The sequence below is a fragment of the Podarcis muralis genome, chromosome Z, assembly GCF_964188315.1.
Source record: "Podarcis muralis chromosome Z, rPodMur119.hap1.1, whole genome shotgun sequence".
Classification (NCBI taxonomy): Eukaryota; Metazoa; Chordata; class Lepidosauria; order Squamata; family Lacertidae; genus Podarcis; species Podarcis muralis.
This window is the reverse complement of record NC_135673.1, coordinates 30,105,980-30,172,297: the sequence shown is the minus strand read 5'-3', so window position 1 is coordinate 30,172,297 and position 66,318 is coordinate 30,105,980. Positions and strand designations below refer to the sequence as shown.

At 44.0% G+C, this 66,318-nt stretch overlaps 3 protein-coding genes across 7 annotated transcripts; 1 reads left to right on the top strand and 2 right to left on the bottom strand.

Moving 5' to 3' along the window:
- Window positions 1-3,723: 3,723 nt before the first annotated feature.
- On the bottom strand, window positions 3,724-14,418 carry LOC114589572 (uncharacterized). The gene is made up of 7 exons (XM_028716039.2): window positions 14,237-14,418; window positions 10,861-10,966; window positions 10,115-10,306; window positions 9,157-9,259; window positions 7,318-7,397; window positions 5,522-5,687; window positions 3,724-4,090 (listed from the first exon to the last, which is right to left on the bottom strand). The coding sequence occupies exons 1-7, from the start codon at window positions 14,367-14,369 to the stop codon at window positions 3,962-3,964; spliced, it is 909 nt and encodes a 302-aa protein (XP_028571872.2). The 5' UTR covers window positions 14,370-14,418; the 3' UTR covers window positions 3,724-3,961.
- Window positions 14,419-22,518: 8,100 nt separating this feature from the next.
- Window positions 22,519-43,369, top strand: SATL1 (spermidine/spermine N1-acetyl transferase like 1). The gene is made up of 6 exons (XM_028716045.2): window positions 22,519-22,622; window positions 30,519-30,570; window positions 32,762-32,842; window positions 38,518-38,619; window positions 40,344-40,384; window positions 43,101-43,369. The coding sequence occupies exons 1-6, from the start codon at window positions 22,542-22,544 to the stop codon at window positions 43,269-43,271; spliced, it is 528 nt and encodes a 175-aa protein (XP_028571878.1). The 5' UTR covers window positions 22,519-22,541; the 3' UTR covers window positions 43,272-43,369.
- A 74-nt stretch (window positions 43,370-43,443) lies between these two features.
- APOOL (apolipoprotein O like) lies at window positions 43,444-65,336 on the bottom strand. 5 transcript variants are annotated; one of them, XM_028716043.2, is made up of 9 exons: window positions 65,216-65,336; window positions 53,975-54,076; window positions 51,495-51,614; window positions 48,739-48,793; window positions 48,364-48,462; window positions 47,051-47,142; window positions 46,664-46,777; window positions 45,479-45,659; window positions 43,444-45,387 (listed from the first exon to the last, which is right to left on the bottom strand). In XM_028716043.2, exons 1-9 carry the CDS (start codon window positions 65,225-65,227, stop codon window positions 45,290-45,292), a joined length of 873 nt encoding a protein of 290 aa, XP_028571876.2. In that variant the 5' UTR covers window positions 65,228-65,336; the 3' UTR covers window positions 43,444-45,289. The 5 variants fall into 5 exon arrangements, with proteins under 5 accessions (XP_028571876.2, XP_028571877.2, XP_077778743.1 ...); XM_028716044.2 differs by lacking the exon at window positions 65,216-65,336 and adding an exon at window positions 65,077-65,197; XM_077922617.1 differs by lacking the exon at window positions 65,216-65,336 and adding an exon at window positions 64,321-64,563.
- Window positions 65,337-66,318: the final 982 nt, after the last annotated feature.

Genomic DNA, 66,318 nt, shown 5'->3' with positions numbered 1-66,318 from the left:
AAATTCATTTGCCAGTCATATCCAGCTACTACGTAATTAATAATATTATTCTTTACCCAATTTTGTATCAATTTCTATCCATTCAATTTTATATTTTTCCATTTTGCATGTAAATTATATGATTCTATTTTGTATCATTTTCATTAATCTTGGGATATTAATAAGACAAGTAATTCATTTCAGTTACATTCAGTAGTCTGTTTCGGGTGTGTGGCTGTAGGAAAGCTTTACTCCGCATTCTACTAGGGAACTACAGAACCCTTACTCCTGCCCTAAATATTTAGCTTCTGTATCACCTCGCCCACCATTCTTTCTCCTCTTTTGCCAATTATTTTTAGTGATATTCCATAATTTTTAACAAATTGTCACAAAATTAATAAAATTCAATATAAATTTAAAAGTTGTCTTTCTACCCACCCCATATGTCCCCTCTATTTTCCTTCCTCATTTGCTTCTCTCAATAATATAACTTTTCCAACTACCATTTCATTCATCCCTTCTCCCTACACATCACCTGTTCAGTTACCAATTTCTGCTATAGCTTTTATACATTGTTATAACATGTCCTCAAAATAGTCAAATAGAGTAAATCCTCTTCTATCTATTTATAATAGCCATTCATCAATTTTCAAACATTTCCTTCTGATACATCTTGAGTAACACTTTGCCTGGGGGAAAAAACAGACCTTGCTTCCTCACTGACGACATAAACACATCCCTCCTTAACCTGGCCTTGACATCTGGCCCCAGTAGTTAACAACTCAGCCTCACGAGTGCAGTATGCAGAGAGTGAAAACGAAACCTCTAGAAACTTTTTGGTTTATATAATAGACATTCTCCCCCTCTAACGCTGCCAGTCTCCCAGCGTCACCAACCCTTCACATTTTGCCATATTTTATCCTCAATTTGACACACAACAAGTTCATTAATAAAGAAACACCATATCTCTTCTTTTCTGTCCGAAAGTCTCAGAAGTCGTCAACACACTGTGGTCCATTCTGTCCCGTTCACTGTTCTTATTTCCAACTTCAAGCTTCAAAGAGAGAGGCTGGTGTACTGTAATCTCAACAAAATCCCTATCTCCTCTCCATCCTCCCCCTCCCCAACTAATTAATTTTCCTGCAGTCCATCCTGCCAATCCTCAGTTCCGTTAGTCCTTAGTTATAAAATAAATGCAACACAAGGAGTATCTTTAAAGTCCACTCTTCCCAAAAACTTTGCATTCCATTGCTTTAGGGGAGGGTAGATAACGCAGATCCCCCCCCAAAAACCCATTACTTACAACATTGACTTCCTTTCCCCTCCTTACACCATTCAAGCAAAGCAGAAATTAGCATCTTTCATTCTTTTCAAGCCTTTCCAAACCGATGATTTTTTCCTCCAGCATAAATCAGGACCTTTTTAGCAGGTTGCCTCTTCACTTGCCAATTATGTCCAAATTCAAAGGTATTCCAGAGTTTACCATGGTATATTGCTGGGGCTGTCCTTGGACGCAGCAATTAAACCCAGCGCCCTTAACTTTTCATCTGGGATATTTCCATCCCCGCTCGCACACACAAAAAAGCATTAACGGACGACCGTGGATTGTGCCCTATTGATACCCTCGAAATGTTAGGGGAGACATGCCTCTTACCCAGTGCTTTTTTTCTAATAATAATAATGTTTAGCGATACTCTCATTTTCCTACACATATTGAAATACTGCCCGTCAATGAGGCCAAACTTAGATTCTCAAAATGTTTAGGGGTATGCGTCCCCCTGCACCCCCCCCGAAAAAACCTACTGGCCTTAAAGGTAAAGGTAAAGGGACCCCTGACCATTAGGTCCAGTCGTGGCCGACTCTGGGGTTGCGGCGCTCATCTCGCTTTACTAGCAGAGGGAGCCGGTGTACAGCTTCCGGGTCATGTGGCCAGCATGACTAAGCCGCTTCTGGCGAACTAGAGCAGCACATGGAAACACAGTTTACCTTCCCGCCGGAGCGGTACCTATTTATCTACTTGCACTTTGACATCCTTTCGAACTGCTAGGTTGGCAGGAGCAGGGACCAAGCAACGGGCGCTCACCCCATCGCGGGGATTCGAACCGCCGACCTTCTGATCAGCAAGTCCTAGGCTCTGTGGTTTAACCCACAGCGCCACCCGTGTCCCTGTCACTGGCCTTACCCCCGAATAATTTCCATCTGGGCCCCCTCTGAGGTGTTGGAGTGCTCGAGAAGGTGACTTGCCAATTTCGCTGCAAAACAGGATGTGCCCCACCATTGTTTCTCAACCAGTTTATCTAGTGGACAAAATATTTTCTATGAAATGTAAGCAAAGGTTGGCATTGGGATAATTTTAGATTTTTATAAGGCCTTTTGAACTCACAAGATAAATGACAGTCAACAAGAATAGTACCTCTGGAATTAAAGATGCAATCTAGTGCACACTTTCTTGGGAGTGTATCCCATTGAACTGAGTGAGATTTTTATATATAAATAATGTTATATTGAAATTTAAAAACAAACAAAAATTCATTCAAAAATAACAATAGAAAATCTTATATCAAATCACATTAAATTCTTCTTACATCTGTAATCACTCCATTGTGCATATACCGCCTATTTCTTTGAGTGCACTTTCCATTTTCCTTTATTGATATTTTGTCCAGTGCATTCTCTGCCAGCCAGGAAAGGGTAGATTCAGGACCAGGGCAGGACCAATGCATTTTGCTGCCTGAGGCAAATCAGAAAATGGTGCTGCCTGGCCCCACCATATCTCACTCTTGCAGAAAACAAGCATTTGCGTAGCTAGGAGCTGGAAAGGCCCTTTCAGAGCTCTTTCCAGCAGCCTGCAGCCTGGGTGGTTTTGACAGACAGAGATGCTGAGCACCACCCACAATTGTGGCTACTTCAAGGCTCCCTTCCAACTTCCCAGGGTGTCTGAACAGAATTGTGTGTCTCTCTCCCCCCCCCCCCCCCAATAATAATAAATAAATAAAAGTGGCTGGACTTCACAGCTCTGCTAAAAAATATTCCACCCCAGTGTAAACCTGTCTCCTGTGCCCACTGTACCCCCATACATACAGTATATCTATACTTCTATCTATATCTGTATCATCTATCTACTTATGCATGTGCATAAACTAATTTTAAGTGTACTTTCCTTACAGGATGGGGGTTGATCTAAGAGAATAAAAGTGCCCAGAGAGAGTAGGACCCACATCATTTGTTCAGAAATCCATATGTGACCAAAGGCTTTTAAAGTTTGGCAACCCCTGTTTTACAGACACAAGTACACGTTGTGGGGGAAATTTGCAGAATGTTCTAAAATGACTGAGGAGCCCTCCCCGTGACTGAGCCTGTCTCCATCCAAGGTTCAATAATACCAAAGAGAAAACAATAAATAATAATAATAATAATAATAATAATAATAATAATAATAATGTGTTATTTATACATATGCCTCCCATCTGACAGGGTTACCACAGCCACTCTGGGCGGCTTCCAACAAATTAAAACACAGCGAGACATCAAACATTAAAAGCTTCCATATACTGCTTCCATATACAGGGCTGCCTTCAGATGTCTTCTAAAAGTCAGTTGTTTATTTCCTTGACATCTGATGGGAGGGCGTTCCACAGGGTGGGCGCCACTACCAAAGAAAAAATGGATCCACTGAATACCAATTATTGCTAGAAGAACAACATGCTATAGAGCAGAACATAAGACGCTTTGGACAGGAAGAGGTGGATTGGTAGGTTCATTTATTAAATATGGAAGATGCTGCCTGAACAGATTTCTCATTTTAAGGGCTGTGCTGATTAAATATTTGCTGCATCTTGATAGCTATGTATTCATTGATTGTAGCTTGCGATAAAGTCCTCATGGAGAAAGCTAGAGGTAAGAGAGCACCCTTAAAAGGCTGCACCAAACAATGGAGGACGATTCTGCAGTTGCACCTGTTTCCCATATTTATTAAAAGTTCCTAGGTGTATCTATCCTGCTGGTGCCCAATCCCATAGGGCCTTCCAGCTCTTTGACCATTCAGGTAATTCACTGGTTGATGGCCATACCTCTGGAGCTCAGGCCGAGGTACCACTGATGCCCCGGGTCTCTGAAAGGGAAAGTTAAAATATGAAAATTGGTTGATGCATTGGAAGGACTCCCTGCCCCCTCTCCTAGAGCCTCCTTCCCACTAACTGCCATGTGGGATTCCAGGAGCGTGAGGGAAGCAGGCAAGGATAACACCAGGCCCTTGCTACAGTTCTAGCAAGACTGTTTTCTCTCCCCTACTTCCCACAGGGCCACCTACCACCAACTGTAATTTGCAGCAGGTGGAGAGAAACACCATGTGACTGCTCTAGACAGACTCCTCCTGCTGCTACAGGGCCACAATTGCTTCTGGGCATGTTCATGAGTTCCATTATTTTTTTTCCCTTTCCCACCTGCTTCTACTCCTGTGGATACACTTTCTTAAAGAGCCATGGAGAAGCAAATAGTTGCAGTGGGGTGGGTGAGCATAAGACAAAAGAAAGGGAGTGGGTAGGTGGGGAAGTAGGTTAAGCCCTGGGGCTGCATCCACACCATACATTTAAGGCACAAACACCCTCAGGAATTCTGGGAACTGTAGGAATTCTGGGTAATAAATGACAGCTCTCAGGTTTCTTTGTGGGGTGAGGATGGGGATGCACTTTAAATGTATTGTTGTGCACACAGCCTAAGAATCAGGAAGAGGAAATGAGTGATGTAACAGACAGGCTCTCATAGTTACTTCTAAGGACTCTTTCCAAATCCAGGTCCAAGCAGTGGGATGTTTTTTTCTTTTATGTTTTGTTTTCTGGTCTTTTGTTTTGTCCCACTGCTTCCCCATGGAAAAAAACCCCTCTTTACTGCTGAATCGGAACAAACAGCAACCCACAGAAACCTCAATTGCTGTTTGTTCTGATTTAGCACTGAATAGCAGGCTTTTCTGGGGTAAGTGGTGGGACAGAAAAACCCCAAAGCTCGGACATAGACCTGGAAACTGTGGGTCTGTGCCCGAAAGCATGGCAAAGAAGGAAGTCTGAATAAGCCCTAAGGCTTGCTGAACACCTATGTAGTAAACCTGATACACAAAGGCTTCACATGTGTTCCATTTCCTAGTGCGAATATTATCAGTGGGATCTAGGGAATTGTGAACAGAGTTCTGTTTACAGATGGGGATTGTTCCTTTTTCCTACTGCAGCCCTGAAAAGTAACCCCTGAGGACTGGGAATGATGTGGCATCTGGTGTAGGGCATCCTTGCCCAACCAGGTGCTTTTCAGATGCTTTGGGCTGCAGCTGCCATCTTCTCAAACCATTGGCCATGCTGACTGGGGCTGGTGGTAGTTGCAGTCTAAAACATCTGGCGGCACCATGTCAGGGAAGGCTAGTGTAGCGGGTTCCCACTGGAAACTGAAGAAAGAGGTCCTTCCACTCATGCAGAGAGCTCTCTCTGAATCCTGCCCCAGTAAAAACAAAACAAAAAACCCCACTCCTTGTATAATTGAGATTATTTGTACATACAGGAAATCGTTGCATGGGGATAGCAGAAAATGGGTTTATGTCCTCATAATCCACATCAGGCACCTCATTCTCCCAAGAGTGAAGCTGGCCAGCTTGGAAAGTCCGACCCACAAAAACATCGTCTTGGCTTGGAACAGCTCTTCTCAATGGCTGGTGAGGCATCTGACTATAATAATCAAATTAAACACTTTTTAAAAAAAATGCAAATATAAATTTCTTATAGGCAGATAAATGCAACAAAGAGTTCTGTTTCAAGATAAATATGGCACAGTAAACCATTAAGGTGCTGCAAGTCTCTGAACTCAGCTATACAACTGCAAATAAAACATTTTAAATGTGTTGTAAAGTGCAATATACAAATATGGCACTATATGGAGACAGTGAGCTATGCCAAATTCAATGTATTTTTCAAAACTTTTTTAAAAAAGCATTTTCACAGCATTTTTTTAAATATGTGTGTAGATTTCACCTCTTACGTTTGCTGCAACAGAATAACATGGCTACTTCTTTGTATACAGATCTAGGCAAAATAACAACATGATAACCACTTATTGTATGCACTGAATCAAAATGAATGGCCTCCGTTTTGGGACCTCCGTTTTGGCAGCAGTTTAGCCCAAAGCATCCCACCTGGCTGCAGCAAAAAGAAAGATGGGAAGCAGGGCCCAGTCCGTTGGCTCAGCTGAAAGACCAGCTCCATCTAGCTTTTCCTCTCCTAAGAGGAAGTGGGGTGTAGTGGTTAAGAGCGGTAGACTTGTAAGCTGTGAACCGGGTTCATGTCTCCGCTCCTCCACATGCAGCTGCTGCTGGGTGACCTTGGGTTAATCACACTTCTTTGAAGTCTCTCAGCCCCACCCACCTCACAGAGTGTTTGATGTGGGGGAGGAAGGGAAAGGAGAATGTTAGCTGCTTTGAGACTCCTTCTGGTAGTGATAAAGCAGGATATCAAATCCAAACTCTTCTTCTTCTCCCTTAAGTAGATCCTTCATTACAAACTGGTCATTATAGAAAACTGGTAACGAACTTCTGTCTCGGTTTGCTTGTTTCCTTCCTCATCCCTTTTCCTAGTTGCGTCTTATGAGCTCCTGCAGATCACAGGCACCACCACAGCTTCTGACCTGCACTCATTCATACAAAGGTCTGAACATAGAATGAACATGCAGCCGAGGACTATGTCTTTTGTGGGTTTTCTGTACATAGAGATGAGGTAGGCAAGCAGCTCCTATAGCAGGAGTGGGACACCTTTTAATCTCGAGGCCCACAATGCCTTCTGGGCAAACTTCCATGGGCCTCATGGTGGTGGCGGCAAAAATTGATGCATATAAATTTTGCCTTTGTGCAGTAAGCTAGTTTCTATATACACACACACCTATATCCTCTGTCCAGGCAAAAACACTTAAGGAAGGTACAAAACAAGGCCAGTGAGAGGTGTGGCCTGGGAGGAGGTTATATGGCCTGAACAGCTGGGGAGGTTGCAGGCAACTGGATAAATGTTTATTGGTAAGAAAAGCAAACAGAAAACACGTAACTATGTGACAACTATAAGGCATGTTCTAAACTCCAGGTCCATACAAATTCTAAAATGCCTTGAAAATGATGCAGAACAATGGAATCTTCTTCCTCAGGAGAAGAAAGCTTTCAAGTAAATGGAGGGCAAATTTCAGAGCAGTTCAAGATCATTTTACATTTGAAAATATATAATGGTTTCCATCATTGCCGAGCAGTGTGCACAATTTATCTTCTAGCAGGAAAAATATATCATCATTGTGAAAAAGTTTGACCAAAGGACATCATACCTGTAGTTTCCAGCATATGGTGACTGTATTTGTTCATGAGGGTAACTTTGGAGAGGGTACCTGGGGAATTTAATATCATCCTATACCAAGAAAGAGGAAAAAGAAAGAAGGGGGAATTAAGCGACAAATTGACTTCTGTTTTGTTATTTTAAAATGCTTATTATGAAAAACAGATGATAAAGACGACGACAACAACAACAACAACAACAATCTTTATTATGGTCCAGAGACCCAACAAATTGTTACAAAGCAATACACAATTATGTAATCCCCAAAAACAAATATGCAATCCCCAAAATAATGAAGACAAATAATGAGATATATATCTACTGTTACTCACCAGCCTTCATCAACCGTATGCCATCAAGATATGGGACCCATGCTGACTGAGGGAGATGGGAGTTACAGTATAGCCTTAAAAATATCTGAAGGGCACCAGGTTGATGAAGGTTGGTATACAGGAAGTGAAAATCAGAGTGAAATAAAGACCAGTTGCAAACATATCATGATAGAGTTAAAAACAAACCTGGTTGTTGTACCTTGTCCTTCCTATATTTCTTATTGCAAAAACTCAGAAAATACTGCCATCATTCTACACATAAATGATTAAAGTTTCTGTTCCTTAACTGTATATCGGGGGTGGAGAACCTGCAGCTCCTAACTCCTTTTGGCCCCAGCCAGGTGACTAATGGTCAAAGATAATATTAGTTGTAGCACAGCATCTGATGGGCTACAGGTTCTCCATCCTTGCTGTATAGGAATGAATGAAAGAATCAGTGGCTTTCTCTACCACAGAAGAAATATAAGTAGTAAGAGCTGTTTGACTGTGGGACCAGTTACCAGTGTCCCTTACTGGAGGTCTTCAAGCAGGGGCTGTACAACCACTGGTCAGTGATGCTCTAGCTTTCCTGCATTGAGCACAAGGTGTTGTTGTTGTGGTTGTGGTTCTAAAAAAACTGTATGATACCAAACCATAAAAGGGCCACCTATTTACAGAAATGAACTTATTTCCTTTGTCAAGCACACTTCCAGCTTAGCTTCCAAACTATCCCTATAAAATATTTGGCTGGCAGATTTTCTAATAAGATTTTTTTTTTTTTTTTGCTGCACTTTATTCTTTTGTCCTTTACAATACCTACCAGGTGTGACATTTCTTCTAGCCTTTTAGACCTTCTTAGAAGGCAAACGAGACATTTTCCAGATAAGATGTCTGCTGCCTGATGTAAACAAGTTAATTAGCTGCGGGATAGCTTTATCCCGTTAGAGGCACCTTTCAGATCAGTCCTAAATGTTAAGGGAAGTTTTGAACGAAATCCATGCTTTAAATGCCATTTATTTGTATTATTGGGGTTTATCTGTTTTATGCGATGAATCCTCCCCCCTGTGCTTTACATATATGTGTTTTATGCTTATATTGTAATGGCCATTGACTGCAAAGAGTAACAAAACTTGAACTGGACTCTTGGCACTGCAGCAGCAGATTCCTCCTCTAACCCCACCAGGAGTCTTCTAGGCCTGGTTGGGATAAAGGAGGACAATCATGTTGCAGCTTCTAAGCAAACGAAGTCCATTTGATGTCGGCTAATGCATATGCCCTAATCTCATCTTACATATCAGACATACATTGTAAATGTCAATTGCAGAGTGGATAGGGGAAGAATGCTTTTCAGAAAAGGCTGCCAGCTATTTCCCACATTTACAAAAAATAATGCAAAACCCAGGGGCATTTCAAAAATAAACAATGCCATCCACTGGATTAAACAAAGCACCCTTTTTACCACAATTAAATTCCAAGTCCATCATAAGCAAGCAAGCAAACAAACAATCACAATATTTTACCTGTCTTCCTTGTGAATAAGAGGCAGATCTCAGCCTATTGGCCAGTTTAGGAGCATATTCTGAATTATGCTGTGGTTCAGGTCTCAGCTGCCTTGCCTGAGTACTGAAAATATATAAGAGTGAAAAGAATGTGACCCTGCAATTCCTTCCTTCCTTCTTCCTTCGTTCCTTCCACATACATATAGAAATTTAGTACACTGCTGGCGAGGAGGGGTGAGATCAGGAACAGCCTGTCCCGTTTCACCACCTGAGGCAAAACGGGAATGTGCTGCGCCCTGCCCCCACTTCTACCACTGCCAGAATACCCACTCCTTTCTCAGTGGGGTGTTCGTCTAAGCATTGTCACTTGTCTTCTATGTACAGGGGGCAGCTGTGCACAGGTGAGAGAGGAGGGCATTCTGGCACCAGTGGAAACAGTGGGGCAGGTAAGGTACCACCACTTGCACTTCCTCCTTTTTAAAAAAACAAAGTAATAAGAATAAATAAAAATGTGCACCCCACACCTGAGACCATTCCATTGTAACTATCTAACCTCCCAAAATTTCAACACCTATTGTGATTGCCATAGGGCTTTAAAGGTCAGCACCAACACTTTGAATTGTGCTCGGAAAGGTACTGGGAGCCAATGTAGGTCTCTCAAGACTGGTGTTATGTGGGCTCGGTGGCCGCTCCCAGTCACCAGTCTAGCTGCCACATTCTGGATTAGTTGTAGTTTCCGGGTCACCTTCAAAGGTAGCCCCACATAGAGGGCGTTGCAGTAGTCCAAGCAAGAGAAATTCATATTTCAGTTTGAGGAGTGTGAAGTCCATTGTTCTCCATTAAAATACAAACGGCACCTAATTTCTCCTTGATTTCTACTCGGGATCAAACTAGGTAAGTATGCATAGACTTGCAGCCTACAAGGATGTTCATTTGGGAAATAAAATATTTCCACTTTATGCAATACATACTGACTCACCGGTTTCGCTTGGCTTCTTTCTCTGGCTTGTCCTTGCAATACCGGACCCACTGTGTTGTGACAGCAGCTGCAAAAGACAAAGCTACTGCGGGGAAAACCACAACTAAAATCAAGTCCAAAGTGCTCCAAAGCTCCTCGCATTTGACACCCATGTACCAGTAATTTTTCCAGCCATTTTGGTAGGAAGGGCACCTGTGGATGGAATCAAGCAAAGCAACATCAAAATAGTTTGCGTCAACCCCCTAATAGTATGATTACAACCCATCGCAATGCTTTTGTGCTGGGGTGCTATCCAGTGACGTGTGGTCAAATTGGGCAGGGCTGCAATTTTTAACCTTGCTGTTTTCCTCACAATGGAACTTGTTTGTCCACGGACTGCTTGCTGGGGCCATGTGGCCAGTATGACTAAAGCGCTACTGGCACATGAAGGACCGTGATGAGTGCCAGAGTCCAAGGAAACGCTGTTGAAAAAGTTCCCCACCCATGGCTTAAGCACATGGTGCCTGTGTAGACATGGCAGTTGGTGCAGTGGGGCTGCATAATAGGATGGAGAGGCAATGGAACAAAGCTAATTCAGCACAGCTGCTGCACATCTATTCCATGTCATCCTTGCTACAAGCCTCTCTCTCCCCGCCACCCCTGTCATAATATGCAGCAGTGAGGCGGACAGAGGGAGGTCAGGTGCCCAACCATTGTCTTTCCCCACAAAGCTCAACCAAACCCTAAAAGGAAGGAGAGTAACTTACTTGCAAAAGGGAATTTGATCTTTACAACCACAGGCAACTCCTTCTGGGCAGAAATCACTTGTATTGCCTGGACAATCATCAAGATCAGCCACACTGGAACAATTGGCTGAAAACAGTGGGGAGAGAGTTGAGCTGCATAGCAATGTCATATTGACCATAATTTAAGATACCCATAGAGATAATTTGTGAGCATATTCTAATGATGTGCTGCTTTGTCTCAGGCACCCTGCGGGCCTGAGTTGTTTTGCAGGGGTATTCAACATGCCATTTGGCCTATCGCTCAATATCCAAAAAACCCCCAAAGTGCTGCACCAACAAGCACAAAACAACCCCTCTGCAACACCACAATTCCAACTTAATGGTGTAACGTTGGAAAAAGTTGACCACTTTTCCTACCTAGGCAGTTATCTTTCCACAAGAGCCAACACTGATGCCAAATTCCAGCATCGCCTGAGCTCTGCGAGCACAGCTTTCTCCTGATAGAAGTGATAGAAGTGCAGAGTGTTTGAGGACTAGGACATTCAGAAGGAAACCAAAATGCTAGTAACAAGCCATTGTACTACCAACTTTACTGTACCCTTGTTAAACATGAACCTTTTATAAATGCCATCTCCAGCTCCTTGAAAGATTCCATCAGAATTTTTTTACAGATCACTTGGGAAGACAGATGAACTAATGCCAGTGTACTGGATGAAGCAAAGATCACCAGTGTCAAAGCAATGATTCTTCAACATCAACATCAACTTTGTTAGACTGGTCATGTTGTTCTGGTGCCTGATTATCATCTTCCAAAGCAACTACTCTATTCCCAACTTAATAATGGAAAGCAAAATACTGGTGGACAACAAAAGATAACTGGGAAACTCTGTGAGTGCCCCGATTGGAGAACAGCCTTCACCAAAGGTGTCATAGACTTTGAAGAAGCATGAACTCAGGACGCAAGGGAGAAATGTGCCAAGAGGAAGGCACTCTTGGGAAATCTACACTGTGATCAACTCCTGCCGAGAAACCTATGTCCCCACTGTGGCAGGATATGGGGATCCAAAATTGGCCTCCACAGTCACTCACTGTTAAGACCATGTTCATGAAAGACAATTTTACTTGGCTACAAGTGATTGCCAAAGAAGCAGAAACAGGGGTATTCAACATGCCACCGGTGCAAGAACAGTGCATTAGTGGTGGATTCATATAGGACCACCAACATTTCAACCTGCTTTATTATTTATCATTATTACGTATTATTATTTTTTGATATAAACAAACACACCTGCCCCGATGCACGAAGCACCTTTGCTCCCTGCTTCATACGAGCCACAATTAAACCAGGGAGCCTCTAATTAACAATACCTATTTCATCTAAACTGAGAAACTATGGATGGTATTTAACTTTAATTCAGAGCAGACCGGCTGAAATTAAAAAAAACCTAACTTTCAGGTAGTCATATCCATTCATTTTAACCGGACTAATCCCAGTAAAACTTGGTTGAGTACCACCCAATGGCTGCTACCTAGGGTGGTCTGCTACCATATGCAACCACATCACTCTGGAAAGGTGGGTCTCTGCTGCTTGCTGGGAGGGACGAGACAACAGGGAGGCTGGTACAGTGAAAACTTGCCTGCAGAGCTGATCCAACACTCCTGCCAGTGCATTTGCACTACTCTGATGCAAAGATACACAAAGGTGTACCTCCTAAAATTACTTCTGTTGTTCTGTTTTTGTTTATTATTATTATTACTACTACTACTATTACTATTTACCTGACCTACACCGTAAGGTGTGAGGGTGAGTTACAACCACACAAAAAGATTTTAAACCAGTTAAAACAAATTACAATCAGAAGAATGGGGGCCGGGGTGGGGGAGGTAAGAACAGGCCAAGGTAAAGAGATGTATCTATATCATATGAGAAAAAGTATACCAGTAAACACCTGAGAGCAGATCAGAAGCCTGTGACCTCCTTTGCATCTGGTTAATAATAATCATCATCATCCACCTCCGGAATTACTGGCAATTGTTGATAGGGTGACCATTAACACATTATCATAAAAGAGGACACAGAACTGCATGACATCTCTGTGTGCTATTTTATATGTATGGATGCACACTTATGACTAATGCAGAGAAGACTATGATCAGGTAACCTGAGTGCTGCTCTTTCTACCCTTTAGATGCTAATGGCTGATGGAAAACTTTAAAGTACCTCCCTTCCTAGGGTTATTAGGGGAAGAGCCGTGGCTCAGTGGTAGAGCCTCTGCTTTACATGTAGAAAGTCCCAGGTTCAGTTCCCGCCGGCATGTCCAGGAAGGGCTGGGAGATCCTTTCAAATAAAAGCCAACTCCTGTTTTTCCTTTGAAAGTTCTCTTTCAGCAACCTAGTTTAGGGAGCTTTCTAACTGTTGCTATTGCTAGTCAGAAAAACATAAGAACATAAGATGATTCCAGCTGGATGAAGCCAAATACTTATCTAGTCCAGTATCCTTTTCCCACAAGTGACCAAACAGATGCCTAGAGGAAGCCCTGGTTGATCTCTTGCACACCATCTAGAGATCTTCCAGTACACCCTTATCTACGTCTGTCATGCCTACCCCTGCCTGATGGCACAATTCTACCCATATTTCTCCAGAAGTAAGTCCCATTGTGTTCAATGGGATATATCCCCAAGTCCAGGGGTAGAGAACTTGTGGCCCTTTCATACGTTGCTGGATTTTCATCACGTCCAGCCAGAATGGCCCATAGCCTAGGATATTGGGAGATGCAGTCCAGCATCCTTTGAAGGGTTGCACAGTTCCCCAGCCCTGCCCTGAAATCGTAACCCAACCTACTGCGGATTAATATTGGATTCCTTAAGTTCAAGCCCCATGTGCACCACATGTTTAAAGCCGTGTTATACCACTTTAAGAAGAAGAAGAAGAGTTTGGATTTGATATCCCGCTTTATCACTATTCTAAGGAGTCTCAAAGCGGCTAACATTCTCCTTTCCCTTCGTCCCCCACATCAAACACTCTGTGAGGTGAGTGGGGCTGAGAGACTTCAAAGAAGTGTGATTAGCCCAAGGTCACCCAGCAGCTGCAAGTGGAGGAGCGGGGACACGAACCCGGTTCCCCAGATTACGAGACTACCACTCTTAACCACTACACCACACTGGCTCCCAGTCATGCCCTCCCCCAAAGAACTCTGAGAACTGTAGTTGGTTATTGGTGCTGAGGAAGACTCTTATTCTATTTACAAAGCTACAATTCCCAGAGCAGTTTAATAACTAATCGCTTTCCCCAGGAAACTGTAGCTAAGTGAGGGGGATCAGTCAGGATTGCGTTTTGCACCTAGGGGGATCTTGTTCAACTAGGTCTCATCTATAACCAGCCCCAAATGTTTCTTACGATCTGCAGCTTCCGTCGTCAGCCAACTCTTGGACAACACGGTCAGGAGAAGGAAGAGAGCACCAGAGGTTAACATGGTGGGATGCTGTTTGGAACAAGAGTTAATCCTCTTCTCTGGGACTCTCCTGCCCATCTGAGATTCTCCTTCAATTTTGATTTCTTGTTCTTGTTCCTTCTCCTTATAGCAGACCAAAGGTCCTGGATTTTGAACTTGTTTTACAGCAGCCTTCTTGTAAGCAATTACTAATTAACTTTTCTAAGGTAAACCTATTTGGATCCAATTTTTTATTTTTAAAAATTACAAAAGAAATAAAATATTTATAAATATATATACAATTCCATAATACCACACATCCATACACACACAGTCAATGGTGGTTTAAGGAGCACTACATAACTTAATAGCGATCCTTGGTTACTATTCTATTTTGAGCAGGAGATCAAATTGTATGAGTGAAAATAATATATGAACATTGAACATTGTCCTGGAGTTTTAGTTTTATATTCCAGTTATCTCTCTCTCTCTCTCTCTCTCTCTCTCTCTCTCTCTCTCTCTCTCACAATATATAAAACACATCCTCTAATAGCTCTTTTATAGCATACAAAATGAATCAACAATGCTATATTCAGTGGGTTTTTTCCGGGGGGACGCATATCCCTAAACATTTTGTGAATCTAAGTTTGACCTCATTGAGGGGCAGTATTTCAATATGTGTAGGAAAATGAGAGTATCACTAAACATTATTATTATTATTTTTTAGAAAAAAGGACTGGGTAAGGGGCATGTCTCCCCTAACATTTCGAGGGTATCAAAAGGGCACAATCCACGGTCGTCCATTAATGCTTTTTTGTGTCTGTGAGCAGGGATGGAAATCCCCATCTTCTAGATGAAAAGGTAAGGGCGCTGGGTTTAATTGCTATGTCCAAGGACAGCCCCAGCAAGCTACCATGGTAAACTCTGGAATACCTTTGAATTAAGACATAATTGGCAAGTGAAGAGGCAACCTGCTAAAAAGGTCCTGATTTATGCTGGAGGGGAAGGGAAGTCAATGTTGTAAGTAATGGGTTTTTTGAGGGGATCTGCATTATCTACCCTCCCCTAAAGCAATGGAATGCAAAATTTTTGGGAAGAGTGGACTTTAAAGATACTCCTTGCGTTGCATTTATTTTATAACTAAGGACTAATGGAACTGAGGATTGGCAGGATGGACTGCAGGAAAATTCATTAGTTGGGGAGGGGGAGGATGGAGAGGAGATAGGGATTTTGTTGAGATTACAGTACACCAGCCTCCCTCTTTGAAGCTTGAAGTTGGAAATAAGAACAGTGAACGGGACAGGATGGACCCCAGTGTGTGGACGACTTCTGAGACTTTCAGACAGAAAAGAGATATGGATGGTGTTTCTTTATTAATGAACTTGTTGTGTGTCAAATTGAGGATAAAATATGGCAAAATGTGAAGGGTTGGTGACGCTGGGAGACTGGCAGCGTTAGAGGGGGAGAATGTCTATTATATAAACCAAAAAGTTTCTAGAGGTTTCGTTTTCACTCTCTGCATACTGCACCCGTGAGGCTGAGTTGTTAACTACTGGGGCCAGATGTCAAGGCCAGGTTAAGGAGGGATGTGTTTATGTCGTCAGTGAGGAAGCAAGGTCTGTTTTCCCCCCCAGGCAAAGTGTTACTCAAGATGTATCAGAAGGAAATGTTTGAAAATTGATGAATGGCTATTATAAATAGATAGAAGAGGATTTACCGTATTTTTCGCCCTATAGGAAAACTTTTTCCCCTCCAAAAATGAAGGGGAAATGTGTGTGCGTCCTATGGGGCGAATGCAGGCTTTTGCTGAAGCCTGGAGAGCGAGAGGCATCGGTGCGCACCGACCCCTCTCGTTCTCCAGGCTTCAGGAAGCTATCCGCAAGCCTTGCAAGCCCGGGGGAGGTCCCACCGGGCGTGCGAGGCTTGGGGTGGCAGCCTGCATCCCGAAGCACAGGGTGCCCTCTGGAGGACGCCCCGTGCTTCGGGAAGGTGTCCTCAAGCCTCCCGTGCCTGGCGGGAGGTCCAGCTGGGCGCGCGAGGCTTGGGGCGGCAGCCTGTTCTGGGGGCTGGGGTCAGGGGAAGCTCGGGCTTCCCCCGCGCCAGCCCCGCGCCTGGGGAAAAAATAATTTCCCCCCCTTTATTCCCCCCCAAAAACTAGGTGCGTCCTATGGGGCAGTGCGTCCTATGTGGCGAAAAATACGGTACTCTACTTAACTATTTTGAGGACATGTTATAACAATGTATAAAAGCTATAGCAGAAATTGGTAACTGAACAGGTGATGTGTAGGGAGAAGGGATGAATGAAATGGTAGTTGGAAAAGTTATATTATTGAGAGAAGCAAATGAGGAAGGAAAATAGAGGGGACATATGGGGTGGGTAGAAAGACAACTTTTAAATTTATATTGAATTTGTATTAATTTTGTGACAATTTGTTAAAAATTATGGAATATCAATAAAAATAATTGGCCAAAAGGAGAAAGAATGGTGGGCGAGGTGATAAAGAAGCTAAATATTTAGGGCAGGGGGATTCTGTAGTTCCCTAGTAGAATGGGGAGTAAAGCTTTCCTACAGCCACACACCCAAAACAGACTAATGAATGTAACTGAAATGAATTACTTGGCTTATTAATATCCCAAGATTAATGGAAATGATACAAAATAGAATTTACCTACAAAATGGAAAAATATAAAATTGAACAGATAGAAATTGATACAAAATTGGGTAAAGGATAATATTATTAATTAAGTAGTAGCTGGATATGACTGGCAAATGAATTTAAGAGTAGCATTGACAAAGCAACTAAAGTAAACGAAATAACTCCTATCTCCCTCCAGCCCATCTGGTTGTGAAATAATTCTAAGCATATTACAGCAATATTAGGCTGCCCTGACCTCAGGAACTGCAAAGGAAATGGTGTGGGATCCAGGAACAGAAATAGCAATGGCCAGGTAAGCCTTGAGTTTAGGATTGTAGCCTTAGTTGGCTAATCTGCCTGTTAAAAAGTACCATGCAATACCAACAGTATCCCCAGGAATTCTTGATACTGGCAATGGGGCACTATCACCATACATTTAAAGCACATCCATCACATATGTAAAGCACATGGCTCCCCCCAAAGAATCCTGGGAACTTAAGCTGGTAGCTGTTTGGGGGGTGGGTACAATTCCCAGGATTCATTGGGAGAAGCCATGTGCTTTACATGTGTGATGGATGTGCTTTAAATGTATGGTAAGGATCTGCCCACGGAAGAAGAAAACAGTATGATTATTGTGACTTTTCCTGACCTTTACACTTTTAGTTTGAGGAAATGAACTGATTAAATTGAGAGTCTGTGATTTAGATAAGGCTCTCTTGAATATAATGATGGCAGCACAAGTATCACAAGTGCACAGTTCCTACTCACCCTGAGTGATAAGGCGCTCAACACATGTTCATTCCTGTAAATGGAAGGCACCATGATCTGAAAAACTGCCATAGCACTTGCCTGTCAGAACAGAATTATGTTTTAAGTTGGCAGAAGCCAAAAAGCTACTTTAGACACAGTCAAGGGAAATTCTATGTCCTGTGGAATTCTTAAGCCATGGACCCCTTGGTCCTATTTTATTTTATTAAATTTGTATATCTCCCTGTTAGTAAATCAGTCCACCGAAGCTGCATTTTGTAATTGGTACAATTCACATGACTATCTTGAGAGAGTGTGAGAACAGGAAGAAACAGTCTTATCTCTTCCAGCTGCATATGTTCTTTTGTAACTGTGCTTTTGCTTTTACAGTCCCCGTTTGTTCTCAGAGCTGAAGAGAACGGTAACCATTATGCATTTCTCTGTGTATAGTCTGTAAATAAATAGTAGATTAGTTCTACGGTGTCTCCTGCTTATTACTATACAAAGTCAGGAGATTAGTGTGCATAAATCATTATGATGTGTGTCGCTGGAGCATCTGGAGTAGAAGGCAGCAGCTTTTCCAGAACCACGTTCACCGAAGGACAGCTGGAGGAAGGGGGGCGCTGCCGATACCCCAGGGCATTTTCTAACACTCCCTTCATTATAAGATCTCAGGGCAGTATACAGAATAAAATGCAGAATAAAGGTAAAGGGACCCCTGACCATTAGGTCCAGTCGCGGACGATTCTGGGGTTGTGGCGCTCATTTCGCTTTACTGGCCAAGGGAGCTGGCATTTGTCCGCAGACAGCTTCCAGGTCATGTGGCCAGCATGACTAAGCCGCTTCTGGTGAACCAGAGTAGCGCACGGAAACACCATTTACATTCCCGCTGGAGCAGTACCTATTTATCTACTTGCACTTTGACGTGCTTTTGAACTGCTAGGTTGGCAGGAGCAGGGACCGAGCAATGGGAGCTCACCCCGTTGCGGGGATTTGAACCGCCGACCTTCTGATCAGCAAGTCCTAGGCTCTGTGGTTTAGACCACAGCGCCACCCGAGTCCCAAAATGCAGGATAAAAACAAGTAATTAAGTAAAACAAACAACAGCAATTTCCGCTCCTGTTTCTGTTTCTTTCAGAATTCTCTGGCATCCCTTATCTTAATCTTGAAGAAGTAAAATCAGGCACAGTGCTAAAGTAACATATCATTGACTACTATATAATAATAATAATAATAATAATAATAATAATAATAATAATAATAATTTATTATTTATACCCCGCCCATCTGGCTGGGCCTCCCCAGCCACTCTGGGCGGCTTCCATAAAAACCACAAATACAGTAAAATATCACACGTTAAAAACTTCCCTGAACAGGGCTGCCTTAAGATGTCTTCTAATGTCAGGTAGTTGTTTATCGCTTTGACATCTGCTGGAAGGGCGTTCCACAGGGTGGGCGCCACTACCGAGAAGGCCCTCTGCCTGGTTCCCTGTAGCTTTGCTTCTCGCAATGAGGGAACCGCCAGAAGGCCCTCGGCGCTGGACCTCAGCGTCCGGGCAGAATGATGGGGGTGGAGACGCTCCTTCAGGTATACTGGACCGAGGCCGTTTAGGGCTTTAAAGGTCAGCACAAACACTTTGAATTGTGCTCGGAAACGTACTGGGAGCCAATGTAGGTCCTTCAAGACCGGTGTTATATGGTCTCGGCGGCCGCCCCCAGTCACCAGTCTAGCTGCAGCATTCTGGATTAGTTGTAGTTTCCGAGTCACCTTCAAAGGTAGCCCCACGTAGAGTGCATTGCAGTAGTCCAAGCGGGAGATAACCAGAGCATGTACCACTCTGGTGAGACAGTCTGCAGGCAGATAGGGTCTCAGCCTACGTACCAGATGGAGCTGGTAAACAGCTGCCCTGGACACAGATTTGATCTGTGCCTCCATGGACAGCTGTGAGTCCAGAATGACTCCCAGGCTGCGCACCTGGTCCTTCAGGGGCACAGTTACCCCATTCAGGACCAGGGAATCCTCCACACCTGCCCTCGTCCTGTCCCCCAAAAACAGTACTTCTGTCTTGTCAGGATTCAACCTCAATCTGTTAGCCGCCATCCAACCTCCAACCGCCTCCAGGCACTCACACAGGACCTTCACTGCCTTCACTGGTTCTGATTTAAAAGAGAGGTAGAGCTGGGTATCATCTGCATACTGATGAACACCCAGCCCAAATCCCCTGATGATCTCTCCCAGCGGCTTCATGTAGATGTTGAAAAGCATGGGGGAGAGGACCGAACCCTGAGGCACCCCACAAGTGAGGGCCCAGGGGTCTGAACACTCATCCCCCACCACCACTTTCTGAACCCGGCCCAGGAGGAAGGAGCGGAACCACTGTATAACAGTGCCTCCAGCTCCCAGCCCCTGAAGACGGTCCAGAAGGATGTTATGGTCGATGGTATCAAACGCCGCTGAGAGAGCCAGCAGAACTAGGAAACAGCTCTCACCTTTGTCCCTAGCCCGCCGGAGATCATCAACCAGTGCGACCAAGGCAGTTTCAGTCCCATGATGAGGCCTGAATCCCGACTGGAAGGGATCCAAATGGTCCGCTTCTTCCAGGCGTGCCTGGAGTTGTTCGGCAACCGCTCGCTCAATCACCTTGCCCAAGAATGGAAGATTTGAGACTGGGCGATAGTTGGCCATCGTGGCCGCATCTAAAGATGGTTTTTTAAGAAGCGGTTTAATAACCGCCTCTTTCAGCGGGTCTGGGAAGGCTCCCTCACGGAGGGAAGCATTCACCACCCCACGAAGCCCATCGCCCAGTCCTTCCCGGCTAGCTTTTATAAGCCAGGATGGGCAAGGATCCAAGAGACAGGTGGTTGGTTTCACTCGTCCAAGCAGCCTGTCCACATCCTCGGAGGTAACAGATTGGAATTGATCCCACTCAACTTGACTAGACAGAACTCTAGCACTCTCCCGCCCCGGCCCTGCTCCCACGGTGGAGTCTACTTCTTCCCGAATCTGAGCGATTTTATCTGCAAAAAACTTTGCAAAATCATTGCAGGAGAACATGTGGCCCGTACTGGGCCCCGATGTTGCAGGTGGTTCCGCTAAATTGTGAACCACCTGAAAAAGTCTCCTGCTGCTGTTTTCTGCAGATGCAATAGAGGCAGTGAAGAAATTCTTCTTCGCCGTCGCTATCGCCACTTGGTAGGCTCGACATTGAGCTCTAACCTGTGTCCAGTCAGATTCGGAATGAGTTATCCACCACCGGCGCTCTAGCCGTCTCAACGATTGTTTCATGGCCCTCAGCTCCGTGGAAAACCACGGGGCTGTCCGGGTTCCATGCAATCGGAGAGGGCGCTTCGGAGCCAAACAGTCAATAGCCCTGGTTAACTCCACATTCCAGCGGGCCACCAGGGAATCAGCTGAAAGGCCATCAACATGGGATAAAGCATCCCCTACCACTCTCTGGAAACCATTTGGATCCATTAAGTGGCGGGGGCGGACCATCCGAATTGGTCCCACCTCCCTGCAGAGGGAATGGGTCGCAGAGAAGTCCAGTTGCACCAGGAAGTGATCTGACCATGGCACTTCTTTCGTTTCGCTTTTACTTAGTGTCAGATCACCAACATCCATAGAGGTAAACACCAGGCCCAAGGCATGTCCGTGGCTATGGGTTGGGCCAGACTTATTCAGGGACAGCCCCATGGAGGCCATGCTTTCCACGAAGTCCCGAGCAGCCCCTTGTAAGGTCGTGTCGGCATGGATGTTAAAATCCCCTAGGACGACCAAGCTAGGTGTCTCCAGGAGAACATCCGCCACGACCTGAAGCAGCTCGGGCAGGGAATCCTTGGTGCAGCAGGGAGGTCGGTACACCAAAAGGAATCCTGTACTGCCCCTATTGCCCAACTTCCAGAACATGCACTCGGAAAACTGGGTCTTCCCAATAGGACGCCTGGTGCAAACTAATGACTTTCTAAAAATCACTGCAACCCCCCCTCCCCGCCCACATGACCTGGGTTGCTGTGCGTAAGAGAAACCTGGTGGACAAGTAGCGGCAAGGACAGGCCCATCTGCTTCATCCAACCAAGTCTCTGTTACACATGCCAGGTCAAGTCCTCCATCCATGATCAAGTCATGGATGGCAGTGGTCTTATGAATCATTGACCTGGCATTGCACAGCAGCACCTTCAGGTCATGTGGGTATCCCTTGCTGATTCTAGTATCCATCTGGTCAGGACCAGACCCGGAGGCAGGAATAGTCCTCAGACAACGACTAAACCTGCCCCCTCTGTAATGACATGGTCTAGTCTTAGATTTTCTAGTCTTAGTCATAGATTTTCCATGGACCACCTGAGCAGAGCTCACAAGCCACTGGTGGTTTGTGGATCACTGTTTGAGAACCTCTGCCTTAGGTGACTGCAAGGGTGAGGATGGGCCTAAATATCTCCTATTAGGATTTTTGAACATGGAAAGCTATCATAATAGTTGACCCACCTCTGTGTTGTTTCTTTGAGTCCCTCTCCTTCCCACCTGTGCAAAGCAATTCACTAAAGGGGAGGAGATTAGGGGAGGTAGAGAATTGTGACACTGATCCCATTGTGACTCTTCATATGATCCACATATGCTTAATGGCTCAACCACCAACTGAAGCACAAGGTGGGATGGAAACTGGGCAGCAGCAGGAAGTCAAATCCCCACCTATGTAAAGGGGGAAGGAGAAAACAGGGTGGGGAAGGGTGGGGAGGAATAACATCTTTTCCCACCTTTTATTTTTTGTGCCTTGGCTAACAATAGCCGTTGGAGATGGTGAATGAAGTCAGTCCCCCAAGGAGAGGCCCAGCAGCACTCAAGCTCCCTTGTGGGAAGTGATCAGCATCCTTGCTGCTTCATGCGCTCAGGATGTCTGGCAGCTCTCTGAACCGCTTCCGGGTTCGTCCAGCAGAACCGCGGGACTGTACGGAAATCCTGCGTCTCATCAAAGTAAGCGGGGGGTGGGGAGGGGAAGAGAGGCTGTAGGGAAGGAAAGTTCGATTTTTAGGCCATTGGACACATTTGGATTTTTGAGTGAGTTGTGTGGGTGCCTCCCTTTCTGTTTATCTCTCTCCCATTCCCCTGAATCTGCCCATCCCTACCCAAAAACAAGAACAGGGAAACACACAAAGACACACACTTCCTTCTTCCAAAATATCAGGGTAAAAATTGGATCAGAGTAAAAAATTGGATCCAAGAGAATTAATCTGAGCACTGAAAGAGGAACTGAGAAAGAACATCACTCTTCCACTCTTTCCTCAAGGTGTTGTTGTTTAGTCGTTTAGTCGTGTCCGACTCTTCGTGACCCCATGGACCAGAGCACGCCAGGCACCTCTGTCCTCCACTACCTCCCGCAGTTTGGTCAAACTCATGCTGGTAACCTCGAAAACACTATCCAACCATCTCGTCCTCTGTCGCCCCCTTCTCCTTGTGCCCTCCATCTTTCCCAGCATCAGGGTCTTCTCCAGGGAGTCTTCTCTTCTCTTGAGGTGGCCAAAGTACTGGAGCCTCAGCTTCACGATCTGTTCTTCCAGTGAGCACTCAGGGCTGATTTCCTTAAGAATGGATGCGTTTGATCTTCTTGCAGTCCATGGGACTCTCAAGAGTCTCCTCCAGCACCATAATTCAAAAGCATCAATTCTTCGGCGATCAGCCTTCTTTATGGTCCAGCTCTCACTTCCATACATCACTACTGGGAAGACCATGGCTTTAACTATACGGACCTTTGTTGGCAAGGTGACGTCTCTACTTCTCAAGATGCTGTCTAGGCCTGTCATTGCCGTTCTCCCAAGAAGCAGGGCGTCTTTTAATTTCGTGGCTGCTGTCACCATCTGCAGTGATCATGGAGCCCAACAAAGTAAAATCTCTCACTGCCTCCATTTCTTCCCCTTCTATTTGCCAGGAGGTGATGGGACCAGTGGCCATGATCTTCGTTTTTTTGATGTTGAGCTTCAGACCATATTTTGCGCTCTCCTCTTTCACCCTCATTAAAAGGTTCTTTAATTCCTCCTCACTTTCTGCCATCAAGGTTGTGTCATCTGCATATCTGAGGTTGTTGATATTTCTTCCGGCAATCTTAATTCCAGCTTGGGATTCATCCAGCCCAGCCTTTCGCATGATGTATTCTGCATATAAATTAAATAAGCAGGGAGACAAAATACAGCCTTGTCGTACTCCTTTCCCAATTTTGAACCAATCAGTTGTTCCATATCCAGTTCTAACTGTAGCTTCTTGTCCCACATAGAGATTTCTCAGGAGACAGATGAGGTGATCAGGCACTCCCACTTCTGTCAGAACTTGCCATAGTTTGCTGTGGTTGACACAGTCAAAGGCTTTTGCATAGTCAATGAAGCAGAAGTAGATGTCTTTCTGGAACTCTCTAGCTTTCTCCATAATCCAGCGCATGTTTGCAATTTGGTCTCTGGTTCCTCTGCCTCTTCTAAATCCAGCTTGCACTTCTGGGAGTTCTCGATCCACATACTGCTTGAGCCTTCCTTGTAGAATTTTAAGCATAACCTTGCTAGCGTGTGAAATGAGTGCAATTGTGCGGTAGTTGGAGCATTCTTTGGCACTGCCCTTCTTTGGGATTGGGATGTAGACTGATCTTCTCCAATCTTCTGGCCACTGCTGAGTTTTCCAAATTTGCTGGCATATTGAGTGTAGCACCTTAACAGCATCATCTTTTAAAATTTTAAATAGTTCAGCTGGAATACCATCACTTCCACTGGCCTTGTTATTTGCAGTGCTTCTAAGGCCCATTTGACTTCACTTTCCAGGATGTCTGGCTCAAGGTCAGCAACCACACTACCTGGGGTGTACGAGACATCCATATCTTTCTGGTATAATTCCTCTGTGTATTCTTGCCACCTCTTCTTGATGTCTTCTGCTTCTGTTAGGTCCTTACCACTTTTGTCCTTTATTATGGTAATCTTTGTATGAAATGTTCCTTTCATATCTCCAATTTTCTTGAACAGATCTCTGGTTCTTCCCATTCTGTTGTTTGCCTCTATTTGTTTGCATTGCTCGTTTAAGAAGGCCTTCTTGTCTCTCCTTGCTATTCTTTGGAAATCTGCATTCAATTTCCTGTATCTTTCACTATCTCCCTCGCATTTTGCTTGCCTTCTCTCCTCCGCTATTTGTAAGGCCTCGTTGGACAGCCACTTTGCTTTCTTGCATTTCCTTTCCTCAAGGTAGAAAAAGGTAATTACCTTTGCCATTGTATCTATTGGCGACTCCTGGGCTTGGGACTGTCATGAGACACAGTCCAATCAGATAAACTGCTAGACTAGCAGATAAGTATGATTGCAGTAATTTCGGAAGGAAGGAAGATTTAAACATTTTTAGGATCATAGAACATCCCAGAGTGGCTTATAAGAAAGGAGCCACTATAAAACATTATGAACTAGGCAATTAAAATAATACATAATTTGTGAAAACTCTTTAAATACTGTATAAAACAAAGAGGACAGCAGATAGCAAAGCCACATAAAATCACCACAACCAGTCACATAATAATCCCCAATGCAAAACCAATGCCATTTACAAAATTAATAGGTTCACTTTACACAAAAGCAGACAAGAAAATAAAAGTCTTTAGGGGCTGTAATGCCATGGGTGACACTAATGAGTGTGACTTCTGCCAGCACAGCAGCAAGCATGCTCTGCTTCCTGTCTCTCTCCCGGTCAGGCCGTCTGATGGAATGGCTTCCCCCAGGGGCCAGCTGAGGGAGCAGGGAGGGTTGACGATGCTGGGCTATTACAGCACAGCCAAGTTTATTTCATTTCATTAAATTTATATCCCCACCCCACTTTCCTCTAACAAGCTCGAGGTAACATGCACGCTTCTTCTGACAACAACCCTGTGATGTAGGTTAGGCTGAGATACTATAGCTGTCCCAAGGTTGCTCAGAAAACTTCATGGGGATTATGAACCCTGGTTTTTCAGGTTCCAGACCACACTGGCTCTCTGTGGTTGGTAATCCCCATTGAACTCGGTGGGACTTCCTTCTGAATAAACATCCACAGGTCTGTGCTGCTAATGGTTGCTAAGAAAGACAAACCCCTCCTCTTCGCCCACGATCATTGCGATCCTGAGTGCTTTCCCTGCCTTCCACCCACACCCATATACATTTTTTTTTTACAAGCACATTTAACATCACATCTAATTTAGCCCTTTATTTGATGCCCAAATGCCATCAAGGAGATAGCCAGGCAGAGAAGGTAAAAAGGGTAAAGGTACCCCTGCCCGTACGGGCCAGTCGTGTCCGACTCTAGGGTTGCGTTCTCATCTCGCTTAAGAGGCCGGGAGTCGGCGGCGTCCGAAGACACTTCCGGGTCACGTGGCCAGCGTGACGAAGCTGCAGCTGGCGAGCCAGCACCAGCGCCGCACACGGAAACGCTGTTACCTTCCCGCTATAAAGTGGTACCTATTTATCTACTTGCACTTAAGGGTGCTTTCGAACTGCTAGGTGGGCAGGAGCTGGGACCGAACGACGGGAGCTCACCCCGTCACGGGGATTCGAACCGCCGACCTTACGATGAGCAAGTCCTAGGCACTGAGGTTTTACCCACAGCGCCACCCGCGTCCCCCAGGCAGAGAAAGCAGTCCTTTAATTAGCATTTTGGGGGGGAAATGGATGCAGTTTCTATTATTTCTGACCCCTCCACCACTCTCTTCTACTGGTTTAAAAACCATGCTATTCTGTCAGCACTTTTATCTATTTATCTTCCTGTTTTAAAACTGAATTACCCCTTTTAGTTGTTGTCATTACCAGTATTCCAGTGATTAAGGCAAGGTGTATGTTTTGCAAACAGAACAGCTCTTAGGATAGCAAGTGGCGCACCTGTAGCTTTCCGTGCAAAGAGCTCTTGCTCTGATGCTCCAGGACATTTAGAAGCTGGTATGTACCAGTTCCTCTTAGACAAAATTGGATGTGCGTCCTTCTCCGTCTCAAAGCAGGGTACATATTAAAACATATATTGAGCTGGAAAACTAATCAAGCAATTTGCCTCTTGAAATATGGAACCAGTAATTGTGGTTTGTTGCTTTCAGAGAAGCTATCTTATTTGAGCTGTTTCCAAGGAACAGGCACAACAAGTTGCATTATGCAACATATAGAAGAATTTTATCTCTCCTACCAACAGAGAGGTCTTGGGCTGATCTCTGCCAGTGACCTAGGGAAAGCTATAGATTACTAACTGACGTAATTTATTAAGAGTGCTGGCACTGCCCTTGGGACTTCCCTGAAAAATATTGTTTGGACTGTCAGCTTCCATAAACAGGGGCCAATCTGCAGCAATGATGGAGGCAACCCAGAGTTAGATGTGTGTTTGTTTTGGCATATTTTGTTTGGGTTTTTTTTTTTTAGAGAAAATCTGGAATGTGTGTATATTTTTGAAGTTCGTATAATTTTTATTTTAAGGAAAAGAAAACCAATCAATACAACAATAACAGTCAACCAAAACCTGAACTGATGATCCCCAGAGATTTTCAAGTGTCTCTAGGAAGAAACTTAACATTAGTAGATGAACCAGTGCTTGTCCCATGCGCTATGACAGTGTTGGCAACTGCGGTTTTCAGGGAGCATCCATTGCCTCTCCATGGCTGCTGCTGCCAACTTCCTTCCTTGGGCAGCTCATGGCAGCTGCTGTAAAGCATGTGAGGAGGAGCAGGAGCAGGAGAGGCTTCCACAGCGGAAGCGCAGCCCTTTGTGACATGTCAGCTCTGAGGGGCAGGCAGAGGGCAGGACCACCCTTCACAGTAAGAAAGCGGGAGCAGAGTGCAAGGAGTCGATTTTTCTTTTTAAAAAATGCTTTGTGTGTTTATTCTAATCTTGCCCCTTTCTAAAAATTTACTTGTGTGCGAATTTCTTTTTTGTAAATCTATCAAAGAATAAAATAAAATTGGGATTAAGGGGTTTCCTTAGGACAGTGTGCGGTGCATGTGCTGTGTCCCATTGGTCTAGTGGTGGTGAAACCCGCCCTCCTTCTGATTGGAAATGCTTTAGAGGTGTGATACAAAAAAGCCTCAGCGCCTAGGGCTTGCCAGTCGAAAGGTCGGCGGTTCGAATCCCCGCGGCGGGGTGCGCTCCCATTGCTCGGTCCCAGCGCCTGCCAGCCTAGCAGTTCAAAAGCACCTCCGGGTGCAAGTAGATAAATAGGGTCCGCTTACTGGCGGGAAGGTAAACGGCATTTCCGTGTGCTGCGCTGGCTCACCAGATGCAGCTTGTCACGCTGGCCACGTGACCCGGAAGTGTCTCCGGACAGCGCTGGCCCCTGGCCCCTTGAGTGAGATGGGCGCACAACCCTAGAGTCTGGCAAGACTGGCCCGTACGGGCAGGGGTACCTTTACCTTTACAAAAAATGTAGGGTGGTTGAGGAGGGTCAGTAGGGAGTGGGGAGTGAGAAAATCCACTATTTTTGTCTGAGAAAGGGTACAAACTTGCTGCTCTCTAAATGTTTTGCACAAGGACTCCCACTATGCACAGCCAGAGCTAGATTTGTAGTCCAAAACATATGGAGGTCACCAAGTTGATGAAGGTTGATCTGAAGGTTCCAGCGCCCAGCATTCTCAGAAACTATCCCACCACACACCACTTTTCAGCCCCACTGACATTGAAGCTTTGTTCAATATGTGAAAGAACCCTGAGCTACCTATCTAACTGTGGTTAAGAAGGAATCATGTATTCTTTATGCAAGCCACCACAAGGAAATGAACAATATATAGCTTGCAGATTGTGTTCCAGGGACCCATGATGCTGCCGTTATATTACTTCCCTATGACTTGCCTATATTGTCTGGTACTATCTGCTGCAGGCGGTATCTCCGTGGCAGAACAATTTATCATCTTAGCTATCTGAGTTCCTTTAAACTAGAGATGACGGGGATTGAACTTAGCACCTTCTGCCTGCAAAGCCAGGGTTCTGCCACTGAGTTATGGAAAGCACCTCCATATCTTCCTTGGTAAAACAAAAAGTAACAAGAACAAAAAGCAGGCAGCTAGCAAGTTCCACAGAGAAGCAGCAGCATCTTGTTGCTCATGGCATGGAATATTCCAATGATTAATATCAATTATCCAAGCTTCTGCTTTGAAGGGTTTCACTCATAAATCTGTTCCATCCTGTTTCCAGCTCAATCTGTTGCTTTAAAACTTGCACATAAAAAAACAATATTTCTTTTTTATTTGTTTATTGGAAGGTTTGTGCAGTGGGCAGCAGAGATGTGATACAACAGAGTCTATTGCTTACAGCCCAAATATTTATGGAGCAAAATAGTAGTAGCTGTTGCTGTTGTTATTATGATTATGAAAAATACATAAATAGAAGTAGAAGTCATAGAACAAATCTGCCTAACAAATATCCATTGACTTGTTCTGATACTCTGTAAGGCTCCTAATAAATTAAGCGGGTCAACATGATCCTGTACTGCGTTACACCAGTGAATAATTTCAAAAGCTCGGATGTCCCAGGGTTGAAAAACATACTCCGTTCTCATGGTGATTCTTTGTGGCCTCTGGCGGGAGGAGGGGGAGTGACAGAGCATCTATTTTCTGCCTCCCCCTTCATTTCATGGTACAGGTGTGTGGGTGGAGCTTGCTGTTCTCTCTCTGAACTTGCCTTTTATCAGAGGCTCCCACATCATGTTTTCCATTCCTTGTCTGCGAGTACCAGACACAACTGCAGCTTCTAATTAGCCGGTTGTTGGTGTTTGCAAACCTGTCTTTGCCCAAAGACACACCTGGTGTCATATATGATATCAAATTTTGGGCAAGTTGCTGTGGCTAATGAGGTCCATGAGCCAGAAGCCCCCCCCCCCCCCAGCTCAGCTATGGCACCTTGGAAAGGAATCTAAGCATCCCTGTCACCATCACTTTGCTTGTGTCGGTGGCACAGCCACCAGCCTCCCAAAAACTTGCCAGATTCTGTCTCTGTCCCACTTTCCCTGTTGCGGAGGGGTCACCAATATTCAACCTTGCGTGAGAATTCTTCCACCACTCCTGGTTTCACAGAGAAGGTAATCAATAGCTACCAGCCATGGCGGCTATGTACTAACTCTGGATCACTAGGGGGTAGGAGGATATTGTTGCACCCAGGTCCTTTTTGTAGGCTTCCCAGAGGCATCTGGTTGGGCACTATGAGAACAGGATGGTGGGCCACATGCTCTTCTTATACTCATGTCAAAGTTCTTCTCCTTTATTCATTTATTTACATTTATTAAATCAGTATACCGCCCTTCATCCAAAGATCTCAGGGCATTCAGAGCATTTCTGCCTGCATGGTGGAAAGGCTCCCCTTTGGCACCGGACACAGCTCCCAGGCAGTTATTCCACACAAGCACAAGAAAGGTTAGTGCGACGCCTGCCTGCCTGGCCTCCCACCTGTCCATCCATTCCCAACAGCAGGGGCTGGTAGACTGGCTGGCTGGGTTCCCTCACCCACTTGCTTGCCTAGTCCGCCTCAGCTCCTGGTATAACCAGTACCCCCTGGCAGAGGCACCATTCACCTGGGGAGCTTATAACCAGGGCGGCTGCAACAAACAGAGAGGGCATCAGAGAAGGGAGGGAAGGAAGGAGGGGCAGAAGCCAGTGTGGCTTGTGGTGCCCCTATCATTCCAAGGCACCCCAGGGTGCCAAGACACACTGGTTGAAAACCCCTGCTCTAGGGCATCCGATTGGTAATTCCGGGAACAGGATGCTTGACTAGATGGGCATATGCCTAATCTCTCAAGGCTCTCCTTATATCAAGGAGCTGACCTTCACTAACAACACCATTCCAATCTTTCATAGTGTTGTTGTTTTTAAAGTCTGCTTTGCTATTTTGGTGATATTCTGGTTTCTTCTCTTGGCAGGAACTAGCTGCTTATGAAAACATGCCTAATGCAGTAAAAGTAACAGAAACAGGTAACGTAGATGCCTAGCGTGTTAAATTTAAAGGTAAAAGGTAAAGGTACCCCTGCCCGTATGGGCAAGTCATGTCCGACTCTAGGGTTGTGCGCCCATCTCACTTAAGAGGCTGGGGGCCAGCGCTGTCCGGAGACACTTCCGGGTCACGTGGCCAGTGTGACGAAGCTGCTCTGGCGAGCCGGCACCAGCGCAGCACACGGAAACGCCGTTTACCTTCCCACTCTAAAGCTGTAACTATTTATCTACTTGCACTTAAGGGTGCTTTCAAACTGCTAGGTGGGCAGGAGCTGGGACCGAAAGACGGGAGCTCACCCCGCTGCGGGGATTCGAACCGCCGACCATGCGATCGTCAAGCCCTAGGCGCTGAGGTTTTACCCACAGCGCCACCCGTGTCCCTGTGTTAAATTTAGGAGGCTGCTATTTATTTGACCTCCACGCCTTCTTCAGAGCGTAACATGCGATCAAGTCCTCGGCCCTGTCCCTCAGGTGAAGAACCACACAGTTTACAATTTTAAAACACTAAAACAAATACATTATATAAGGTGGAGACTGACATCCTCTTATGCCAACTGATGGCCTGGGCTCCCTCACTTCTGCCTCCCCTCAAGGCAGGCGTCTTTATTTTCATATACAACTTGTATCACCTGGTGGCAGGATGCTGGTGGTAATTTTAGGATCAGAGCAAGAACTGAGATGGAATTGAACCAGTTTCCATCCTTGCTATGGTCCTGATTTGATCGTCTTTCTAACACACACACACACACACACACACACACACACACACACACTGCAATTTGCATTGGGGGGGGGGAGAAATCTTGCACATTGTGCAAATCCACATTTCAAGTGTAATTTGGCTCACAGAAAACTAATGTGAGGGAAGATGGTTCTAGATCGAATGACCTGACACCTTCTGAATGGTTTTGACTCCAAGATGTTTGGAGGACGCTATGGTTGGCTAAGATTAGACTAGTCTAACATCTCCCTGGACGCGGGTGGCGCTGTGGGTAAAAGCCTCAGCGCCTAGGGCTTGCCGATCGAAAGGTCGGCGGTTCGAATCCCCGCGGCGGGGTGCGCTCCCGCTGCTCGGTCCCAGCACCTGCCAACCTAGCAGTTCGAAAGCACCCCCGGGTGCAAGTAGATAAATAGGGACCGCTTACTAGCGGGAAGGTAAACGGCGTTCCGTGTGCTGTGCTGGCTCGCCAGATGCAGCTTGTCACACTGGCCACGTGACCCGGAAGTGTCTTCGGACAGCGCTGGCCCCCGGCCTCTTGAGTGAGATGGGCGCACAACCCTAGAGTCTGGCAAGACTGGCCCGTACGGGCAGGGGTACCTTTACCTTTAACATCTCCCTAACATGCCGGTTATTTACATGCAGGGATTTTAAACCCACCAGCACCTACCTACCCCTGTTCAAACAGATTTAGCAAAAAGGCTGGTGTTCATGTGGTCTGGCCTTGCATCAGATCTGCATATTGGTGAAGATGCCTGTTTTGGCCTTTGATCTTTTTTGCCAACACAATTCACATGTTGCTGTCCAAAGAAAAGAGCCCCAACAATACAATTTTGTTTGGGTGAACCTCTGATTTCACACCCTCCAGACCATCATGGCTGCTCTCCCACACCCGCCCAGAATTCTACTTTGAGAAGATGCTGGTGGCAACATTATTCATTTTTATTATTTATTAAATTTGTATACTGCCATTCATTTGTAGCTCCCGGGGCGATTTGCAACATAAAAATACAAGATAACCCCCCCAATACCATATTTTCCACTCTATAAGATGCACCAGACCACAAGACGCATCTAGTTTTTGGAGGAGGAAAACAAGAAAAAAAATATTCTGAATCTCAGAAGCCAGAACAACAAGAGGGATCGCTGCGCAGTGAAAGCAGCCATCCCTCTTGCTGTTCTGGCTTCTGTGATAGCTGCGCAGCCTGCATTCGCTCCATAAGACGCACACACATTTCTCCTTACTTTTTAGGAGGGAAAAAGTGAGTCTTATAGAGCAAAAAATACGGTACATAATAAAAACAAGAACAAGGCCAAACCAACAACAAACCCTAACCCACCCTCCCTCCCTCGCACTCCACCCCACCCTACTACTTAGTACTACTACCTATTATGAATCTTCTTTTATCTTGGGACTATATTTTAGTGCTTTATTCAACTATCTAAACATTTCAGATTTGCTTCGAGATGGTTTTGGATCACGTCCTTTCTTCCAGTGTTTAATAGCAGAAGCAAATAAGGATGATGCAATGCAGGGTAAGCTTTCAAGAAAACAAAGTTATCATTTATTTGTATAACTAGGTATCCCATAGAATGAGTGCCAACACTGAAAATGCTCCACCTCAAGAAGCTACCCACTGGACTGCATCTGGTGGGGGTACCCAGAGAAGGACATCAGAAGATAATAGGGTCTAGGTGGGTTGGGGTGGGGAACCTGTGGGCCTCCAGAAGTTGCTGGACTACAACTTTATCACTTCTGGATATGCTGAATGGGCTTGATGTGGGTGAGGGGTCCAATGACATTTGGAGAGCCTCATCACTGGCAATGCTGAGGCTCCCAGTTCAACTGCAACCTTCTAAGCCTCCCTATCTGAACTTTGGTACCCTCACCATAGCAAATCCCACCCTAGCTATACCCTTCCTTGAGGGAATGTAGCATTGAGTTCCTCTTGCCTGCCTGCCTGGATCAAAAGGTGTGTTTGTCTGTAGAAACTAACTTAGGTCATTTTTGGCATCCATTGCTCCACCTATGAGTATAAGGGGTGTTAGGAGATGGGTAGTACATTGTGCATGAAACAAGGATGCCCACTGCCCCCCTTCCTATTCATCCTGGCCCTGGAACCTCTAGCAATCCGAATCTGGGCAGCCCGACATCAAGGCAGTGGAAATAAAAGACAAAACCTATAAATTAGGGCTCTTTTCAGATGACCTAATGGTCACAACACCAGACCCCATCAACACAGCAACCACCTTAACCAAAGAACTCAGCACATTTGCAATGGTATCGGGTTAAACTTTGCAAAATCTGAGGCTATGTGCTTCAACACTCCCTCCATATCCAAAAAGAATTCACCAACATCACAAAGATAAAAGTCTGCCGCACCAAGTTCATATACTTAGGGGTACAGATAACCAGAAAACACACAAAACTGTACCACCAAATTACAAACGCCTATGGTGACAAATTAACAAAGACCTGACAAGATGGAGCAATACTAACTTCACTCTCTCAGATATAATAGCCGTGATCAAAATGATTACCCTTCCAAAATCAACCTACCTATTCCAAACCCTTCCAATCTGGATTCCACCAACCCAACTCCACAAATGGCAGAAGAAACAACTCTTGTTTATCTTCTCACACAAAAAGCCAAGAATAAGCCCCAAACACCTGCACCTCCCCACCTCAGAAGGAGCATGGGGAATCTCCAACATAGAACTATACTACATCACCAACCATATAATCCCATACATTCTAGAAGATGAGAAGAAACAATGGGTACACTTGGAGAGAGACATAAACGAAAACACTCCCACCCCAGCACATAAAGGTAAAGGTACCCCTGCCCGTACGGGCCAGTTGTGTCCGACTCTAGGGTTGTGCGCCCATCTCACTTAAGAGGCCGAGGGCCAGCGCTGTCCGGAGACACTTCCGGGTCACGTGGCCAGCGTGACAAAGCTGCTCTGGCGAGCCAGCACCAGCGCAGCACACGGAAATGCCGTTTACCTTCCCGCTATAAAGCGGTACCTATTTATCTACTTGCACTTAGGAGTGCTTTCGAACTGCTAGGTGGGCAGGAGCTGGGACCGAAAGACGGGAGCTCACCCCGCTGCGGGGATTCGAACCGCCGACCATGCGATCGGCAAGCCCTATGTGCTGAGGTTTTACCCACAGCGCCACCCGCATCCCTACCCCAGCATATACTTTCCTCCAAAACAAACTAAGGAAAATCCCCACCACACTAAACAGGTTCACACAGACCAGGCTTCCTCAAACTCGGCCCTCCAGATGTTTTTGGCCTACAACTTCCATGATCCCTAGCTAGCAGGACCAGTGGTCAGGGATGATGGGAACTGTAGTCTCAAAACATCTGGAGGACCGAGTTTGAGGAAGCCCGACACAGACCATGCTTACATAGAAAGAAGAAGTTGGCAAACTGTCCCCAACCCCATGCCCACTAATCCCCCTGGCTTACCACCCACTATTCCACCATGCAGCACAAAATCTCCAGATAAAAACCTGGCAAGCCTATATCACACAGCAGACTTCTTCAAAAATAACAAACCCATATTGACACAAGAAATACAAAATAAATAACCTGGCTAACACACCACCAACTACACACCTTAAACAACCCAGCAGTAAAATCATCAGCCACTAGGCCCTTGACCACCTTCAGAAGTCTTCTCCTAACAACAATGGGACATAGCAAGGGGATGGTATCTACAGTATACAAATAGGTAGCCGTGTTGGTCTGCCATAGTCAAAACAAAAAAAATTTCCTTCCAGTAGCACCTTAAAGACCAACTAAGTTAGTTCTTGGTATGAGCTTCCGTGTGCATGCACACTTCTTCAGTGTGTATCTGAAGAAGTGTGCATGCACACGAAAGCTCATACCAAGAACTAACTTAGTTGGTCTTTAAGGTGCTACTGGAAGGAATTTTTTTTGTTTTTACAGTATACAAAACACTGCTCCAAAGTCCCACAAACCCTCTTCACATAATCAAAAAACGACATAGGCTGTGAAATTAACCCCACCCAATTGACTAGAATGTGGTCTAAACCTCCCTTTAAATCCATATCAGCAAGAAGAACTCACTCTGAAACTCACTTACAGATGGTACCCAACACCACAGAAAGTGGCACTGATACACCCAGGAACCTCACCAAAATGCTGGCAAGGCTGCACCTCCACAGGCTCATACCTCCACATGTGATGGGAATGCCCCCAAACCCAACTCTTCTGGACAACAGTCATGCAAGAAATAAGCAAAATAACTAAACAGGTACTAGAAGTCACGCCCTACTGAATATCTTCCAAGATAACAATGCCCACTCACCCTATAAAGAGCTCATATCCCACCTACTCTCAGCAGCCAGAAACAACATAGCCAGACACTGGGGGGACCTGTCTGGAATAAAGATGGAACACTGGTATCAAGTAGTATGGGGAAACAGCCTTACTAGAAAAGCTAACCAGTAGACTGAAACTGACATGGGGAGAAATAGAAGAGGATGCCTTCACTTCAGCATGGCTCCCCTTTATCACATACACAGCCCAACAAGGCAGCAGCATGAACCCACCGACAGAATACAATTCAATATAGCTAACTTAACCCAACAACTCAGAGCAGGGTTTTCATTGCCAGTGCTCCTGTTCTGTGGAACAGCATCCCTATTGGGATATAGTGAGCCCACCACTTATGTGGATTTTATGCTGGGAAGTTCCCAGAGTCAGATAAGCAAAATGGAGGGCTCTTTCTTTGGTGGGTTTCCCCTGCTCTCCAACTATTTTTCAGCTGTGTGCCAGAGGTTCTGATTGCGCAGGTAAATTAAGGGTAAATCGTGGACCCACTTTACTTTTGGGGGAAATAAAAGACATTATTGCTTTGACAAGCTTCTACATTTCAAGAGAAAGGTTTCTGCTTTAAATGTTCACTTTGTATTGTTTGCAAGCCTGTATTTAGTTGGATTTTTCCTATTCTTTTCGAAACTGTTTTTCATTTTTATGTTTGTAAATCGCAGACTCACGTGAAAGGCAATAATAAATATCTCCCCACAAGAACCCCCCTGTTATCCAGGACCTAAAACATGTAACTTGCACTCCTTGACATTTAAAGTGTGGAGAATATTCTACTTTGTTTTGGAATTGCTTGTCAACAACGGATTGCTACTTCCCTCAAAATACTTTATGGAATTTTAAATGAGTTTCTCACATGTTGTTGAACCTCCTGCCATTTGACCAAGAGGCACATAGTGTGTCCTAAAAGATGACAGCCTCAATCCTTTTAATTGCTTGGAGAATTCAAACAACTTTTTTTAAAAATCAGCTAAACATTAAAGGTCTGGCAATAGCTTCACAATCCAAAAGAGGCTTTTAGATTTGTGTTCTGTTAGTCACAGATGTATATACCACCCTGCTGGATGGCAAATGGTGTTTTGAAGCTAATAAATATTTCAAAAGCAATTCTTGGCATATCCTGATGGGAGGGAGAATGGGTCAACTGTGCAACAAAAACGAAATTAACACCCCCCACCAAGAATATGAAGATATTTACATGAACCTAAAATGTGAGCCCTTTGATCCTGGCCTTTTTAAAGAGCTTAGTCAGTGGTTGGGGGGGTGGTATTTGGCTTAGCGCAGTAGTGCTGGGAGAGAGAGGTAATTAACCTCTCACACAGTTTCCCCTATCCTTCCCTATGTCTGAGCTATTAAAATGCTCTCTAGGGGGGAAAGGACAAGTGCAATATAGGCTCTTATTTTTCTTTCCACCCACCAAGATGATATCACTGCATCTAATACAGTGGTACCTCTGGTTACATACTTAATTCGTTCCGGAGGTCCATTCTTAAGCTGAAACTGTTCTTAACCTGAGGTACCACTTTAGCTAATGGGGGCCTCCCGCTGCTGCTGCGCTGCCGCCGCCGCGCGATTTCTGTTCTCATCCTGAAGCAAAGTTCTTAACCCAATATACTATTTCTGGGTTAATGGAGTCTGTAACCTGAAGCGTATGTAACCTGAAGCGTATGTAACCCGAGGTACCACTGTACAGTGGTGGTTAGTGTCCATTGGGACTGGTAGGGTGGGAGGCAGGGAGGCCAACAGAAGGTGGCACCAGAGTAAACAACAGGTAGAGCCAGAGCCAATGACAGAGAGAGTGAAATAAATTTGCTATGTCTCCATCCTCCTGGCTGCTGAGTTCTACAAGGGCAACAATGGGACTAAGGAGGGGGAAGTTGAGAGGCAGTGGTACAACCTGGTCTAGCTGCAGTTAAGAAGGTAGACATGAGGATGCTAGAGGAAGGTAGACAGAGGTTGGAGGGGCAATGCCCCCACCTACCCAAACAGACCAGCCTCTGCTGTTCTAATAGCCAACTCAGGTACTGAGTGCAGAGAGGATTGGAGCCAGTGTGGTATAGTGGTTAGGGTGTCAGACCAAGTCCTGGTTCAAATTCCCACTCAGTTATTAAGCTCCTTGGGTGACCTTTGGCCAGTACTACTTCATAGGGGTGGTGGGGAGGAGGAGCTCCATGGAGAAAAAGGTGGGATATAAATGTAGTAAATAAAATAAATAAGTAATAAATTGGTGGCAAAGTGGGACCACTGACAACAAAGGAAAGGAGAAAATCTCTGTATGCTCAGGGGGAAGACAGAATTACTAATGGGGCTTCTGAGGCACAATTGCATCATTATGTTGGTGTGGGACTATTTTGGCTTTGTTACTGAAAATGTTTTTAATTAAAAAAACATTGAAGTGGCTTTTCCTTATAGCAGTGTGGTTCTCTTTCCTTTTGTTGTATTAAACAGTAAGCCCTTTTATATTGAGGGAATTTGATTTGCTTAAAAAATAACTACACATGGTTTTGTTTGCTCCCCTGGCTCCTTTGGAAGGCCATGACAAAAGAATATTTTTTTTTTTCAAAAATGCAAATTTAATACTTCCTGCAAAAGGTGCCATTATCAAATTCAGTAAAATTCTGATCTATTTATGTTGAAGTGATCATTTAGAAGGAAGGTGTAGTATCTAATGTTAGTTAGACCTATAGAAATTAATGATTATTACTAAACTAAAACAAAATGTGTGCACTCTGAGTAGAAATTAGTTGGATACAGTCTAAGATGATTAACTAATTCATAATTCTCTAGCTGATTGACAGCCTTACACAATAGTGGTTATTTCCTTACAATAGCTGTTTTGTGTCTCACCAGATACCGACATTGTAGGGTTTGCTATGTATTACTATACTTATGACCCTTGGATTGGCAAGCTGTTGTACTTAGAAGACTTCTACGTTATGGATGAATATAGAGGTAAAAATAATACTGTTTGCACATAATAAAGTGAGAGGCAGTGTGGAGGTGTGGTTAGGTAGTTGGGCTGAGATTGGGAAGACCCCGGAGATAAAGTCCTCATCACTTAGCCCTAAAGCCTAAAACTGGGTTAGGGAAACTGTGGCCCCCAATATATTGTTGGATTCCTAGCTCCCATCAGCACCAGCCAGTTGGGCAAGGCAGTTTGCATTTAAAGGGAAACATACCTAATTTACACTTTCCAAAACAAAATGCAAACTGAAACAGTCATCCTTTGAAATTTGCGATGCAGTTCTCCAACCAAGGAAAGTGTTCAAAATTGCATATACCAGGGTGAAATGTGCATAAAATGCACCTAACTCCTGCACCAAGCTGGTGCCAAACATACTGCTTTCCGTTCCTTTGGACCATCAAGACCATATACACTGTCCAGGCTTGCTTAGTGAAAAATGAATCATGTAAGGGAAATTGCTTTTCAAAATTGTTTATACTGGGAGTTTTGCACTGATTTGGAATGTGAATAACTGAATTTAAGACTGCCCGGCATTTCCGTGCGCTACTCTGGTTCGCCAGAAGCAGCTTCGTCATGCTGGCCACATGACCCAGAAGCTGTACGCCGGCTCCCTTGGCCAATAAAGCGAGATGAGCGCCGCAACCCCAGAGTTGGTCACAACTGGACCTAATGGTCAGGGTTCCCTTTACCTTTTAACTGCCACTAACCATGGTGGCTTCTGAAGAACCATTTTGTCCTGAGGAAAGGGGAGAATAGGATTTAAATATTGAGTTATTTCTCATTTTGCCTTGTTTTATTGTCTAATTGTTACTCATGCTTATTGTTAATAATTCTATGGAGCCAGCTTTGTGGGGCAGTATAGGGAAACACCTTGAATAAATATTTACATTCTACATTGAACAGCCATCAGTAACCTGGTGCCTTGCAATGTTTTGGACTACAGTACAACTCTCAAAATCATTGATCATCAGCTCTGCTAGCTGGGGCTAGGGATGGAGGAGAAACTAGATTCAGTTCACATTTATAGGCAAAGCTTCCTAATTCACATTTTCTGTAACAATACACAAACTGAAATGCCACAAGCTTTCCTTGGAGATTCACACTTCTCTCAATTTTGCACTACAGTTCCCAAGCCATGTAATGTGTGGAAAAATGCATAAACTGGGCACAAAAATTCATATATTAGTAAAAATAGCATACAAAATGCAAAGCTATATGCTAGAGAAGATTGCAAAGTTGTATATATATATATATGAGGGAAAATGCACAATAAAATATCACTAAGTTCTCGTGAGAATTTTTATTTTTTTTAAAGTGAAGTGATGTGCCAATGTGGAGAACTGCATTTGAGTGTGAAAAAATGAGAAACCCAAATTGATAGATTCACCCATCCTTAGTTGGGGCTGATAGGACTTGGGAGTCCAACAAAATTTGTAGGGCACCAGGTGGAAGGAGGCTAGCCTTGCAGTTCCATTTCCTTTTCTTTCCTAAAATAATGATAAATGTACAGGCTTCTTTGCAATTTCAAAGAAATTAATTTTTTTGTATGTGTATAGGATAATGCATTAGATTTTACCTGTAAATGTTCCTATTTTGTTCATGGCTCATGGCAAAGAAGATAAAATAGCATATTGTCAAAGCAGGCAAATTTTCCACATGGGTATGTTGAAAGTTTTGTCATCTGAGGTTTTTCTGAACTGTGTTTTGGCAGGTTGGGGCATTGGAACAGAACTTTTAAAAAGATTAAGCCAGGCAAGTTATATTTTCCTGTCTTCTATTTACTTGTATGTATTTACTTTGTAAGCTGTATATTCAACAGTACAGACTTAAATCTACTTTAGTCAAAAAGCTGCCGACATATTAAATTTGACTGAGAGTCTTCTCTAGCCTGGTGCCCTCCACATGTTGCTGGACTACAACTCCCATCACCCTTATTGCTCATTCTGGCTGAGGATGATGGGAGCTGGAGTCCAACAGCATCTGGAGGGCTACCAGTTCCCCAGACCTGGTTTCATTATTTAAGTCAGCTGTGCGAATCAAGAAGCAAAAGAGAGGATCAACAGGGTATCAGTGGTTAGAACCTCTAATCTCATTCACACAAGCAACAGATGAGATTGTAAAAACTGTTGATACAACTGTTTCACGCTTCAGACTGCAGGTAGGGGCTTGCATATGCAGGAACACACACGAAAAGTTCCTGAAATTTCTAACAGAACACAAGGTGAAATGTGAGTTAATAGCAGAATGCAGAGGCTAAAAAAAGGGCTAATGCACCAGCAAAAATATATGTATATTGTAATAATTTCTTCCACTCTGAAGAAATTCACCTCACCTGGAGTGCTGCATCTAGCTCTGGACGTTGCAGCATAGTGATAATCTGGAACAGAGAGCAATACAGCAACACAGAAAACCTGCCTTCTACCAAATCTTATCATTGGCAGCTCTCCAGGCTTTCAGAAGGGGGCAATCCCAGACATACTTGGAAATGCCAGAGGGTGAAAGGGGAACCTTCTGCATGCAAAGTGTATGCTCTGCCACTGAGCCATGGCATCTCCTCCCAAAGATGGTGAGGGGTCTGCAAACCATGTTCTGTGAGTTGGGCTTAAATCTGGAGGACAGGCATCTTCAAATATCTGAAGGGATGTCATATAGGTTATTGTATTTTAGTGTTTTATTGGAAGCCGCCCAGAGTGGCTGGGGAAACCCAGCCAGATGGGCGGGGTATAAATAATAAATTATTATTATTATTATTATTATTATTATTATTATTATTATTATTATTAAAATGACGCAAAATTGTTCTGTGGAACAGACTCCCTAGGAAGGAAGTAAACTTGTCTTTAGAGGTTACTAAACAGAAAACAGCCACCTATCAAGAATGGTGTAGCAGTGGATTTACTGCATTGGCATGAAGGGGACTAGACTAGGTGACCTTTGAAATCCCTTCTAACTCAATACTTTCCTAATCCCTCTGTACTAATAAATAAAATCAGAATTTTGCATATATAAAACTAGATGTCAGGGGGAAGAGTTATAGCTGAACACTCTCTGTTGTGCTAGCTTTCTATGTGTGGGGAAGCTTTCAGTATGAAAATACATTGAACCATGTAATCCTCACTTGTAGTCTGAAGGGGTACCAACAGTTTTAACCATCTCATCATTTGTATGAATGAAGTTTTTACTTGCATTCCAACTGGTGACTCAGCTTAGTTCTCCAGCTGTGACAATCCTAATCAACTTCCTGAGTTTGGGAAGGGAGACTAGGTAGAAAGAGAGGGAAGAGTTACAGGTTTGAAAAATGTGGAAGTTACACCCTAGACTAGAACTTACCTCAAAAAACAGATTGGATTTTAAGTCTTCTCCTTGAGTGCTTATGCTTGGTATCATACTATAGTATGATTTCTTACCTGTTTGTGATGTTCACCTTTCAGCTGAACGGGGCAGGAATCATCCTTTTAATATTGTTGCATGAGCACTTTTTAGATAAAATTTCCTGATGCATTGTTTTTAACTGTTTGTAAGCTTTGTGCATTTTATGGATGTGTAAGTTGCTTTGAGACATTTGTGAGTGGAAATGAAAACAATTATAGGCATCTTTAAATAAAACAAGGAGAAATTAAATGGTGGGTGTGCAATGTACCATCACAGCTACTGTACATATCAACTGGCTCTGAACCAGAAAAGCATTTTGCCAGCTAAAAGGTTTTATAGGAATTCTTAACAAATTAGTGACTAATTAATGACTTATATCCAAATCTCTGATCTTGTATTAATGCTTAAAAATGCCCAAGAACGTGATAACAGCAAAGAGCTTTAAGTTGTCCCAGTTTAGACTCAGAACTCTAGATGCAGGTATTATAGTCCTACAACTTTCTGTGCAATCCGTGAATGCAGTGCTTCTTGCAAAGAAAGCCAAGTAACTGTGTTTTCTTTTACTCCAAGTTTTGTTTCTGCATTTGCTACAGTAATAATTTCAAGCAACAAGATTAACTGGCAGCTTAAATATAAAGTCAAGTCGCAACTGTATTAACGGTGTTAAGAAAAAGGAAACAAACTTGCAAGACGTTTCCGTCTTGCGAAGCAAGCCCATAGGGAAAATCGTCTTGCGAAGCAGCTCAAAAAACAAAAAACCCTTTCGTCTTGCGAGTTTTCCGTCTTGCAAGGCATTCGTCTTGCGAGGTACCACTGTATTTGAATCTGTCATAATGATATCCAAACATAACTACTGTATCTATGAAATAAAGATCTATCTATCTATCTATCTATCTATCTATCTATCTATCTATCTATCTATCTATCTGGCTTTGGAGGGTGGTAGAGCACTGCTAGTTTTTGATACTTGTTGGTAGATCGGAGGCAACTTAAGCTTGGATGTGCCTGGCATAGAGGGAAAGGCAATAAATGGCTACCAGCACTGGACACCCCTCTCTTATTTCCCCAAATGCTATTGCCTGTGCTTACTTTTCAGATAGCAATCGAAACCAACTGCAGCTGCATGCATTTCCTTGTTGTTGTTTGGAACAAGCCATCTATAGAGTACTATATGAGGCGTGGTGCTTCAGACCTTTCCACTGAAGAAGGCTGGCATCTCTTTAGATTTGACAAAGAAAATCTAGTCAGAATGGCTTCTGGAGACTAAAAGAAGGAAGTCCGCCATTTTTTTTTATCATTCTCAAAGCTTGGAGTGCTCATCAGGCTTGCGATGAAAAACCTCACTTACAAGGGGAGACTTCTGGTTAACACAGTGGCTTCAAAGCAGAGTGCAAATAGCAAGAAAAATTAAAAGAAGCATGCGTGTTTTATGACTGACATGACTTTGATAAATTGCTTTACTTTTTCTTCACATGGATGTACAACACTTCAAATGCAGCCTGAATCTTACGGATCAGTTTAAGCAAAGGTATACTCAACTGGTGACTCATATGGAGAAAGAAGGGACATAATGTGCTGGCCTGGCCAGGAAACCTCTTGCTTTTCTTCAAATACAAAAATAGCTGGTGCCCTAGTGTATTAGAGCATGTACAAGCTTGTGCCCAGAAGGAAGAACAGGACTTTGTGGGAAAGAGCACCTGCCTTGCATGCAGAAAGTCCCAGACTCGATTCCTGGTGCCTCCAAGTCAGAGGATGCCAAGCTGGGAAAGGCTGCCTTAGACAAACCATTCTCTCTCAGCCTCAGTCCCCCGATTTCCAGTGTCTTGCCTGTTTATAAAGGTTACAACTAGAGAATGCATGATACACTTTAAAAAACTGTACCTATTTTAGGTATTACCATTAAAATCACAGGCTTTGCATACAGCCAGAGATTCAATCACCAGTTTTTCTGGGTAGGGCTGGGAAAACACACTTGTCTGAAACCTGGATAGCTTTTGCCAACCAGAGTACACAATCTGAACCAGAGAGACCATATTGTCTGACTCAGCTTCCTATGTTCCTGTGGTCTTGCACTTTTCCTACCCTTACCCAAAGCAGTATCATGACATTTGTGTCACATGGCTTGTTGCTATATCACCAATACTGGAGAACCAAGGCAACGTCTCAGTACCCACATAAAGCAGGGGGCGGCAGAAAGTAGATCAGTATCTACTAGTAGACCCCAGAGTGACTTTTCAGTAGATCAGCTAGAGTTTCAGCAACTATTTTAACTATAGCAATGACAAAATGACACCCCAAGTTAGGCTGTTGCATTGCAGAAAGCTAACCAGGAGTGGCATTGTGTGTGAAAGGATTGTGCGCTCACTTCAGTTTTAGTATGAAAAACAAATGTGTTGGCTCAGAATGTGTGCTCAGAAGCACCCTGTTGTTTAATCCTGTATGCCTTTTTTGGCTGGCTCTCTTTGGTAGATCTTTTTGGCTCAGGCACAACTTCATCCGATTTTGTACCAGGAATAGAGTAGATGGGTGTGACTTGGCCAAAGTGGAATTGAGGTCAAATAAAAAACCTGACAGGACTAATCAGCCCCAGAGGCTGGAAGTGGAGAAATAGGAAGATACCTGCATTCACAACTGCGAACATAGCCTCGGTATCATCTGCTGGGTTTATATGCAAATTCCCGCTTCGCCACTACACAAGGACTGTAGAAAGCAGATGAAAATTCATGTCCTGTATGAAGCTACCAAAACACTTCCACAGCAAGCAGTTTGGGAAATGCATTTTTAATTATATATATACCTATATATCCATAAACTATAATTATCAATATGTTTCCCCCTTTTCCTCTGAATGACAGCAAGTTGTTAAAGGCCAGCATATTAGCAAAGTGCTACAGTGTTGAGCAGCCACATCTCCTGGACTAAAGATAAGCCCAAGGAAAAGAAGTTTATATATTTCTCTTTTCATTATCACTTCATTATCTGTGGAGGAGTGGCACAGAAATCTGTTTCTCCAAGTGATTTACATTAATAGCCAGCTTGACAATGACAATCTAATCTGAAACCCTTTGGCTGTCTCGTGATTTCCAAAAATTAAAAGAACACTTGTAGCAATAAGTAATAGGGAAAAAAATGATAAGTGGAAAGGAAGGGTGAGTGAACTGGCTGTGCAGTTAAAGATCAGGTTGAAGAATTACCTGATCAAATACCACCATATAGATCACAACGTTCCCCATTTTAATGTCCCATCATTATTGTAATCCAAAATTTTTGGGAGTTTGTGCTCTGTTAGCTTCTGGTACTGTACATATCCACATCTTCTGGGCTGGACTGGCCATGGTCCATGAGGCTGGGGTCTGGTTTAAACTTTGTTGCCTTCATCACATCTGTTAAGTATAAAAAAGGTGTTAGTGTGTGTATGTGTTTGGCACTGTCTTGTCACTTAAGATCTTCAGGACAGTTCCTGGTTATTCATACCTGATCTCACACTTGGCGGTTTCGCTTCAGCTATCAAAGGAACAGAATCTGTCTGTGGAAGTGTCTTCTCTGCATGAAATTGCATTTGTGATGATTTCACCTTTTCTTCTGATTCAAGGGCTATCTTCCGAGCTTCTGAGACAATATGGTCTGTTCCTGGAACTGCTCCAAGTACTTGCTGCTGTTGAAATAATGACTAAATTGTAAAATTAGCCTGATATTGCCAAATCTAAATTTAGGCAGAACACTCCTTGTAACATAGGAAGTTGCCTTATACTAGAGTCAAATCAATGATCCATCACCCAGTATTGCCTACACTAGCTTTCAGCAATCTGGTGCCCTCTGCTGCCCATTTCCCCAGCCCCAGCTCTGGTGCAAAGCATCTGAAAGACACCAGGCTGGCAAGTACTGCTCTACATGGTTTCAGATAGGAGTCTTTTCCAGCCCTGGAGATGCCAGGGATTCAATTCTGGACCTTTTCAACGCAGAGACTGTGCTACAGTCTTTCCCCCACAGATTGGTGGCTTGTCTTTTGCTTAATATTGCTATGTAAAATGTCATGCACATGGATAGCAGTGCATAAATAAGAAAATAATAGCAAATTGGCTGAGGATCCTCCTTGGCTTACAAATGAATATGGCTGATAGTCATTGTGCCCATTAAAATACTTTCCATTGGTGTAATAGGGTCCATGTTTCATAACCCTGTCTTGTTTAACCATTATGTCTATGCTATAAATATTTCTAGTCACTACCTTCCATCCATTCACATGCCCATGGTTTATTTATTTTGGTTTTACTTCATGTCTTATTTTTGTTTGACAGTGATCCATAATTTTATGTGGTCAATGTATAATTGCCACCAGATACTGTTTGATAACACTCTATATTTTGCAGAATTTTGTATAACTATTTTTAATTTAATAAAAAATATTTTAAAATACACACAAATAATAGCAAAAATATGTCTCTTAACATGTGCAGAGTATCTGTCAGTCTCCAAACCAGTCTACTATATATAGTATATAAAAATCTTTTGCACATTTGGAAGTTCAAAGGCTGAAAAATAATGATGCTGGATATCTGCAACACTATTGTTTTTATGCATGTGTTTCAAACACAATGTAGATCAAAGAAAGATAACTAGCCCATGCTGCTAAAGGGTAGATTTTGGAAAAGAACCTACCTGAGTATCTTTATCCTGGGTGAGTAGAACTTTCGTAGTGGACTTTTTGGTCCATAGCGGTCCTATTGCTTCATAGGTTTTCTGGCTTGCAGCATAGGCCTTTCCACCTATTACCTAGTTTAATATTAGAAATGTTATTGTACTGAACAACCAGTTTTAAAAATATTGTAGCATAGGCAAGGCTAACAAGACTTCTCCAATGAACTGTGATGCAGCCAACAGTGAAAGAAAGAACAAAGAAACAAACGCAATTATAGATAGCAATCTATTAGTGCCTTTAAACTTTAAAGAATTTTCCAGTTTAAAATGCTAAAGTGTGATGAACAAGTGGCAAAAATTTTAAACAATAAAAAGGAAAGCATTCATACACCATTTAGTAGAACTCACCTTTGCAATAATTACTGACTGAGCTGGATAGCAAACAGATATGCCCAATGTGCAGAGTCCAAAGGGATAGCAAATCTTCTTAAATCTAGATCCTGCAAAATCAATCAACCAACCAACCATATAAGGCAGTGACCAGGAACCTGCAGCCCTGCAGATGCTATTGGATTACAGCTCTCATCAGTTCCAGCCAGCATGGCCAATGACGACAAGGTCCTATCCCAAAGATGACAGGTTGTGTAGCCCAGCAACATCTAGAGGGCCATGGGTTGCCCATCTCTGATTTAAGCAACATTAAGCAAAAACAATCATATTGAGAAGGCTAGGCTCCACACTGGCTTCCAATGTATAAGCAATATTTTTATTTAGACAAGTATTCAGTCAAGTGAACTATCTTGAGCCTGTATCAACACTGCCCATCTCTTCTGTTCTTAATGGGAATGGGGCTGCAAAAGCATCTGAATCTGGATACAGTTACAGACTACCAGGCATAAGGCTGTACTATGTGTTCCATTGCATGCATCCTCATGATTCTACTTGGATGTATTAAACTTACAGTGGGGTAGGTGTACAGGACAGCAAGCTTTGTAACCATCTGCATTAGGATCCACATTCCAATGTGGCAAGGAAGCAACACACACACACACACACACACACACACACACACACACACAGCTCCATTCACCAACCCCACCTCATCAACTGGCTTCCCCCAACATATGACTAACCCTCCCTCCCTTTGTATCTTACCCACCTGCTCCCTCTCCTTGCTCACCAGTTGCTAAACTGTTTTGTAAAGCACTCTCCTTCCTCTATTGAACCTGAGTGCAAAAATGTTTAACCAGGGGTGGGGAGGCCACAGGGCAGCTTGCTAACCCAGTATAAGACATAGGTGAAGGGCCTCCCTACCCCTCTGTTAAACCTTGCTACAAACACATTTAATGGAGGGGGATAGACATTTTGTGCCTCTCCCCATTCATTAAACAGCTTGCCTGGGCTGGCTCCTGTTCTGTTGATAGCATTCTTGTTGAGATGCAACAGGTGCCCCACTATCTGCACTTTCTGCAAACAACTGGAGACTATTTTTTGTTTTAGGATGTTTTCCCAGTTGGATCAATGGGTCTTTGCCGTAAGTGTGTATTTTGTACTCTCTTAGTTTTGTTTTAAATGTAATGGGGGAGATTATGTGTATGAGTTATAAACTGTTTTTTTCTGTTTTTAATGTGAATTGTTTTGACATGTTTGTACAGAAGGTGATTAATAAATTAATACTAATAATAATAACAACAGTAACTTATAAGCATGTAATCCCTTACCTTTTCTTGCAAGGACTAGCCCAGTCAGTCCTGAAACTGTAATCACACCAACTTTGGGAAGGAATTCTGGAGGTGGATTCTTCAGGTAAACATAGGCATCTTAAAAAAAAAAGCAAGATTTGCTAAGCCTGAATATTATTTTCTAAGAATTAATAAAAATAATAATTTATTTGTAATTGGATGTAGAAATGATTACTTCATACAAATTCAGACTTTGTTAACTGTGCTGTATTTACAGTGGGGCAAAATATTTATAAGAAAATATAAAATATTTATACGAAAATCTGGAATGTCGCCTCATTTTAAGAAGGTTTGTAATTTGCATGGCCAAAAACAAAGAAATGAAAGATTTAAGCTTTGCACATACTCACTCACCTTTTCCAAACTGTACAGATGATATTATCCCATTTTTGACAAAGAGATAAGCATCCTGCACAAACAAAGTAAAATATAATTTCCCCCATCTGATATTTATGCAACTGTCTTAAAAACTCCTAATATTTATCAAATAATCACATTGACAAACAGTTCGAGTCAAAACACTGGAATTTTTCCCACTTTGTAATTCAGCTCTTTGAATTTAGTATAACTGATCAGCAAGTGGAACATGGAGGAGGTGGAAAAGAGGCAGATTTAAGTGCAATGTTCCTGAATCACTTAACAATGGGGTGGAGACCTGTGTCCAACTCCATCTAGAATGCTCAATGCTCAAGGATGATGGGAGCTGTAGTCCAGCAACATCAGCAATAACAACATCACGTCTTAGGCAGGGCAAGAGAAAAGCAAGGGTTGGATTGAGCCCATGACTTTCCCCAACAATCTAATAGCTGGTAATGACAAATTTGTCACAGCTATCACTTCTTTGGTGGTGGGGCAGGAGGAGACTCCTACTGTGCTGCTGCTTCTGTGGATTTGGAACCAGTATATATGATGCAAGTAGGGGGCAAATAGTGCCATATTTTATTAATGCCCTGTACCCAATGCTGCAAAATATTACTGTAGCAATAGCAAAATATTACCGTAGCAAGGGTTGCAAACTTTTTTGGATCTGTGGCCACATTTGTTAGTCTGATAAACTATCAATGACACACCCCCCACAACCAAATACCCCCACAACCTTTTCTATTGGCTACAAAATAATACTTCAAGCCTAATTTCAGCAAGCAGAGGAGCAGGGAACCTCATGGGTTCCGGGGAAGGCCTTTGTGGGTGCCACATGGTGACTCTGCTATAGCATGTGCAGTGTACAATATATTCAATATGAAACTTTTGATCTCTTTACATAGGAAAGTTATTCAGCTAAGGAAAAACAAAAGGCAGCTTTATTAATTTACACTGTGGTACACAGTGCATTACCAACAGCAACTCATTCAATGTCAGAGGGAGCAAGGCTGTGTAAAAATCACTCCCCCTCCCACATATACTCCAAACTGAATAATGGCTAGGATCCAAGAAGATACTTTAATTAGGTATGCCCAAGGCTTTATATGTGTGTGGAATTTTGAACATGTCCCCTTTGAAGAGCAGCCCCCCACACCAGGTGCTTATGAAACTTCTGTTTTGGAAGAAGTCTGCCATACCTTTTTTTGGGGAGGGGGTTTGCTTTTTGTGAATCATATATCCAAACACACTTGGGCATGCAAAACTAGTCACATGGTGCTTTGGATCCAGGCCACAAATAATAAATAAACTTAGCCTTTCTGAACCATCTGCTGTTAAGATTAACATCCTATTATTTTATTGTGCATCAATTTCCCCATGTTGTCAGCTGTCTCAGTTGCCTGTTATCAGACAAACAGATGGGATATAAATACAAATAAAATAAAATACAAACACACATCCCCCTTGCCTTCCATCATAACTACTGATAGACAAACATAACAGGAAATTGTTATTTCATTGCATTAATCCACTGGCATAGCACAAGCTACATTTATAAGGTGTTTGAGGTTTTCTGATTTAGCCTTTTTGATACATCATATTTTCTAGCACCACCAGAAGATGTAAACATTCTTATGCATCAGCACCAATTTTTAGGTGGACATCCTATGTATTATATTTCTTTATTTAGGACAAGCTGCCTTCTACCCGGTGCTCAGGAATTCCAAGAAACCATAAAATCTTTTTTTAAAAGGTTCAGTCCACAATCTTGATTTAAAATGGCATTTAACTGTATCCAAACATAAACGAAAAACTGCTCCTTGATCTTAGGAACTAGCACACAAAACTTAGGTAAGATATCTTAAGAGGTATCCAAATGCATAGTGCAACTTTCTAAAATATGTAGTAGATCCTAACTCTGCACTCCTATAGTCTCTGGGAGGACATCTTAGGGGCCAAAGTTTCATCAGACTGAAAACAGAGAGAGGTCTGGTCTCAGGAAGGAAGATCCGTAGTTGGAAGCCTTTTGCCTGTGGTTGCAGAAAGGTCTGCAGCTGATTCCTCTCCAACCTCAGAGAGGCCAAAGAGGAAGCATTCTGATGGCATGTTGGGAATGTGTCAAGAAGGAGAAATTACATTTACTGGCCTCTCATTGATTTCAACAAGAGGCAAAATGTTTTGGAAAACTCCTCCCCAATGCTCTACCTTCATCTTCCCTTCAGTTTTCCCTCCCCTACAATCTGTTATTTATTTCAGCTGAAATAACATATTGCTGGAACGAATAAGGAATAGAGTTTCACAATGATACATTTCAGTTTATTTTGCACTGGCGTTTTGTGAACAAAACTTGGCACTGAAAATTTATTTTGAATTTACACCACAAGAGGTCACTACACTCCAAGCTTTGAAACACAACAAAAATAAAGAGAAATTACTGACTGGTGGGCATAAAAAGGTTGGTCCAGATAACACAAAGCAAACCTAAAGCAGGAACATCATTCTTACTCCTAACCTTTCTTTTACCAAAAGGACAACTTCCTAGGCAGAAGGTTTTTTAAGAGTGTTTGAATATGTTACTTCTCTTCTTAAGGGTTTGACTAAGAACTCTGAACTCAAAATGCACTGGAAATCCTGAAATGAACTAATTCATAGAAATCTTATTCCATGCTGACTCCAATTTATCCAATTGCTCACTTATGGCAAGACATGTATGAGAATTCTTGATCTATTAAATTAAGTAATATTCTTACCTTGCACCCATTGACATAGTAACTTGTTGTGTTTCTTACTGATGAAATCCTACTTTGCAAGCGGCCAGGCTTTTCATCAATGTATCTTGAATTAAGAGGTGGTGCATTATAAATAGGAAGCTGGAAGGAAATGGGGGGATAGGAGTTATAACAAAGCTTGTCTTGGGAAAACCATGAAAAGGGAGGGGCAATCCACATACTTGGAATGGGATTATTTTATCCATGGCCTCAATCCAGCAAAATTTGCCTGTGTAGTACAAGACTTGCATGAATAGAAGAGTTGTTCTACATCCACAACTACTTTGGATACTAACATCTACTGGATAAAAGGGTAGATCCAAAGACTTCTGTGTGTAAGTAGGCATGTATGGTCATTAAGTGCCAGTAAGTTGACCCCGACATTTTGCCATGGATATGGATGATCAGGGAAATGACACACACACACAGGGATCTGAGCTTAAGTCATCTAATGCAGTGGATTCTACTTTCAGAGAATTCCTTCCATTTCAACATGGCTGTTGAGGTCCCCAGCACATCTAGGAACATAGAAAGTGGTCCATCTAGCTCAGTACAGTGGTACCTCGCAAGACGAATGCCTCGCAAGACAAAAAACTCGCTAGACGAAAGGTTTTTCCGTTTTCGAGTTGCCTCGCAAGACGAATTTCCCTATGGGCTTGCTTCGCAAGATGAAAACGTCTTGCGGCTTTGTTTCCTTTGTCTAAATAATAATTCGCAAGACGAAAAATTCGCTAGACGACAAAACTTGCGGAACGAATTAATTTCGTCTTGCAGGGCACCACTGTATTGTCTACATTGACTGGAAATGGCCTTTCAGAGTTTCAGATAGGGTCTCTCCCAGCACTACTTGGAAATGATGGGGACTGAACCTGGGACCTTTTGCACAGAAAGCAGATACTCTGTCACTGAGCTATAACCATCTCTACCACATAATACCTGTACGCAGCACAGGGTTCAGGGTTGTGTTCTGGGGTACTATGATCAGCTGAGCTAGCACCTAACTTGAATGAACCAAGAGTTGTCTTTCAAATGCATCCCAAACCCCACTGCATCTGCAGGAGAAATTGGTAGTGGCAGACAAGTAGTTTTTCAGTGAAGCTTGCCAGCCATTACCAACTTTCTCATTGACGAACCTAAAGATCCCTCAGAACACAGTTTGAGAACCAGTGGTCTACTGTGGGTGTAGCCAGTGTGCCCCCCCCCCCCCCGCGATATTGTCAGATGCCCACTCCCATCAGCCCCAGCCAGCATGGCCAGTGGCTGTGAAGCAAGTTTTAGTCCAACAACATCTGGAAGGCACCATATTGGATACCCTTGGCCTAGTGCTATCTCCATCACCCTTGAGCAGTGCAAATGGTGGTGCAGATTACCACCAGCTTCATGGTGCAGATAGGAAGGCTCACTCTTGTATGAACACTTCCGAGTCACACAGAACACCTTGTCCAATGTGACTGCTGTGCTTTGGACCATATGTCAGCAGCAGTTGTCCTAAGTTTTAAGCCTCCAAGTGGGGTGGAAATCAAGAACATAATCTTATTTAGCCCTACACAAAGAATATGTAGAGTAGGGAGCTGGAGCACAGTAGCAGGCCCTCATGCTGGTCTCTATGCACTCTGTGTACCTAACGTACAGAGTGCAGGAGACGTTAGAGTGTATATATGTAGGCTCTGTACACAAGATATGATGAATGTGTTGAGGTCAAGAGATGGTAGTGGACCTTGTTGCTGCAGTATACTGCCCTCTTCTTAAGTTCATCATACCTAGATTGATAACAATCAAGCATAAATAAAGCAAAGATGAAAGCAAACCAAATCTCTCCCCCCCCCCCAAAACACCCCTATGCATTAATACAAAAGCCACAGTAAATTTAAGTACAAATGTGATTCAGTCTTCCAAGTAGGACTTGCAACAAAATGTTGCACTGTGGAGTGCTGCTGTTCAATATTCCAGCTGCTGCACTGCATAGCCTCTGCCCCTGGTGTTCCATACCCTCCCTATCACTTAGCATTCTGTAGACACCGAGCACACACTCAGTCCTTATTGGGCTCTCCCTCTCCCAGGGTGTTTTAAAATGCAAACCTTTGGGCTCTCCAAAACTTGAGGGTATCCCCTTCTTGTGTTAGCGGTACTACCTTGGCTACATAAGAAATAGTTCTCAACAAATGAACATTGAAACTATAGAAGGAATGCTTCTCTTCAGCTTTAAATTATATTGTGTATTATATCACATATTTGTATTAGCTTATCTTTTCAGTCCTCCATTTTTGGATCATCTGCAATGGTAAGTGATGCAGCATCAAGAATCATCATCATCACAACATTATTATTATAATTTTACTATATCACTTGTTGCATTCTATTATATAGTTCTGTTTCCTGTGAAACAAAATTCAGAAGAAAGCCTTCACTGCACCTAGGTGTTTCTGCTCATTCAATTTTTAAAGAGGTCATACTAATCCTACCTGATGTGCCTTCATGCGACGAGATTCTGGTTCCTCTTCAGATGCAGCATGTACAATAGATGCACCTGCCAAGGCTGTAGGAAAAGCCACCCATTTTGCTATCTGGGGGCGGGGGAGGGGTAGAGGCCAAAAGAAAGCAAGAAAGAAGCTTAATCGCTGAATAGCAAATAAATGAATGAATGAATAAATGCACATGTTCATCAATATTCAGACCAAGTTCAACAACAATATCCATTAACCAGCTAAGTCTGCTAAAGAGTATAAGCGCAATAAATTATTGTTTTTCATACATCTGATATAGGAAAATACAGAATTGAAAAAAATGTATACAAAAGCATTTTAAGAAACATGAACATTCTCACTGCAAGGGGGGGTGGTAGGTGTAGAAAAGGTTTCCAAATTGCAAATGTTCAGGTTGTTCAAACTAATCATTTTTGGGTACCAAGGAAGTTGCTTACTATAATTTATTGAACTGTTTCCTTAAAATACGCTTTTCAGGAATATTACTTGTATGTGGTCCTAAGCTTCTTGGTGCAGGGACTCACATTTTAAAAAATATTTGTCACTGTGAAGCACCATGTGTACACTGAAGATGCATTATGCATGGTCTGCTGCAATAAAGTGCTGGTAAAATGCAGGATCACTGTAGAAATCCTTAGAATTAAAAAATACCTAAAATATCTCCCAAGATGAAGGAAGGGACACATCTCAGTGGGAGACCATCTGTCTTGTATGCAGATGGTCACAGGTTCAATCCCTGATGTCTTAAAGGCAGGGCTGAGAAAGAAAGCCTAGAGAACCACTGCAATCGGTGTAGACAATGCTGAACTAGATGGACCCCCAAGGCCTCACTCAATATCAGACAGCTTCCTATGTTCATATTTTAACAACATTTAGTGGGAGCAAAACTGCCTTAAAGGTATAGGCATGAATGAGGACGCTACACAGAAGTCTGCTCTCTAATGCTCAAATGGCGTTTACAGAATATAGCAAGAACGTTTTAAAATATATATTCATTAAAAAGGTCAAAGTTTTGAGACCTCAAGAAGACAAAAAAACATGGAAAAGAGTGGAAGAGCATTGCTCAATTAGACCAACAATTCTGTGAAGCCTGATCACAGAAATGTAGAGTTGGAAGGGACCACAAGGATCATCTAGCCTAGTCCATGGATAGGCAAACTAAGGCATGGGGGCCAGATCCGGCCCAATCATCTTCTAAATCTGGCCTATGGACGGTGCGGGAATCAGTAGACGGTCCGGGAATGAGTAGAATGTGTCCTTTTATTTAAAATGCATCTCTGGGTTATTTGTGGGGCCTGCCTGGTGTTTTTACATGAGTATAATGTGTCCTTTTATTTAAAATGCATCTCTGGGTTATTTGTGGGGCCTGCCTGGTGTTTTTACATGAGTATAATGTGTGCTTTTATTTAAATGCATCTATGGGTTATTTGTGGGGCATAGGAATTCGTTCATTTTTTCCCTTCAAATATAGTCCGCCCCCCCACAAGGTCTGAGGAACAGTGGACTGCTGAAAAAGTTTGCTGACCCCTGATTTAGTCCAACCCCCTGCAATGCAGGAATATTTTGCCCAGTGTGGGGCCTGAACCCATGACCCTGCGATTAAGAGTCTTATGCTCTACCAACTGCTTCCAGAGACTTAAGCACCTGGGCAAGAAAACAGGAACTTTCATCCAGTGTTGCTCTGCAATAGTACTTAAAGGGACCCCTGACCATTAGGTCCAGTCGTGGCCAACTCTGGGGTTGCAACACTCATCTCGCTTTTCTGGCTGAGGGAGCCGGCGTACAGCTTCCGGGTCATGTGGCCAGCATGACTAAGCCACTTCTGGTGAACTAGAGCAACGCACATAAACACCATTTACCTTCCCGCCAGAGCGGTACCTATTTATCTACATGCACTTTGATGTGCTTTCGAATTGCTAGGTTGGCAGAAGGAGGATCCGAGCAACGGGAGCTCACCCGCTCACGGGGATTCGAGCCGCTGACCTTCTGATCGGCAAGTCCTAGGCTCTGTGGTTTAACCACAGCACCACCCATCTCCCTCTAATAGTACTTACTGCTACTCAATATATACTGAATGGAAATGATAGCCTATGAAATTGTCATTGGAAAGCCTTCTAAGCCAACAGCCATTTTATTGTGGCAGTGAATTCTACAAATTAATATGCGCACACACCATACATTTAATGCACATGGCTTAACACAAAGAATCCTGGGAACTGTAGTTTACTTCTCAGAGCTGCAATTACTAGCACACTTAATAAACTAGTCTCTAGGATTCTTTCAGGGAAGTTATGTACTTTAAATGGATAGTATGTATGCAGCTTGGGCAGGGGTACCTTTACCTTTATGTATGCAGCTTGTGTCAGTTACCTTCTCTCTGCAATATACTATCCATTCCCTATTATGTTGCATCTCTGGAAACTACTTGTTCCAAGTGCTGCATCTCCTCTTCCCCTCTAATAATCAATTTCATTCCTACCAGGAAATGTCTTATGCTCTCACCTCTTAAGGATAAAATGCCAGTGGAGGTGAATTAGCATAACAAACCATTTTTACTGCATTTTTTATCATGAGTTAATGCTTGATAAGCCCCATAGTCACGTTACAATTTAAGGAAGCTGTACTGGATTTTAATGAAGGTTTTATTACTGTGTTGTATTTATTAATTCCCACACTAGCCCATTTTAGACATAATCACAAACCACTGCTAATGACTTACCAATAATGTTGATATCACATGCACTTTCATTTTTTTCCGTGTGTGATCAACAAGCCAAAATCTCTGACTTAGTCTTATGCATGAACTGAGAATTGTGGTTTGTTTCACTCAAACCATAATTGGCAAGGCAGCAACCAATACCTGGCTTCACGATGAAATTTGTTTGTCAAACCATTAACCATAGTTTACAGTGATATGCAAATACAGCCATTGAGGAATGGAGCCAATAGTTGAATCTAAGGACACCAAGTTTAACTAATTTGTGGATTAAAGTCTCCTCCCAACAGATTGCATTTCTGGTTATCTTTTCCACATATCAACATTATTATTTATTTGATTTCTCCATGTTGAGGCCCAGGTGGGCTACAACAATTTAAAAATAAAATATTAAAAAGGATTGAAACATGAGATGATAAGAGTTGTAGTCTGGCAACATCTGGAATGCTCCTCATTTGGGATGTAAAGTATCAAGCTAGCTACAGCAGAAAAAGAAACAGACAATGAAGCAAACTGACCGTATTGCAGGAATAGACAGAGGGGCGGACAAATGAAGCACAGGGGGGAAAGAAAAATGCAAAAATTAGATATTTGATGGAAAAGCACAAAAGAAAATGGCATTCTGAAATTATACCAGGACTGTCAACTGTGTGATTTCTTTTTTTTTTAAGCATGCAGAAAAGGGGGGAGTATTGCCCATCCCCTAAGAGCAATTAACTCTCACACTTTGAAGTCACTGAACATTAATGAGCAGGAGCATAGAAAGAGTATTAGGAAGAATACAGCAGAATAAAATGATTAACTCAGGAGAAGGCGCATGTGTGATAAATGTGGTAAACGTTCAGAATCTGACTTATAAAGTGATAAAATGCTCTCAGCCAAATTTTATCTAGTCATTTAAATATCAAGTGTGATAAAAATGTATCCTTGTATCCAGAATTGGCCTGCAAGATAGGAGATTTCTCTGCTCTTTTGATGTTAAGGTGCATAAGAGTGGCTGCAACTCGAATATGTAATTTATAGCTAGAGGAAATAAGTTCACATTTTATGTTTCTTGGGAGAGCCGAATAATGAAGTAAGTACTTAAGGGATGAAGGACAGAGAGCATGTGAAAGTACTCTCTGCCCAGATACCCACTCTGCAACTTAACTTGTATCTTCCAAAGCCACAAGTATGAAAGAGTTGTGGCAGGATAAAGGCCACATCTGCATCATACGTTTAAAACACTATGATGCCACTTGAACAGCCATGGCTTCCCCCAAATAATTAATAATAATAATAATAATAATAATAATAATAATAATTTTTATTTATACCCCACCCTCCCCAGCCAAGGCTGGGCTCAGAGCGGCTTACAAGCAATAATAAAAACAAGTTAAATGACTACAACTTAAAAACAAAATTAAAAAATACAACATTAAAATACTGAAACATTAAAATATTAAAATGTAGCCTCATCGCAGAAGGAGAAGGAAAAGAAAAAAGAAAGAAAGAGAGGGAGGGAGGGAGGGAATCAAATTGGCTCGAAGCCAAAGGCCAGGTGGAACAACTCTGTCTTACAGGCCCTGCGGAAAGAAATCAGATCCTGCAGGGCCCTGGTCTCGTGAGGCAGAGCGTTCCACCAGACCGGAACCAGAGTTGAAAAGGCCCTGGCTCTGGTTGAAGCCAATCTAACTTCCTTAGGGCCCGGGACCACTAGGGTGTTGCTATTTATGGACCTTGAGGCTCTCCGCGGGGCATACCGGGAGAGGCGGTCCCATAGGTACGAGGGTCCTAGGCCGTGAAGGGCTTTAAAGGTCAAAAGCAGCAACTTAAATCTGATCCTGTACTCCACCGGGAGCCAGTGCAGCTTGAAAAGCACTGGGTGAATATGCTCCCATGGCAGGGACCCCGTGAGGAGTCTCGCTGCAGCATTCTGCACCCGCTGGAGTTTCTGGGACAACTTCAAGGGCAGCCCCGCATAGAGCGAATTACAGTAGTCAAGCCTGGAGATGACCGTCGCATGGATCACTGTGGCCAGGTCGGGGCGGGAAAGGTAAGGGACCAACTGCTTGATGCGGCGAAGGTGGAAAAATGTCGCCTTGGCTGTTGCTGTAACTTGCGCCTCCATGGAAAGGGAGGCGTCAAGGATTACACCCAAACTCTTAACGGAAGGCAATGGCACCAATTGGGCCCCCGCAAGAGAAGGGAGTTGGTCCCTCATCCCCATGCCATCCCGACCCAGCCATAGGACCTGTCTTCGAAGGATTTAGTTTCAATCGGCTCCCACGAAACCATCCAGCCATAGCTTCCAAGCATCTGGTCAGTGTGTTCGGGGCCGAGTCGGTGTGGCCATCCATCAGCAGATAGAGCTGAGTGTCATCAGCATATTGGTGACAGCCCAGCCCAAAGCTCCGGATAATCTGGGCAAGGGGGCGCATAAAGATGTTAAAAAGCATTGGGGAGAGGATTGCGCCCTGCGGCACTCCACACACCAAGGAGTGGCGCGACGACATTTCCCTCCCTAGTGCCACCCTCTGTCCCCGACCAGAGATAAAAGAGCACAGCCCTGTATCCCCACGTCTGCGAGGCAGTGGTCCAGAAGATCATGATCAACCATGTCAAAGGCTGCTGACAAATCTAAAAGGATCACCAGTCCTGACCTGCCTCGATCCAGCTGTCTATGGAGATCGTCTGTTAGGGCAACCAGAGCCGTCTCGGTCCCAAAACCAGGACGGAAACCGGACTGAAATGGATCTAAAGCCGATGTTTCCTCCAGAAACCTATCAAGCTGTTCAGCAACCGCTCTCTCAATTACCTTACCCAGATATGGAAGATTTGAAACTGGGCGGTAATTGGATAGGTCTAAGGGATCTAATGAAGTTTTCTTTAAGAGTGGACATACCACTGCTTCCTTCAGTTCCCCTGGGAATGTCCCCATGTCAAGAGACAAATTGATAATTTCAACCAGGGGGGTCCGCGCAACATCTGGACACTCCCTAATCAGCCAAGACGGGCACGGATCAAGGAGGCAGGTGGTGGGCCTACTAACTTGGAGGAATCTATCCACATCAGTAGGGAGTATCCAATCAAAATGGTCCAACACTGGACCTGAAGTCAGTCGAGGGGCCTCCAGTTCAGTCACTGTATCTAAATTGGCAAGGAGGTCACGGCGGAGCAACAGGACTTTCTCCGCAAAAAAGCTCGCGAATGGCTCACAGCTGTGGGTCGAATTTGTGCTTAAATTTGGTTGTCCTCCTAAGGACGTTATTGATCTAATTATTCTAAAAAGTTATGCCGGGCGAGAGCTAGCGGATGCAATGGAAGCTGCAAAGTAAGATTTCTTAGCAGCTTTCATAGCCATCTCATAGGCTTTCATAAGCGTCCTATAAGATGTTCTTGAGGCTCTGTCACGAGTCCGTCGCCATACTCGCTCTAGTCGTCTGAGATCCCGCTTCATTTTCCGGAGCTCCTCAGTAAACCAAGGGGCCCGGTTTCGACGGGGTTGCAGAGGGCGCTTAGGGGCGATCTCATCAATGGCTGCCAAGAGCCGGTTATTCCAGTCCTCAACAAGGTCATCTAATGAGTCTAAAGAATTGCAGGAACTGTAGTTTGCTATGGGTGCTGAGAATCATTAGGAAACCCCTATTCTCCTCACAGGGTGACAATGCCCAGAGCAGTTTAAAATCAATCCCTCTTCCCAGGGAACTCTGGAAACTGAAGCTCTGGGAGAGGAATAGATGTTTCACACACTGCCATTTCCTCAGGTGGCTGTAGAATAAAAAATAGTTATGCTCTTGTGCACTGTTGTGTCAAAATTGCTCAAATGTCTATTTTGTCACATGACAAACATGTTTGGAAACAGCAGCACTCAGTGGGCAGACTGTGTGGGAGTGTTTTGTTTTGTTTTGAAATTCAAACTGTTAAACAAAGCTGTATGTATTATAACACACATTCCACTCTACTTAAAGGGCTAGGAACTGTGCTGTGACTTTTGGAATTAGCTCAATTCTTGAATGACACTAATTGCTCTGCTTTGGAAGGTCTACTGAAGTCAACTGTGCAACGACTAACAAAATGATACTGTACATCACTTCACTGCCCAGTAATTATTTTGAATCAGTTTATTGAAAAGAAAGATTTATTCAGAAAAGAACTATTAAAATGGCAAGGCTCAGCCAGATCCTGCCTCAGGGGATGACTTTGTTTTAGCTGCATTTCGGAGGGCTCAAACTGGAGCAACATTTAACTACAGGGTGGCTAGCCTTTTTTTCTCTTCTTTTTTTTTCTTGAGGAGCTCATTGAAGCTTTGTCAACCCTCTGAGGGCAGCATGCCATCTATGGGCTTGGCCTAAATGGCCAATGCACATACCACATACAGTGGTACCTCGGGTTAAGAACTTAATTCGTTCTGGACGTCCGTTCTTAACCTGAAACTGTTCTTAACCTGAGGCACCACTTTAGCTAATGGGGTGTCCCGCTGCCGCTGTGTGATTTTTGTTCTCATCCTGAAGCAAAGGTCTTAATCTGAGGTACTATTTCTGGGTTAGCAGAGTCTGTAACCTGAAGTGTCTGTAACCCGAGGTACCACTGTATAGTGGTACCTTGGGTTACATACGCTTCAGGTTACATATGCTTCAGGTTACATACGCTTCAGGTTACAGACTCTGTTAACCCAGAAATAATGCTTCAGGTTAAGAACTTTGCTTAAGGATGAGAACAGAAATTGTGCTTTGGCGGCATGGTGACAGCAGGAGGCCCCGAGGTACCACTGTACAGTGGTGCCTCGCAAGACGAAATTAATTCGTTCCGCAAGTCTCTTCGTCTTGCGGTTTTTTCGTCTTGCAATGCACGGTTTCCCATAGGAATGCATTGAAAATCAATTAATGCGTTCCTAGGGAAACCGCCTTCAGACCAGGTCCGGGGACAGACTGTCCCCGGACCTCTTCTGAAGGCTGGGGGGGGGGGGGACAAGGGCTTTTCTTCCCACCCCCAGCATTTTAAAAAACCCTGGGACAGCGGAGGACTTCTCCGCTGTCCGGGCGATCTTAAAATGCTGGCGGGCGGCATTTTAAAATCGCCCCGGGACAGCGGAGGACTTCTCCGCTGTCCGGGGCGATTTAAAAGCCCCTGGGAAGGCAGGCAGGGGGGACAAAGACTTTCGCCCCCCGCCCGCCTTCAGAAGGTGTTCCCGCCCCCCCCGCCCGGCTTCGCAGCAGCGCTACGAAGCCCGGCGGCTGGGGCAGGTGTTCCCGCCCCCCACCCCGCTTCGGAGCAGCGTTCCGAAGCGGGGTGGCTGGGGCAGGTGTTCCCGCCCCCCGCCCGGCTTCGCAGCAGCGCTACGAAGCCCAGTGGCTGGGGCAAGTGTTCCCGCCCCCCCCCTGCTTCGGAGCAGCGTTCCGAAGCGGGGTGGCTGGGGCAGGTGTTCCCGCCCCCCACCCGGCTTCGCAGCAGCGCTACGAAGCCCGGCAGCTGGGGCAGGTGTTCCCGCCCCCCCACCCCGCTTCGGAGCACCGGGAGAAGCGATCTCCCCGCAGCCCCTTGCTTCAAAAGAGGTCCGGGGGCAGACCTCTTTTGAAGCAAGGGGCGGTGGGGAGAAGCGATCTCCCCGCCGCCCCTTGCTTCAAAAGAGAAGACCCGCTGTCCCCGGGGCAAGCTTCGTTTTGCGAAGCAAGCCCATAGGGAAATTCGTCTTGCGAGGCAACTCGAAAACGAAAAAACCTTTCGTTTTGCGAGTTTTTCGTCTCGCGAGGCGTTCGTCTTGCGGGGTACCACTGTATACACAAAGGGAGGCTCACACATTCATTCACTCACACAGGCAGATAGCATTGCCCCACACAACTCTTCCGCTGATTAGCAGTGGAGCAGGAGAGCTTTGCTTCCATCGCTGGGCTGTGAGGAGAGGACCCAAGAAGTGTGCTGGGGATTGAAAACCCTCACTTATCTTGCAAAGAGAGTCTCTTCTCCCCCTGGGGTGGTACCATTAAAATAACGTTTCAGGGCTCGGGAAACAGGAAGAAGTGAACCTTCCTGTTTCCTGAACACTATGACCTTCATGCCCCACACTATTTTTATTTCAGAGCTTTCCCAACTTTTCATGTTAGTGACACATTTTTTAGACATGCATCATTTTGAAACACAGTAATTCAGTTTTACTAGCAAACTGGAGGTTAAACTAACCCTTTTCCAGCCCCGGCAGGAGAGCGAGCTGCATTCGCATGACACACCTACACACTGCAGCTGATACATGAACATGTCACGACACACAGTTTGGAAAGCTCTTATTTGCTTAACAAAATTTTCATACCACTTAACTGTAAGCAAAACCTTTACAAATAATATAAAATATACATTAAAATTGTCAATAAAAATAATTGTTTAAAGGTTTATAAAAATGCAAAATAAGTAAGAGCAAGTTTGACTAAACAAAAAGTTTTTTTGTAGGCACCAAAAAGTGTTCAATGAAAGTGCCTGCCTGCTGTCAATGGGCAGGGAGCTCCAGAATGTGAGGAGCTGCCACTCAAAGATCAGTTCCTTACAAGTGCATTATGTGGCGCTCGAAAGACAAGAGGTGCCTTTGCAAGGTATGCTGAACCAGAGGCACACATTTTTTGGAAAGCTGGCAGCCCTTCCAGTCCCAAAGAGGAAACTCCACAGCACTACAGTGGGAATTACATTAAGATTATTATTTTTCATCTTAAATTGCCAAATCGCTGCGGATCTTGGAGGACATACCCATTTACCCATCCTTTTGGGGAGGAATAGATCCAGTCTGCATGCTGCAACTTAGCCACTCTTGCTATATGCTAATAGCAAACTCATTCTTTGATTGTGGATCCCATATAGCAAAAAATGACACCATCCAAACACAAGAGGGCTTATAGAAGTACAAACAACTTTTAGGTTGTTTGTACTTTTAGGTTTGGGTGTAATCTTAAGATGTTTTAAGGTGCATACAATATTATAAATGTGATGAAAACATTTAACTTTTAGCATGATCCCCAATAATTTAAGACCTGGATTTGAAGCTTTTTTCTCTATTTGAAAAGTCTGATCACAGATCATCACTCAATTTCGAGATTTGTATGTTATTCAGCAGTTATTCAGAAGAACAAGATGGAGATGGAACCACACATGTTAAGATACTTTCCTCATCTTAACTAGTCTTTAATGTCCAGCAGTTCTAAGAATTGCTACACATTTTCCCACTAGGGAGTAGAAGGAAAGCGACAGAACAGAGTGGACACAGGAGGCAGCACTCTACACCTGCTCAGACACGCTTTCGTTTTCAGGACTATGCCTGAAACTCAATAGCAGCTTTATAAGAACCTGAGAGCACTTAAGATTTCCTCGCTGAAGCTGCAGCAGTAGGAAAGAAGCAGAGTTGGGACTTTTCTTTTTCAGAGTTGGGACTTTTTAAGAGCAAAGGCAGGCAGAATGGGATCTGCTTTGCTTGCCAGAGGCAGATGCAAGTGAGATCGAATAAGAGAATTCCGAGCCCAGAAAATATATATATTTAGTGTCATAACTGAATACGAGTGCCACACTGTCAGACAGTTCATGGATCCATTCCTAGTTACCCAAAGTCCTATTCATTTCAGCTGTGCCAAAGTGGGGTGCACAGTGGTACCTTGGGTTACAGACGCTTCGGGTTATGTGTTTTCAGGTTGCGGGAAACCCGGAAGTACTGGAAAGGGTTACTTCTGGGTTTCGCCGCTTGTGCAGAAGCGCTAAATTGCACTTCGTGCAAGCACAGAAGTGTCAAGTCGCATCACGCACGTGCACAGACATGGTGCTGCAGGTTACGAACGCTGCAGGTTGCGGACGTGCCTCCGTCACGGATTACATCCGCAACCCGAGGTTCCACTGTAGTGGGATGTAGTTTTGTGACTGTTACTGTTAAACAACCAAAAGAAAACATAGTAATAATATAACAATAACAATGCATTGCCAAGCCACACTGAGCTCCACCAGCTGAGCAGCATGGTGGTTGCAGCCTTTCCCAACCTGGAGGTGTCCAGATGATTTGGACTACAACTCCCATCAGTCCTTGGCCACCCAGGCGTGGAAAAGCTGGGTATCAGACCAGCCCCTAGGAGACCAGGGTCCTCACTGGGCCGAGTATTGTCTCTTAAGAGCCTGAGCTATCTCACAGGGTTGTTTGTGGAGATTCAAATGACATTGGGTGGGGGGGAAGGCAGAGGGAGGGGAAGAAAGAAACCGTGCCCACTACCTTGAGGCTACCTGGAGAGCGGAGGAAAGCTGGGTCATACATGCTATGAGGCATGGAAGCGGGGGCGCTCTGCACATGCTCAGGCGCCCCTCGCATCTCCACGACCGCATTCAAGAAAGTTAAGGCGTCCTTTAAACGAAGGGAAAAGCTCACCCTGTGTGTCATCTGTGCCGTTTAAGCGCTGCCCACTCAAAAGGAGGGCGCCTCGCGAAGCCTTTCCTGGGAGGGGAGGCAGGGGAGGGGAGGGGAGGGGGCAGAAGGTATGATGATAAGCACGAGGGGAACCACTCACCTTAGCCGCCATTTTGGCCCCTCCTACTCGAAGGAGGCGACCAGCCGAGCGCTCGCGACCAACGGCGCCAACGGTCAGAGACGTCAAAAAACAGCGTGGGCGGGACTAAACAGGAGAGCGCCGCGGGATTGGCGGAGAGGAGAAAATGACGCGTGCTTTCCCCTCCCCCTCCCAGTGTTGTTGGTGAAGGGAGAGGTTAAGATTTTGGTTGTCCACTAGCCGCAAATGTTTCTTTTTGTACAAAGAGGGGCGTCGGGATGATGATGATGATTAGGCGGGGAGGAATAGGGCGCTGCCTAAACACAGCGTCAATACTAACGGTCCCCTCAAGCTCAGTATTGGAGGGTTATTATTTTAGACACCACCCCCCCGCGCGCTCTTTCCCCGGGTTTCAGCTATGGAACTTCCTACGTTTGTTTTATTTCTTAAAATTTTTATACACCGCTTGATTGTAAAGACAAACAAACAAATAAAAATAACAGGGATTGACGTGGCCAGGAACAATATACTTTATAGTCCAGTTAATCGTACCTTCTGGGCGGTTAACACCTTAAAAGTCAACAAAATGCAAATACAGTAATCTGTCAACTCATGTAAAAGCTGCACTAGTAAATGGCTACCTGCTGTGTGGATTAAGCTTTGGTATTCTATGGTAAAAGAATCTTTGGGTTTGTTATGTACTCCAGGTCTAAAACGCGATATACTTGAATGCCCTTTTCATGCATTCTGGAACAGATACCTAATAGTATTAATACAGTAATGTGCAGTGGCGTAGCGTGGGGGTGCAGGGGGGGCCGGCCGCACCGGGCGCAACATCTGGGGTTAGGGCAAATCCACGGGTTAGGGGGCGCAAATCCACGGGTTAGGGGGCGCAAATTACTTGCCTTGCCCCGGGTGCTGACAACCCACGCTACGCCACTGGTAATGTGTTCTCCAAAGAAGATACAAAATTAGGCAGTGCTGGCTTGTGCAAGCATCTCAGGTACAGTCATACCCTGGGTTAAAGTTGCTTCAGGTTGAGCGTTTTCAGGTTACGCTCTGCAGCGACCTGGAAGTAACAGAACACGTTACTTCTGGGTTTTGCCGCTCATGCATGTGCAGGT

What these genes read in the sequence shown, in the direction of transcription:
- LOC114589572 (XM_028716039.2), bottom strand. Translation starts at nt 14,369, where the DNA reads ATGGGCAGGAGAGTCCCAGAGAAGAGGATTAACTCTTGTTCCAAACAG. An exon ending in CTTATTCACAAGGAAGACAG is followed by an intron (nt 7,398 to 9,156) that starts GTAAAATATTGT and finishes TTCTTGGTATAG; the next exon opens with GATGATATTAAATTCCCCAG. An exon ending in CCATATGCTGGAAACTACAG is followed by an intron (nt 5,688 to 7,317) that starts GTATGATGTCCT and finishes TGATTATTATAG; the next exon opens with TCAGATGCCTCACCAGCCAT.
- SATL1 (XM_028716045.2), top strand. Translation starts at nt 22,542, where the DNA reads ATGTCTGGCAGCTCTCTGAACCGCTTCCGGGTTCGTCCAGCAGAACCG. An exon ending in TAAGGATGATGCAATGCAGG is followed by an intron (nt 32,843 to 38,517) that starts GTAAGCTTTCAA and finishes GTGTCTCACCAG; the next exon opens with ATACCGACATTGTAGGGTTT. An exon ending in TTTTAAAAAGATTAAGCCAG is followed by an intron (nt 40,385 to 43,100) that starts GCAAGTTATATT and finishes CTTACTTTTCAG; the next exon opens with ATAGCAATCGAAACCAACTG.
- APOOL (XM_028716041.2), bottom strand. Translation starts at nt 56,744, where the DNA reads ATGAAAGTGCATGTGATATCAACATTATTG. An exon ending in GCTAGTCCTTGCAAGAAAAG is followed by an intron (nt 47,143 to 48,363) that starts GTAAGGGATTAC and finishes TTGATTTTGCAG; the next exon opens with GATCTAGATTTAAGAAGATT. An exon ending in CCCAGGATAAAGATACTCAG is followed by an intron (nt 45,660 to 46,663) that starts GTAGGTTCTTTT and finishes TTATTTCAACAG; the next exon opens with CAGCAAGTACTTGGAGCAGT.